The 72,089-nt window shown below is 33.2% G+C and overlaps 2 protein-coding genes across 4 annotated transcripts; both read left to right on the top strand.

Moving 5' to 3' along the window:
- The first annotated feature begins 13,948 nt into the window (after positions 1-13,948).
- LOC133182879 (serine/threonine-protein kinase ULK4-like) lies at positions 13,949-41,841 on the top strand. Of its 3 annotated transcripts, XM_061317725.1 has the most exons (33): positions 13,949-14,048; positions 15,619-15,790; positions 16,126-16,365; positions 16,664-16,832; positions 18,287-18,388; positions 18,486-18,569; positions 18,809-18,887; positions 21,556-21,785; positions 21,910-21,982; positions 22,271-22,478; positions 22,744-22,773; positions 23,324-23,384; positions 23,806-24,031; positions 24,271-24,457; positions 25,010-25,093; positions 25,564-25,638; positions 25,777-25,863; positions 26,075-26,257; positions 26,524-26,651; positions 26,898-27,046; positions 27,331-27,452; positions 27,656-27,764; positions 28,013-28,027; positions 29,871-30,017; positions 30,957-31,095; positions 31,377-31,518; positions 31,921-32,026; positions 32,496-32,662; positions 33,123-33,230; positions 34,820-34,927; positions 40,688-40,762; positions 41,316-41,404; positions 41,509-41,841. In XM_061317725.1, exons 2-33 carry the CDS (start codon positions 15,653-15,655, stop codon positions 41,576-41,578), a joined length of 3,930 nt encoding a protein of 1,309 aa, XP_061173709.1. In that variant the 5' UTR covers positions 13,949-14,048; positions 15,619-15,652; the 3' UTR covers positions 41,579-41,841. The 3 variants fall into 3 exon arrangements, with proteins under 3 accessions (XP_061173709.1, XP_061173712.1, XP_061173711.1); XM_061317728.1 differs by lacking the exon at positions 22,744-22,773 and having other exon boundaries at positions 13,950-14,048; XM_061317727.1 differs by lacking the exon at positions 28,013-28,027 and having other exon boundaries at positions 13,950-14,048.
- A 10,950-nt stretch (positions 41,842-52,791) lies between these two features.
- LOC133182804 (uncharacterized) lies at positions 52,792-69,128 on the top strand. Its single transcript, XM_061317649.1, has 31 exons — positions 52,792-52,916; positions 53,428-53,575; positions 53,812-53,829; positions 53,980-54,110; positions 55,315-55,465; positions 57,980-58,110; positions 58,268-58,415; positions 59,494-59,511; positions 60,502-60,519; positions 60,706-60,836; positions 61,003-61,150; positions 61,353-61,370; positions 61,543-61,673; positions 62,504-62,651; positions 62,959-62,976; positions 63,082-63,212; positions 63,597-63,744; positions 64,213-64,343; positions 64,500-64,650; positions 65,283-65,300; positions 65,445-65,575; positions 65,696-65,846; positions 65,962-65,979; positions 66,546-66,676; positions 66,842-66,980; positions 67,067-67,294; positions 67,407-67,430; positions 67,552-67,770; positions 68,019-68,045; positions 68,250-68,477; positions 68,808-69,128. The coding sequence occupies exons 1-31, from the start codon at positions 52,836-52,838 to the stop codon at positions 69,074-69,076; spliced, it is 3,582 nt and encodes a 1,193-aa protein (XP_061173633.1). The 5' UTR covers positions 52,792-52,835; the 3' UTR covers positions 69,077-69,128.
- The last annotated feature ends 2,961 nt before the right edge of the window (positions 69,129-72,089 follow it).

Raw genomic sequence — 72,089 nt, 5'->3', positions numbered from 1 at the left:
CAGTAAAGGAAGACAATTGCTATGAAACATACATATCTGGATTGGGATACATCGTGTTACTTATATTCTGTGAATGAATTTCCTAATTAGAAGTTAACAAATTTGTTATAAGTAGAGCGTATTTATCACGAAAGAAAACAGAATAATGAACCCGATTTTTAAATGGTCCGTAACGGTATATTCTAGAAACGCTACCAGGATTTCCTAATGTAAATCAATGACAGTCATGCAGGTATCTGGCGGAAATCAAGTATTTAATTTATTATTGTTTTATTCATAAATTAATGTAAACTGACTAAATATGTACATTTCTATGAGAAAAATTCACTTGCCCGATCGGACAAGTACGTTGACAGTTTCACTTGCCCGAAATGAAGATTTACTTGTCCCGGGCAATCGGACAACCGTTAATGTCGATCCCTGCAATTCATAATCCTGGGGCCCGTTTTGTGAAGAACTTACGACCAAGACCAAAATTTAATTCTCCTAGTAACTTTCTAATTTACATTAAATAGAAAATGGTTTTAGTCTTTTTAAAAGGTATGTAGAAAGATACTTTTAAGCTTGCAATTTTAAACAGAGTCATTAATTTTGCAAAATTTACCATCAACTGAAGTTTTTGGTCTTAGTCATAAGTTCTTTTGTAAAACGGGCCACTGAAAAACAACCAAAGTTTCTGATGAGACTGTAGCTTTACTGGCTTGTATCTAACAAAGGAAGAGAAAAGTAGCACTTGCATTGAACTTGCTACTATGCAACAGTAATAAATAGTATAATGATCCTTGGTTTAGTTTTTTGGGGCAGGATTTATTGCAATTAGACTAAAAATGTAGGTAGGAGTAGCATTCTGAAAGTATTCCACAGAAGTTTCTATTTTTAGTAACAATGGCAATGTTTAACACTGTTCATCAAAATCAAAATCTGATATAAAAAATTATGTATTTAAGTGTAATCTACTTGTGTGCCAAGTTATAATGAAATCGAACCAAAACTAAAGAAAGAGGAGTCAAGTTTCGAAAGTATTTCACAGAAATTTCTATTTTTAGTAATCATGGTAACACAATTTTTTAAAATCAAAAACCGAACACAGAATTATTATCTTTGTATTCTTATGTGCCAAGTTATACTAAAATCAGACCTAAAGTGTAGAAGAAAAGTGTTTTGGAAGTATTTCACAGAAATTTTTATTTTTAATAACCATGGTAACACCATTCATCGAAATCAAAAACTGATATATAAAATAGTCTACTTATGTGCCAAGATACTGAAATCAGATCAAAACTGAGGAGTAGCTTTTGAAAAATTGCTAACAGACATACAGACAGCTAGACAGACAGATGGACAATAGACACCTTACTTTCACATAAGCTCTTCTGATCCCTGACCAATAAAGCTCTATACATGTATAACAAGCAACTTCAGAGAATTCTAGTCCCTCATTTTTGGGTCTAATTGGTTAGGATGTTATCATTTGGAGCTTAATATAACTGTCTCTGTCCTGGCTTGTCAGAACATACATCATGCACAAAAATGTTTTATATTTAAAAAAAAAATGTTCTGGTGCAAGATATGGCCAAGATTAGAGTTATTGGAAGTTATTAGTTAAACTGGTCTATGTCATGAGGACAAAAAATCATAGTAATTCTGAAATGTCTTTTCACAATTAATGGTTATTATGAAAAAAATATGAATATCATAACTGTCTTAATTGTCTCTTCAGATGCAAGTTAAAGCTAAGGTAAAACATAGGTCTAATTTCAAGGTCATAAGGTCAAAAAAATCAATATTCATGTCACAGACTGCTGGCATGCAAAGATATGAAAGCAAAGCCTCTTTAGGTGCAACCATAGCCAAAGTAAAAAAAAAAAATTTAAAAGTATTTCCAACTTAAGGGTCATGAGGTTAAAAATGGTTTTACTTCTTGGAAGTGATTTTCTTACAGGCCACCTGAAATCAATGGCCACTATAGTAAAGTATATATATATACTGGCCTGCTCTGAACTTTCATCACATCTTGTCTATTGAAATGTCAAATATACATAGTATTTGATCAAGCATTAAGGTCTGACGACACATTGCTCAAATATTTGTTTTGTCATCTCTTAGTAATATTCAATAAATTAATCATAATTGTCATTATCTTGTGATTCTTAAACTGTTTTCAAAATGTCTAAGTAGATAAAGATATAAAAATTGTTATATTGACAATTCAAATGATTTCCAATATAATTGTATAGTAAATACCATCCTTTAGCATCTTGAAATGCCTTGTAAAGTACCTTAATTTTTTGTGAGGGAACTTATTAAAGCAGCAATACTTCAGTGAGAAGTTCTTGGGAAAAAATATATATTATTGAGGAACGTGTCATCTGACCTTAACAGAATAATGCTATCATATTTTTCAGGAACGTATTGCAGGTAATCTGAGTTGGCAATTCTGTATTAATTGCCATCCTGTTATAACTAATGTTATGATTTTTGAAAAATGTCAATCTTCAAGGTCAAGGTCATGAGGTCAAAACTTAGCAAATAAATTTGAAAATTCCTCATCAGAAAACTGTATAAAAATAGCTGTACAAAATATGCCCAAAAAATCAATAACCAGAGGTAATTAATCAAAGATTACAAAACTCACCTTGACAATTGAAATTTATAATTAAGACGAATCTCACTCAATTTTTTTTTCTAGTTAGTGTGCATCCCGTGATCAATATATATTCATGCAAGTTTGCTTTAAAGCAAGACCATCTTCAAAAAACTTTAACCTTTTCACTCATCTGAAAAAAAGGTCAGAACCAGTATCTGAAGCAAGTTGGATTGTGTCCATCCCTATATACATCATCCATGCTAGTTTGGTTCAGGTAGCATTTAAAAAATTTAGTTCAGTTCCAGTATCTGAAGAGGTTGGGCAGTGTACATGCCCAGATGCATCATCCATGAAAGTAAAGTTCAGGTAAGGTTGACTTGGAAATGAACCTGTTTCCCAAACTGTAACCTGAAATGTAGGTCAGATCTAGCACCCAAAGCAAGTATGATAGCGTCCATCCCTAGATGCATCATCCATGCAAGTTTGGTCCAGATAAGGCTTAGAGTTAATTGAGAATGGACTTGCTTCTAAAGCTTTGACAACTACGCTAAAGCTGATGCTAATGCCAATGCTGGGGGTATAGCATATAGCGGCATGAGATTTAGAGCTTAATTTCTTAACATTGTTGCAAAAGAGCAGCAGTAATTTTGATAACTGCAAGGTTATCAGGATAAAATATTTTTGTGGGAAATGTTTGACACCTTCAATCCCCATGTTTTGTTAACCAAGCACAGTCAGTCACATGTTATTGATTCCAGTGTTTTGAGAGTGAGAAAAATGGCAGTTTCTGGTAAACAATTTGATCAAAATAACGGACAAATTTTCATTTTCGATTAATTTTGATGTCCAGTCTGTGAATAAAGGCCAAAATTACACATTTTTTGTACAGCTGGTAGACTACATATCAAGTACATGTCTGAGAAAAATGAATGAGATTAAATGTTTTTCCAGACACATTTTGGTAATGCAAGAGAAACCCAAGAAAAAACAATATTGTGATTATCTGCGAAAAATTTTCCATTAATTAGAATTTCATCTATATCTACTTCAGTATAAGGTATTGATTAGTAAATTGAATATACTGAGAAATTTTCCAAAGTATAATAACAGAATTAAAACACACAATATTGAGTTATCATAATTTACAAAATAGTAAGTAGGTATCACCACTTCAATTCATCATTTTTTGTTTTTGTAACTTTGACTTAAGTAAAAGCAATTAATCTGATTAAGAGTTCCAGACATATTCTCAAACCGTAAAAAAAAAAAAAAACATCTGTATGTGTTACCTGTTAAATTAATTTACATGTGTTTAAATTATAAAAAGTTTGGAAATTTAAATGCTACCATAACTTTCTCTATTGATCTTTATTCCTCATCAGATTGACCCTAAAGTCATAAAGAATGAGCCAGGATGCAAAGTTAATAACTTTTATTATTCTACAATGATCAGGTTGATGGCGAAAGATATTTTTAAAAGAAGTATTTTTTGTTGGCCTGAGAGGCAAGAAAAATATTCAACAAGAGGCCCATGGGCCACATTGCTCACCAGAGTTACTATGGTGCTACTGTTCTCCATCTGCAGCTTTTTAAAACTTTCATCATATATTGTAGCTCCACCTTATTCCCAGGAGTCATGGATTAAACTAGAAATATGTCCATAGGACATGAATGCCCCGCCGAGGGTATATTAGTAATGAAGCATTTTAACACAAATTGAGAAAAGTGAGGTCAAGGTCAAAGGAAAGGTCAAGGTGAAAAAATATTGATGCAGTTGAATAGCTTTCATCAGTATGTATCAGCATATGAAGTTTGACACTAATTTAAGAAAAGTGAGGTCAAGGTCAAAGGAAGAGTCAAGGTCAAAAATCGTTGATGCAGTTGAAAAGGTTACATCAGTATGTATTAGGCCAAATAAAAAAATATGTGTGGTTCCGGTTACACCTCCAAACAAATTAGGGTAGGTAGGTAGTTTTTTTTTTTTTTTTTTTTTTTTTAAATATAATAAAAGTCAAAAATATCATTGAATGTTCTTGAATTAACTATTGGTGATATTGGTGAGATAATACTATTGCTTTCTTTCAAGTGGTGACATTTGTAACTGACAAAACACTTGTACTGTGTGTTGAAATGATGTTGTCAAAGAAGGCCACCATTGCTGAACCTAAAACTAATACTGGAGCCAATGAAGGAAATCGGGGAAAATTCCGGAAATTTGAAAATTGTCAAAAAAAAGTTTAGGGTCGGGGGTATAAAATAGGAACGGTCGGGTAACCGGAACCACACATATTTTTTTATTTGGCCTTAGCATATGAAGTTTGATTAAAATATTATGAATGGTTTCTTTAAAACTGAGCTAAACACTAAAGTGAGGTCAAGGTCAAAAAATGTTGATGCAGCTGAATAGCTCTCATCAGTATGTATCAGCATATGAAGTTTGATAACACTATCTTGAATGGTATCTTTGAAACTGAGCTAAAAACTTATTTAAGAAAAGTGAGGTCAAGGTCAAAGGAAAGGTCAAGGTAAAAAATATTGATGCAGTTGGATAGCTCTCATCAGTATGTATCAGCATATGAAGTTTGTTAAAAATATCTTGAATGGTTTCATTAAAACTGAGCTAAACATTAATTTAAGAAAAGTGAGGTCAATGTCAAAAGAAAGGTCAAGGTCAAAAAATGTTGATGCAGTTGAATAGCTTACATCAGTATGTATCAACATATGAAGTTTGATTACACTATCTTGAATGGTATCTTTAAAACTGAGCTGAACACTAATTTAAGAAAAGTGAGGTCAAGGTCAAAAGAAAGGTCAAGGTCAAAAAATGTTGATGCAGTTGAATAACTTACATCAGTATATATCAACATATGAATTTTGATTACACTATCTTGAATTGTATCTTTAAAACTGAGCTAAACACTAATGTAAGAAAAGTGAGGTCAAGGTCAAAGGAAAGGCCAAGGTCAAAAAATGTTGATGCAGTTGCATAGCTCTCATCAATATCTATCAGCATATGAAGTTTGATAAAAAATATCTTGGATAGTTTCTTTGAAACTGAGCTTTGAACAGAGCTAAAGGCAAAGTGTGACGGAAGGACAGACGGATGGACGGAAGGACAGAAGGACGGAAGACGGACATGACAAACACTATATGCCCCGGCCATATTCATGGCGGGGCATAACAAATTTGAATCTACACTATCTACATCTATACAAGTATGACTTATCATGGATAATTTGTTGTTCTTGTATAAAACTAGATATGACACAAATGCCCCCCTCCCCCTTTTGACAAGCAAGTTTAAAATATGTGAAAGTAACAATAGGTGGAAATTGCACGAACATCACAAAAATATAATATCAATTTGCTGCTTTTGTTTTCTGGAATCAAAATTATGTCTATACCATAACATACATAAGCTGCATGAAATTGTGAGCATTTACAAGACAGGCAATAAAAAAAGGCAAAAAACAGTCAATAATTATAAATTTTCAAATTAGAAGAGAGCAAAACAGCCTTTAAATTTTTCATTACCCCTAATTCTTCATTTTGAAAACTGCAATGAAACTCAATGCAAAAAAATAATAACAAAATCCCCATGAAATTAATATAAATATACTGTAATTTCACCATCAACAAATTAATTTGAATTTAAAACAACAAAATATAGAAGCTATATATTGATCAAAATTCCAACTTTCCTTAAATTTAGGGCATTCTATGGCTTTAAGAAATTTAAAAGATTTTCCATATACATTTCAATGTAAAACTATGATCCCCTATTGTCCCCCTCCCCAGTGTTTTGAACAATTTAGAATTTACACTATCTCAGAAAGCTTCAATATTTCATCTTTTCTTGTCCATTACTAATTCTTGTGAAGATTTTTGATTACCTCATCCCTATTATTGCTTTTCCTTGATTATCTCCCCTTGGAAGGGGGATTGGCCCTTCATTTGAACAATTTATAATCCCCTTTAACCAAGAATGTTTTCTGTCAACTTTGGTTAAATTGACCCAGTGGTTCTTGCGAAAAAGTCAAAATTGTGAAAAGTTTACAGACGGAAGGGCAGACAGATAGATAGAAGGACAGACACCGGACAACTGGTGATCAGAAAAGCTTACTTGAGATTTCAGCTCAGGTGAGCTAAAAAAATTACTCTTGGATGTTATTGTAATATGAAAATAAGATATTCTTGGTGTATTTCTGTTGCATCCTGTCTACACCTTTAAGATTTTGCAATCAAAGTTCTATAAGATTAGTATTTGGACTTTATTGAGTAGTTGCTTAATGAAATTATTAGGTGTCTTATTTTTTTCACAAGATAATTGACTGAACATTAATAAAAAATAAACAATGTGAAGTATGAATCATACTTATTCATGCCTCACTGCACACATGGTGAACAGCTACTCAGTGGAAATTTACATCTTTTCCTTAAAGTGTTAAAAGACACATGGTTTTAAAAGATCTATGTTTTTGGTTCAGGCCTTTTTGAAAGTCCTAACTAAAAATATTAATGTGTAGTCATACTCGTGCAAATTTTTGCCCAATACAAAAAGTATATTTGTGAAAACTCATTAAAATAGCTAGATGAAGCTTTTTGTAAAGCTGAATAAAGCTATATTATAGCTAAATTCAAGCCTAATGTACCTAAATCTGATGATTGTAATGGACCTCTTAAACAGAGTTCAACTGTATAATTATCTCAATTACTGTTTGTTGACTTTATATTTCAGTAAGTAACTGCTCCAGAATTACTGATACAGTTCCATTTTTTTAAGTCTAAGAAGCTACTTTGTAATTGCCTTGCACTTCCATGGAATGTTACCTGTTGAGGACATTACATGAAGGACTACAGAGAAGCATTTCACCAGAGACAGCCATTCGATCAAAAACCTTCAAAGTGAGGACTGTCCACTTGGTATTTCCCATTTCACCACATCATCCTGGACGTACATCTGCTAAACAAGGAAAAATCATTGAAAAATGTTTTGTGTTAATATTACTGGTTAACTCAGTATATCAAATTAACCACAGTGACACTTTAAAATGTCAAATTTGTGTTATACCATTGAATAAAATACATTTAGAGACGACTGACCTGGGCTAAGAATTAATAAAAATCCAGGTATTATTTAGAACACATCAAATGATTCAAAGGATATACCTCACACGCACATTCAGCAGGGCAACTTTCATGGCGGCAATATGAACAAAAGAACAGCAGAAAATTCCCACCAAAATAAACACGTGACTAAAGATCAAAGTGCATCCAATGAAAAACAAGGTTCTATAACCTATATATTCTATTTATAACATGAAAGTGGAAAAAGAAAGCATTTGTATGCAGCGACCCAAAACTATTATATAATTAAGATTAACTGATTAATGATCTTATGAATTTTTCCAGAGTTAGCTAACTTCTAAAAAAAAAAATCCAGTCCAGAAATTTATTATTTAAAAAAAAAAACTAGACTAGACTGGATTTCTTTGCAAGTAGTTTGGTGATCTTTAGAAGGTTTAAATGTTCGACTTTCATGTTATATTACTATTGCAAGTTCATAACTTTTTCAAGATGAGAATGAATGCTCCGAAGAGAGGTAAAAATATGCACGATATGCCCCTCCCCCCCCCCCCTTCTTCGAAATAGCTTTTGCAGGTTTTGGAAGGGAGTTGACCTAGTTTAAGTTGGGAACAAACTCAATAAATATGCAGTTAACGCTAATCAATGATCTGATGATGATTTGAGATGGCAGCAGCTTTGAGTGGTGAATCTTAAGTTCTACAGCTTTTGCAGAAACACCTTTTTTGACATTAATATTACTTATAGTCAGACGACAGTTCGAATTGGTTTTCAGCTTCAGACTGTCTTTTAAAAAACATAATATTTTAATAAAACGTATGTAAGGTTTACACGCGGATCTAGAGGGGGGGGGGTCGAGGGGAAATTGCAGAGTTGTTAAAGTAAATATACTATAGCAACTAAAAGGACACCTCACCCCCGGAAAGCGCGGACCCCTGTTAAGATGGTAGGAAAAGTCATAAATATGAAGCTTGAGAAGTGAAATGGAGCGGCTAACCCCCCCCCCAAAAAAAAGAGAGAGAGACAGAGATAAATAAGTTATGCACGTTTTTGAACAAGTTTATGGAGTTCCATATACGAAAGCCAACTGCCTATAGATGATATTGCCTATTTTGTTATCTTAATAACTCTTATACGCACGCTGAAACAGTTTTAAAAATAAATCTATGATAACAAGAAATCAAAGTATTGAAACCTGGGCTTTCCAAGTTTGAGTACATTGTGAAATCGAAATTAGTACATACCGGTACTAGTATTTGAAAATCTTCCTCTCTGGCCACTGATATTTAGCAGGCAAAGTTTGAATGATTATTATAAACAATAAACCCTCTACCAAAATTTAAAATTAACGGTCCCAAACCAAATGTTTAGTCCCTAGGGTAGGGCTTAGTTAGCCATATTTATATCATGCAGTTGAAAATACATGACAATTGTACATTTATACCTTCAGGTCCGTAGCAATGGTTTCAAAAGTGGAGGGGGGAGCAACTTTCCCCAAAAAATTTGACAAGCAAATAAAAAAAAACTAAACTGACCAAAAAGGGGGCATTTCCCAAAATAATCTGACAAGCCAAAAAAAAAGGTTATTTCCTGTCCAAATCCTGGAATTTGCTCGACCTCACAATTAACATCAAAAAGTCGGGGAGGGGGGGGGGCAACCAGCATCTCAAGGAAAATTTTCTATAGCAAAAAATTATACGCAGAAAAAAGTGGGGGTGCCCCCCCCCCCCGCGTTCTACGGGCCTGACCTTTGATTTTTTTTTTCGTTATTCATAGGCATTAAGTTACAAATTGTGTGCATTATGTCCCTGTCTATCATGGGGATGAATAAATGTAAAAGTCTTTAAAATATCGTTAAAAGACCAAGTAGACTGTAGGTCATCTTACCCATAAATCTGCAAAATGTTGTGAAGAGGAAACGATATCACAAAACCTTGACATTGTGAAGATGTATACTAGGTTAACAAGTAAATTAATTGTGCATCCCCCCCCTCCCCCCCAACTGAAATTGCTAGCCTTCCTACAGGGCCTGATGTGCGGACTCCGAGCTGTGGCTTGAGACGATGGTGTAAATCAAGCCATAGAAAAGCAATGTCAAGTACTTGCGGAGAAGTAAACAGTGGGCTTTGAAAATAAAATGCAAATAAGCAAAAAAGGCCGAAAGCTTGCAAGCCATACTGACATAGTTACGCCCAAAGTCATTTTCTTTAACTCCTGGAATCAAAATCTGAGAAAAAGTTTAACGGTCTTTTTTAATAGTCTTTCACAAAGCTTGGTAATTGCGCCTCGTCAAGTTAACAAACTAACCCAACAACTTTGCTTGTGCCAATACGGGGTGCGAAAAGTGAGAAATCCGCTAAGAATGTACTATACATGTACACAACATTTTTTCCCTTATGAGTCAAATTTTTCAAAACCAGCCATACCAATTGTTTTAAAGATTTGTCTTTAATTATGAAAAATAATTTAGTAAGCATGGTATGCTATCACATGTATACCAAAACATCGCAATATAAGTTTATGAAAATGGAATTTTATAAACATACATAATGATATATACATGGAAGATAGATTTATTTTAAAACACATGGCGTTCCATTCTTGTTCATGACGTCGCATAAAGCAACTTCAAAAATGTGCAACGGTAAACTATGCTACTTTTACGTTAATATAAAACATTAATAAAGCTTTGTGCATGCATATATTGATAATTTCATAAAAATATACACTCTCTGAGAGAACTTTGGGGAATATTATTTGATATGGACACAGGGCCGAAATGGCATCAGACGAACCCTGTCCTTTAAAATAGAGTATGTTAGTTATTTCTGAACATTAAGGATGTACAACACCCCCACCCCCAACAATTTCTGTCGTTTAATTTTCACTATTTATCTTTATTTTATACATACGAAAGCCTATTAGGATCAAACTACGGTAAAAAAAAAATTTAAAGGCGTTATAACGCCTTTTTAAAAGGCGTGATAACGCCTTTTGAAAAGGCGTTATAACGCGGAAAAAGGCGTAATAACGCAAATAAAGGCGTAATTACGCCTTTCCAAAAGGCGTTATAACGCGAAAAAAGGCGTTAGTACGCCTTTCTAAAAGGCGTTATTACGCCTTTCCAAAAGGCGTTATTACGCCTTTCTAAAAGAAAGCCCAAAGCTGGTTCTGCCTATATCCTGGATTTTCAAAAGTAGAGTGTTGACTTCTCTTAATATGCATGCAAAATGCAAACAACTGTCTGCGATATGTGCAGGAATATAGAAAATACTATAATTTATAATATAATTTATAATATTAAATCTATAATCTAAATATTGCATAAATAAAGATGGCTTTGGTTCAATCTTTCATATATTTACTATTTTAGAATAACGCCTTTCCATTTTTGGATACAACTCCTTTTCAAACAGGCCGGTAGTACGAATGTGAGGGGGGGGGGGTCCCCCACCCCACTTTTTGGAAGAATAGTCTTGCTATAGTTTAAATATAAAAAATTGCTAATTACTTGGTCCCTTAACATTTTGTTGCAGTATGGTTAAACTCGGGCAAGTCATTGCATTTAAAAAAAGTTTTACCGAAAAATTAGAAAAAGTTTCCCCTCAAGTTTAGGCAGTTTATTTTTTTTCGGGGGGGGGGGGGGGTCTTGTTTTTTTGTTTGCTTGTCAATTTTATGGGACCCCCCCCCCCACTTTAAAAGCACGGGCCTGTCAAAGACATAATAATGGCCCTTCAAAAGGCATAATAACGCCTTTTTGAAAGGCGTAATAACGCCTTTTAGAAAGGCGTAATAACGCCTTATAGAAAGGCGTAATAACGCCTTTTGGAAAGGCGTAATAACGCCTTTTTTCGCGTTATAACGTCTTTTGGAAAGGCGTAATTACACCTTTATTTGCGTTATTACGCCTTTTTTCGCGTTATAACGCCTTTCGAAAAGGCGTTATAACGCCTTTTAATTTTTTTTTTACCGTAGTTTGATCCTAATAGGCTTTCGTATATACATGACTATTTATACAATGTGTATGCAAATTTTGGACAAAATCGTTCGAGTCGTATTTGGACAGGAAGTTCCAAAAGTTGCTCCCCTTTGGCTGTTCATGAGGAGGACAAAATTTTCAACCGACTAACTATAAAACCCTTGATTTTCAAAAATGTCAGGCTAGCCTAGCTGTCAAATTTTGGTGACTGATTTGTTTAACTAGCTATTAAATACACAAAGTAATTTTGTAGAGGTAAACATCATCGACAAAAATAATCTTGAAGAATTTAAACTGAAAAACTGCTTTTATTTAATGCTAAGATGAAAACTAAAATTAAATATTTTTTAATGAAAAAAAAACAAGTATCGTTTAATTTTGGAAAAAATACTTTCTTCGTGAAACTGGTTGTAAAAAATAATTTTGATATTTTTTTGTAATTTTTTAAACGACACGTTTTAAATCTACAGCGGAAAATCCCCCTTCCCCTCTCACCGTAAGTTACGTTTCTCACAGCGTCTTTCAGACATCGGACTAAAACAATGCTATAAATCTACAAATAAACATAAAAATTCCAATTGGATGAAATATACGGAGAAATAAATCGAGAAAACAGCACACTTTTTTACGCAATAGATATACACTTTTTTCAATGGGTGGCACTGTAGCTCTCTGGTCGTCCATCTCAATTTTATAGACCAGCGAGCTACAGATCTGCAGCTAGACACTATGACGCATATTTTGTACCCTTAAGACAGTGTGGTGTTTCATAGGTAGGGTTTTCCATGTCACTTTTATTTGTTTGTTTGTTTTTCAGTTTTCAAATATACAGTATATCATATAAAAATATATAGTGTATCATCTACATGCAATAAGTTGTTTTAAGAAAGAACTCTATTAGATTCTTCATTGATTTGGTCTGACAAGATGCACAGCTGCTGTCATATTTTGTTTTTTTTTTTCAAATTTACTGGGTAGCAGTAAATATACAATTTTCAACATGACAACCGTAAATTTGGTATTTACTGCCACTTGTTAAATTCAAGATTTACAACTCGACACTATAAATATTTTGATTGCAGGTTAAGTTCCATTGGGAATTCAAACTTTCACCACTATAATTTCTTGAGTTTCTTATATTACATGTTTGACCAAAAAAGTGAAACCTTACTATGAGGGCTGTAGTCGTTAAACGTCCTGCTAAAATCTAATGTGGTAGTGTCAGATAATTGGCTTCCTACTCGCTTGGGCTAGTGGGTTAACCGTTTAGCTCACTTGGTAGAGCACTGGACTGGCAAGCCAGAGGCCCCGGGTTCAGTCCCTAGCAGAGGCACAAAAATGTTTCTGTTACATTTGGCGCCCATGTAGGGACCCGGGTGTTCTCTGGCGGGTGAAAGTGATTGCCCCCAGAACTTCGTCTCACTGGCGTCGGTACTCCAAAAGAGATGAGGACATCTCATTCTCTGGAGGGGGACAATGTGGTAGTGTCAGATATATGGCTTCCTTCCAGCTTGGGCTAGTGGGTTAACCCTTTAGCTCAATTGGTAGAGCACTGGACTGGCAAGCCAGAGGCCCCGGGTTCAATCAAGGGGGGGGGGGGCAGATTGTTTATGTTTTCAACAGACTGACAATCTTTTCAATACAATCAAAGAAACTAGAAGGGGAGAGGGTACGTGATTGTCATATTCTACATTTAGTTTTTCTTTACCAATAAGAGGTTCATGTCTACTGTATGCAAAAAAAAAAAAAAAAAACAAACAAAAAAAAAACCAAAAAAAAAAACAAAAAAACAAAACAAACAAACAAACAAAAAACAAAACAAAAAAACCCCCAAAAAACAAAAAAACTCTGCATCTGGCATTCATGTGGTTTGGGCATTGCTTTCATTCAGTATTGATTACTTTACTTATTATACATGTGTGCTTTGTCACATAAATAAAGTTTGCTGATAAGCGAGAGTGAATTAAAATTTGGGGGAGGGGGGGTTCTCTTCAATTTTTGCAGAGACCTGCTTCAAATCTTGATTAATTTAGTTATACATGTATGCTTTGTCATATAAATAAAGTTTGAAAAAGTACATTGCATAGTATAAACACGATTTTTTTTGTACGAATTATATTATGTACGGTTGCTTAACTATTGCTATGTTAAATCACTTTTGATTCGCGAGGAGAATTGAATGTTCACCAATCAAAATTCATCATCTAAATTCCTTCTGCTACCAGCTCAAACATTCCGAAATATTTCTGTTGGACTTTGCATTTATTTTAAATGTAGACCTTAAGCAAAGCCCTTTGCTTTACTTAGTTCTTTGTACTTAACGGGATTTGAGCCTCGGGATTGACTCCAGAATTAATAGGAAGATTATGCCCTTTCATTGAAGTCAAAGGAAATCAGTAACGTTATTTTTTTGTGTTTTTATTTGATTTGAATCAAACTTACTTACTCAGTTACTTACGTAGTTCTCTTCATGCTTTGAGCACATAAGGCCTGCATAGATCAATATTTACAGCGCAAAAAATGAAGAAAAAATATTTTGGCAATGAATATTGTAAATTCACTTTAGTTCAATGCTGTAACTTTAGGCAAGCAAGTTGTTCTATAACCCTACAGTTTATGAGATTGATCTCCAAGAAGTTCAGGATCTGAGGGATCAATCTCCTGTATGGTGGGGGATACAGACAAACTTCTTAACCAAACGTTGTTGCTATTTAAGTACATGTATTATGATGTGGATCTAGAATATTTATAGGTAAAAGTAAAATCTACATTGTTTGCTCTGTAAATATATCTCATACATCCCAAATGGCTATTGCACTATATCCAATTTGGGGAATTGGTGATCCCAATCTGAGCAGGGTTCGACACTAATTTTTTTAGGCTTTAGTCCGGCCAGACTAGTGCTTCTTTACTTTTACTAGTCCGCATGCAATTTTATGAGTCCGTCAAAAAAGGAAACATCAATGTTTTGTAACATGAATTAAAAAATGAACATTTCAATATACGTTTTTATACTTTTTTTTAAATAAACAAAGCATTTACGTGAAATGGTTTTTTCCACAACACAGATTCGTTGAAATCTCGCGATCAACAGGTACGATCGTATTCCCGATCTCGTTCTTTTTCTCTTTACATTACATCCAAAATGTCTGACATCTTTCTTTTATGTGTCATATAAATTATAATCGCTAGAACATTTTACTTCATATCAATCAGTCGAAAAATTAAGCGCTGACTCGAAATTGTCTAACTACCAGCCAAGAAGGTAGAAAGCTAAAAATAAATGTTGGGTTTTCGAATAAAAGTTGTGGTAAATTATTCATAATGTTTTTCAGGAATTTTTATTGGTCCGTTTGGACTAATTAGCCACAGATTTTATTAGTCTGAATGAAAATGTATTAGTCTGAGACTAACGGACTAACGTTAGTGTCGAACCCTGCTGGATATATGTTGAATAATTTTATATTCTCAATTGTATTTTTTTGGGACGGGTGGGGCTTTTAAATGTACAAAGAAATCCAGTAGGTATTTATTTATAAATAATGTAAAGGTCTGATGACAATTGCTTGAACATCTGTTTTGTATCTCTTCGTAATATACAATAAACTAATCATAATCAACATTGTCTTGTGATTTTTAAACTGTTTCAAAATGTCTTAGTTGATAAAAGCACCAAAAAATTGTGATATTGGCAATTCTAGTGATTTCCAATAGGATGATATAGTTTCCAATAGAATTATATATTAAATAGCATTCTCTGCTATCTTGCACAAATGCCTCATAAGGTACTACCTTAATTTTTTGTGAAGAAACTTGTTAAAATAGGAATACTTTAATGACATATTCTTAGAAAAAATATATTTTATTAAGGAATATGTCATCTGACCTTAAAAAAGAAATATTTTTAAAAAAGTAAATCTGTTTGCTTCTAACATAGGTTTAATAGTAAATGTGTTATTACTGCAGGTGGGACATTGCATAAGAATAACCAGTGGTTACAATGGAGAACTTTGTGTTGTATGAGGAATTAGGAAGGGGAGACCACTCCATCATTTATAAAGGTAGAAGAAAGGGGACCATAAATTTTGTGGCCATCCACTGCATAGAGAAATGCAAACGCCCAGAGGTTACCAATACGGTATGATTTTATTAAATAATCAGTAAATAAAAATTTTTAAACAAAAAGCTAGTGGTTTGATAACAATTTTGGCAGTGTCTTTAATTTGTGACACAATCAAGTTACATTAAAAGCCTCTGAAAGAAATGTTCACCGATAGTAAAAATGATTTATATACTCTGAACATAAGTAAAGTCATCATTTGCATATTCATAAAATAAATTTATAGAAAATTGAAAAAAAAAATCATTTTCTGCATTCACCAATTGAAAGTAATTTGAATAGTTGAAATATACAAGTCTAGTAATTACCAGTGATTTATAGAATTTAAATGTAAATGAAAATTTCTTCTATAGGTTAGAATGACTCATGACATTAGCCACCCCAATGTGGTAAAGTTTTATGAATGGTATGAAACCAGTAACCACTTGTGGCTAGTGGTAGAATTGTGTACTGGTGGAAGTCTGGCCACCCTGATCACACAGGACAGGAATCTCCCTGAGAGCTCTATCAGAAGCTTTGGCATTGATCTGGTCACGGGAATCCATTACATACACTCCTTAGGAATTCTCTTCTGTGACCTCCGACCCACAAAGGTATAAAAACAATTGTGTTGCCTGAATTTCTCATGTCTGTCAATAACTACTGTTGGATATCTTTGAATAGATGATTAGATGAGAGTCCTTATTGTAAAACATTTACAGAATATGTAAAGTAAAAGCTGTAGGAAACAACTGGTCTAAAGATTGGACATTCTCCTGTTTTGATATGGAAAGATTCAAAAAAATTTTATCAGAGTATAAAGATTTATAGAGAGCAAAGTTTCTAATAAAAATATTGAATGTTAGATATGTAAATTAAAACTCAACTGATGGGTGATTCCTTATTTGACAGATTTTACTGGATGGTTCTGGGACCCTGAAATATGCTGACTTTGGTCTGTCCAGAGTAGAGGGGGAGATTTTAGAGGAGCTGTTTGAAAAGTTTGCAGATGCAGGAGAGATGTGGAGTACTGAAGCTGATGTAGAGGAGAATCCACTGTCAAAGAAATACAAAACTACAGGTAGTGTTCAGAACCCACTGTAAAAGAAATACAAAACTAAAGGTAGTGTTCAGAATTCACTGTCAAACAAATACAGGCAGTGTTCAGAACCCACTGTCAAAGAAATACAAAACTACAGATAGTGTTCAGAATCCACTGTCAAAGAAATACAAAACTACAGGTAGTGTTCTACAGGTAGTGTTCAGAACCCACTGTCAAAGAAATACAGGCAGTGTTCAGAACCCACTGTCAAAGAAATACAAAACTACAGATAGTGTTCAGAATCTACTTTCAAAGAAATACAAAACTACAGGTAGTGTACAGAATCCACTGTCAAAGAAATACAAAACTACAGGTAGTGTTCAGAACCCACTGTAAAAGAAATACAAAACTAAAGGTAGTGTTCAGAATTCACTGTCAAACAAATACAGGCAGTGTTCAGAACCCACTGTCAAAGAAATACAAAACTACAGATAGTGTTCAGAATCCACTGTCAAAGAAATACAAAACTACAGGTAGTGTTCTACAGGTAGTGTTCAGAATTCACTGTCAAACAAATACAGGCAGTGTTCAGAACCCACTGTCAAAGAAATACAAAACTACAGATAGTGTTCAGAATCTACTTTCAAAGAAATACAAAACTACAGGTAGTGTACAGAATCCACTGTCAAAGAAATACAAAACTACAGGTAGTGTTCAGAATCCACTGTCAAAGAAATACAAAACTACAGTTAGTGTTCAGAATCTACTGTCAAAGAAATACAAATTTACAGGTAAAACACAGAACCCAGTGTAGACTTTTTATTTAGAGTCCTTTATCAAGAACATGCAAAAACTACAGAAAGTACAAAAGATTAAGAAAACCACAGATAGTGTACATCTGTCTAATAAATCCCACTGTCAAAGAACAGCAAAATATAGACATTAGGTTGGTATTAGTGGTCTTTCTAAATAAACACTCTGAAAATTGTATAAAACTACAGTTAGTGTAAGTCTTTCTGACCACAGGTATCAGGTATACATGTATTTGCAAAATTTATTCTAATACCAACATTTATTCAAAATGTTACCATCTACTAAAATGGAACATTACTTAATGCCTGTAGTTTAATGACTGGAGCATTGTTTTAGTTATGTTCTTTAATGTAAATTATGTATCTTTTTTTTTCATTTAAAGTCCTTTCCTTTTGCATAGGTTTTATTTTAACATGCTTGATTTATATGGGTTTTTTAAAAATATGACTTGAAGTTTAAAAGAAATTGTAATTTTCTGTGGCGGATTAAAAATAAGTTGGTGTGCTGTTGCTGTGTAGACCTCTAGTTTTATATCAGTATCTGTAATAAGAATATGAGCATATATATGAAGGGGGAAAATACTAATACTGAGATCTAACTGATAGGGACTTTGATTTCAGAAAAAGAATATAGTACACATTGTGCGATTACAGTGACTATTTTGTTTAACTTTTTTTCAGGCGCTCCCACTTATATGGCACCAGAAGGCCTTCAATCACATGAAATCACAATTCTCAGTGATCTGTGGTCCCTGGGGTGTGTATTGTATGAATTGTTTACAGGTGAGTTCATATTTGAATATGAGAAACTATAACAGAAATTCATTGTATACACGTATGTATGATTGAACAACATTTCTTATTTTTGTATTTTCCACAGGACATCCTCCATTTTTAGCTGAGTCTTTTCAACAGCTAAAAGAAAAAATTCTACATAAAGATTTACCCCCACCTAAAGTGAAGGGTAACTCTCAGTTTTTCTCTATTTTTTTCTTATACATGTATGTACACTTCCAAAGCAATTTTAAAGTAATTGACACTGATATCTCTATAATGATGAAAAGATTTCCAGGTTCATGCTACATGTATTTATTAATGGATACAGTTTACTGTATATATGTAGCACAGAATGAGTTCCTTTCACAGTTATCAGCATATACATATGTATTCTGTTTATGGTTACAATATGTATTCTGTTTGCAGGTAGTAGGTTTTCATCCAAGCCATCTCCAGATTTCCAGAATCTGTTAGAGGGACTTCTGCAAAAGGATCCTGATAAAAGGTAGATCTAGAGGTTAAATGTTTTAAAGGATGGGTCAATGTTATGAAATGACAAAAATAAACTATATTAGTATATCATGATTGACTACTTCCAAGTCAAAAATGTCATTAAACAAAAAGCCCAAAAAAGCAAAAAAGACTCTGATTGGACAAATTTTAAACAAGTGAGAAATAAGTTTAATAATATGAAAAAACATGCAATTGAAAATTACAAGAATAATCTAGAATTACATCTTACTGACGCTAGCAAAAACAACTCGAAACTATACTGGAAATTATTGAAGGATGTTTTTAAAACTAAAGTTACCTCTGATATTCCACCATTACAATATATAACAGATACTGGTTGTACAAATATTGTTTATTCAAATGAAGAGAAAATAGATGTACTCAATAATTATTTCACATCTGTATCATGTGTTGATGATAGTGGTTCAGAATTACCTGAGGTATATCATGTATGTAACAGTGAAATTAGTAGTATATGTATTACTGAGCAAGAAATAATTGATATTGTAACAATACTTCCTACAAACAAAGCTATTGGTCCTGATAATATAAGCCACAAGATGTTAAAATCAGCAAAGTTTACTATTGTTAAACCACTTTGTTTATTGTTTAATAGATCTCTGAATGAATGTATTTTTCCCTCCGGTTGGAAATTAGCAAATGTACTTCCTCTTTTTAAAAAAGAAGATCCTTCTGTAATGTCTAACTATAGACCAGTTTCATTGTTGAGCTGTGTTGGAAAAATCATGGAAAGAGTTGTGTTTAAATATATTTATAATTATTTTCATGACAATAATCTTTTTTATAAATATCAGGCTGGTTTTTTACCTGGTCACTCAACAGTGTACCAGTTAATAGAAACATATGACAATATTGTAAAAGCTATTGATGATGGAAAATTTTGTTGTATGGTATTTTGTGATCTTTCAAAAGCGTTTGATCGTGTTTGGCACAAAGGTATTTTATTTAAACTTAAAACATATGGAATTTCTGGTAGTTTGTACAAATGGCTAGAGAATTATCTTGAATGTAGATATCGACGGGTGATGTATCGTAACTTGTTATCAACACCCAAACCCTTATTTGCTGGTGTTCCTCAGGGCTCCGTTTTAGGACCACTTTTGTTTTTAATTTATGTGAATGATGTTGCTGATAATATGGTTACTTTTTGTAGATTATTTGCTGATGACAATTCTTTGCAGCATTCTTCTCATAATATGAAAATTATTGAAAGAGACTTAAACAAAGATCTAAATGCTCTGGAACTTTGGTCTAAAAAATGGTTATTGAAATTTAATCCCTCTAAAACTAAAGCAATAATGTTTAGTACAAAGAAAAACATAGAATATCCTAAGCTTCTTTTTCAACAATGTCAATTGGACTTCATCTCTGAACACAAACACCTCAGAGTATTTTTTTCACACGACGCTAGTTGGTCACTGCATATTGAAAATCTACTGTCTAATGCCTACAAAAAATCATCTCTTTTGAAAAAATTAAAATTTAAAGTAAATCGAAAAACTCTCTCACTCATGTATACGTCATTTATAAGACCGCAACTTGAATACGCTTCAGTGGTATGGGGATGCTGTCAATATAGTGATAACGATAAGTTAGAAAAACTGCAACTTTATGCTGCTAGAATTGTAACAGGGTTAACAACTATAGCTTCTAAAGATTCACTTTACTTTGAAACGGGATGGGAACCTCTAAGTTGTAGAAGACAAGAAGCTAGAATAAAAACTATGTTCAAGCTTCATAATAATTTAGTGCCTGAATACTTAATGGACATACTTCCAGATATGCGCTGTAACACATCTATATACTCTACAAGAAATTCTCAAAATTATGATATTCCAAAATGTCGATTACAAACTTATAAGTCTACATTTATTCCGACAGTAGTTAATGAATGGAACTCAATTCCACTCGAAATTCGAAATTTACAGTCAATGTCAAAATTCAAATCTAAAATTAGTACTAAAAAATCTGCTCCACCATCATACTTTGATTACGGTAACAGACGACTAAATGTTCTGCAAACCAGACTACGGCATAATTGCGTATTGAATAGCGATCTTTATAGATGCAATTTAATATCAAGTCCTTTATGCTCCTGTGGTAAAGTTGAGGATACATATCATTATTTTTTTGTATGTCCAAAGTATGAGAAAGCCAGAAAAGAATTTTTAAATAAATTTTTACAATTTGACAAGATCCACATTCTAGATACTCATGTCTTATTATGGGGGGTAGATTCATTGAATGCTGCAGAAAATGAACGTCTCTTTTCTTTTGTTCAATCATTTATTAAACATTTTGGTAGATTTCCTTGTTAGCATTAATTAATGTATCAGTATATGCATTGGTACAAAATTAAGTGTATCTATATATCAGCAAAATGCATCGTTTTGTAAACTTTTGCAAATATTGTATACTTTAAAACTTCATGTTTAACTGTGACGATTTAAATGTGTAATTTACATGTAGGGAGAGGGCGTAATAAGTTTTCAGAACTTGTGCCTAATCCCATTGTATTTATTAATTACAATAAAATATGTTCAAACCAAAAATGTCACTTACAGAAACTTCAGTTCAGTGTATTTATACCTCCCATGTTCCTTACAGTCATAACATGTAAGATTTTTATTATCTTTCAGAATGGGTTGGCCAGGTTTGGTAAATCATCCATTTTGGCAAGGACGACTGAGTCATTTAGCTAAAGACCTTGTGACTTCACAGGAGGTGAGGGGTAGCATTGTTAACACGGGCAGGAGCAGTGTGCTGGTAGAGGGGACAGCCTCAGCCCTGGGCAGAATCAAAACTGTGGATCTCAAGAAGAGCATGGACCGCCCTGTGTCAACATTGGAAACAGAGGGGACCAGACCAGGTCACCAGTTTATCACTGTGCCTGGATAATTTATTTTTTTTTCAATGAGAAGAATGAAATATGATAGTTAGAGGAAATTTAATGTAGAAATATTTTGAAACAATTAAGTTTTCTTTGTATGTAGGATCAACCTTGGGGGATTACATGAGACCCAAAACAGCCCCTGGTAATGAAGGAGGCTCTTTGTTTACCTTAAGGTTAGTACATGTATTATTCATTGAAGTTTGTTTTAGATACTTGTGTGTAATACAGTACATTTACATTAATTCTAAACAAACAGCCTGTAAATTTTGCATAAGAAAGAAAATCTACTGTATATTAAAAACATATTTTATACGTGATTTTATACATGCCATTATATGTGTATGTATAATTGTAGTCCATGTAGCAGCAGTAATTATATTACACACTTTTTGTAATCAAAATTATACACATGAAATTATTTAGTAATGACTGCTAATACAGTATATTTCTATGTTTATCAGTACTCGGCCACCTACTGCTGTTCCTCCTGATGAGAAATTGGCCCCCACTCAGAAACCCACCCAGTCCCCATTATCTACCAGAGAAGTCCGGGAAACAATCGGGACTACTGCTGGAGAATATCACAGTGAGGAGACTAAAAACGTGGCACTGGAACTCATCTACCATCATAGTGACTTTCACGTTACACCTATTGTGGACAACACAAAGGTTTGTCTACTTTACTAATGAGAAAATATATTTTTTGGAGGGAGGGAGGGGGATTCGAAATACAATAGGACAAGTATACATCTCCAAGCTTGTGGATTTATTATGAAATAAATAAATAAAAATACCCACTTTTAGTCACAGATATTTTCCTCTGTCAAGTCATCATCATTATACAGATGTTCAGAATTAGAGATTTATCATTCATATGCTGTTAAAGTTTTCAAAAATATTGACATTGTTGAGGGATTGCCTATCTACATTTTAGATTCTTATGCATGCACATCATCAAGTTAAGGTGGTATTTTTTTTTTATTTGTTGGTCTATTTTATACTTTCACTTTACTCTCTAATTTTTCAAAGTTTGCACCAAGTTCAGAGGAATTTTTTTTTTTGTTCAAACATTAATTTCACATGTTTTTGGAAGGAAGGAAGAGAAATAACAAGAAAAGCTGTGTTTGTGAAAATTGCATGTTTTTAGATGAAAAATAAACCTGGGTTAAGGAGAGTTAAAATTGAAAAACAAATATTGGAAAAGAGAGATCAAACACAATAAAATATACACATGCAATGATTGAAAATGTTCTCTATTTTTGGAAATGTTTACAAGGATGTCTTATAATAATGTTTTTTTTTGGGGGGGGGGGAGTTCTGTTGTTAGTGCATGTATTCAAGTAGATGCATGAATTTTTGTTTATAAATTGTATTAATATTAATTCTTAGATATATTTACACATTTTTTACTACTTTGTGAAAACCTAAGCTTTTCAAAATACAGAAAGAAATTAAGAAGTATTTCCAGCTTATAATATATCTAACAATGTCAGTTTTCCTCATTTTGATTCCAGATTCAGAAACCAGGGACAGCAAAGTTTGATTCCAAAATTCTGCCTGTTCCACCATTCCCAGGTAAACATTCAGAGTATACACATAAATGTTTTTGCATGAGTTTTGCAATATATCCTATTTTAACTAGCTGCCATGTAAAATAAACAATATTCATTAAAACATGCTTGAAGTAAAATATAAGCTTATAGTAAAATGCCAGGGACAAACAATTTTGATTCATTATAAACGTAATTCATTATAATTCCTATAAGTTCATAATATTTTTTAAAGTTAAGGGATTGAAAATCAAGAGTGAACAATGAGCTTGTTCACTGTAACTGTATTTTATTGTATTTAAAATAAGATGATGTACTATATTATTAAAATGCCATTTCTTGTGTACAAGCTTGTTCATGAAGTCATCCAACTAATACATACATGTATTTTATATAACATTTTTTCATGGCTTATTTTGAATTACATTTTTAACTGAAAATTTTAGCTGAAAAAATGGTGACCATGTCAGAGAAAGAGCTCTCCAAGCATATCAAGGCCATTTGTGATGGGCTGTCAATCAGTGAGAAGGGCCCTCCCTCCCAGAAAAGGATCCACCTTCTTCACTATCTGACAGGAATCTCTACCAATCCTCAGGTGGCTACACAACTCACAAAGAATCACATCCTGTCAGTGCTTGCCAAAGTTGTTAAAGAAACTCAACATCTAGATGTGTGAGTAGATTGACTAATTTGAAAAGGAATTTGAATCTTAATTTTTAAATTCATTTTTATCTGTGATGGTAACTAATATGCAACTTTTAAAAAAAATACTGTCTAAACACAAGATGTGTTTTAATATTGACAAGTATTCTAGCATTTCATTTAATTCTTGAATCAGTTTGAGGCTTGTTAAGCTATTTGGTTTAACCTGTGCAAAAGTTCATATAAAAGTTACATCATTTTGAATCCAGGAAGACCAAGGCAGCCCGTGTAATTGGCTTGATTGCTGGAAATGCAGAAGATCTGGATGAGAGTGTGAATGTCTCGGAATCCATTGCTATTCTGACAGAAGTCATCAGAGAGAATGTAAAGAATGGGAAACTAAAACAGGGGGTTCTGCCTGCTGTAGGGGAACTTCTGTACTTCATAGCACAACAGGTAAGAAGCTGAGGGTTCCAACTACTGTAATAGACCTCCCATATTTCATGGCCAAACAGTGGGTCATGATATTTGACTGATTAAGAAGTAGGATATTCAAGCCAGTTGTAGGGAAATCCTTCACTTTAATATGCCTGGTGTACAACATTGTCATTACAAGACTACATCAACACTAATAAAGTTTATCCATGTTTAGTATATCACCTCCATCAAACGAGTGAAATTTGGAGGGAGATACTGAGTTTACCCATGTCTCTCTCAATGTCTGTCTGTACATCTGTGCATTCATCCCACTTTGAACCTAGTCTGAAGCTACTGAATCTCAAACAGACTCAAAATATTGTGTCTGCTACATAAACAAAATCGAAGGGGGCTGTGTTCAAGATCTTAACAGCTAGTCTGACTGCTAGGCTAGATATCTAGGTGTATTGAACACACTGTATGAATTGATGCTTGTTATTCCTACTTGGGGCTAGCCTTATGTTCATTCACCTTTGTAGCAATATCTAGCTCTGATTTATTATACTCTTATAAATAGAATGAATATTGCAGGAAGTCAAGCATGGAAAGAATTGTGACAACTGGAGTGTATCATCCATGACCTACACAGTGATCATCCGATGCTGTAGAGAGGGGGTATTTATTATCAAATTTTGTGAAAATCTTTTACGTTTCAATTGTTACGATCTATAGCAATTGAATGCAGGCATGTATACTTTCAGTATACAAGATCATTGATTCATTTTGAAAAAAGAAATGCTTGCAGTGTTTTAAAGAACTGTTCATTTTAAAGCACATCTTTACAAAGAACTTAATGTCTAAGACCAAAATGTAATTTTGAAAATAACTTTTTTTTTTACATTGATATGAAAATGGTTTTAATCTTTTTAAAAAGAATTTAGAAGGGTATATTTATGCAGGCAATTTCTAACAGAATCATTAATTCTGTAAGATTTTACAATCACCCTTTTGGCCTTAGTAGTAAATTATTTTGTAAAATGGGTCACAGGAACTTAATATCTACATGTAAACATGTACTAGTATATGAGATAAGCACACTTTTTTGAAGTTTACTAAGAGAATGATGTATTTTTTGGTGATTACAGGAGGATGCTGTTGTGAATCACATAGCAGCAAAAACTGTAGAGAATGTTGTAGCTACACTGGGGAATCATGCTCAGGTAAGGATCTAATCTGTGACAAAAATAAAAATACAGGTGTACATTCTCAGTTATTTTTAGATATTTTTTAAAGATATTTTTGTACATGCTTAAGCTTTAACAGATAAATAAATATACAAGAATACTTTTTATTTTCAGAAATTTGTCAGCAATGAGATGGGACAGTCTTTGTGGTACATTTTTAAGCATTCCACAGTGGATTCACTGCGAATTACAGCACTTAATGTAAGTTTTGTATGCTGAGTGTAGCAATACATGTAGTTGGTTTTAGATGTCTTAAATTTTCATATAAGTTTTTGAAACACTTTTTTATCGTTACAAATAAACGCTATCAAATGAAGTTCAGCCTTTTATTTCATTTATTCATTAAAAGCTGGATCTAATTTTCTATCAATTTTCTGTAAAAGAAAAACAATAACTTGCCTTTGAATTTCAGGCCCTGTGTAGAATCACTCACCACAACCCCCAGGTTTTCCAGAGTGTCATCGATACAGTTGGCATGACAACCATTTTGTCAGCCCTGTCGTTCGGTATCACCAGGATCCAGCAGGCTATTGTCACTATGTTTGGAGCTTTGATTGCCTCTGGACAGTACCTCAATAGGATTGTTCAAGATAAGGTGAGTGATAGTGTAAGATTTTAGATTTGTGTTAAAGTGCATCTTATTCATTGAACCACTTCCTAGATTATTGTCAAATTTGGAAATCAAATGGATAGAATTTTAAATGGCAATTTATAAATTATCATTTGAAAATTATTATTTATTTGTTATTTGCCCTTAAATTTTCCATTTTATTTGATATAATTGAATTAAATTAATTTCAAATTGATTTTTATGTATCTTTCAACTTTTTTATTTTGTTTTTTTTAATTTTGCTTTTCCAGGACTTTCTTCAGAAGCTTATCAAGTTACTTGACTCCCCGTCTGTTGTTATCAGAGCGAAGGCTTTTGTTGTCATCCATGAAGTTGTCAAGAATAATTATGATCTTCTGCTCAACAGTTGTCAACTAAGGTGCCAAGAAAACTTATTTACAATACAGTTTGTATGAGTACTATTTTTGTACTGCACAAGTAGCATTTTACAAAATGCCTGTGTACTGTATTTCTGTAGAGTTCCTTTATGACATGTATGATAAGCTACCAAAATCAAATTCATAGCTTTCTTTCGCTCGTTTACTCCCATAATTTTTCTTCACCCATCATTATTTTCCATTATCTGCAATAATTCCTTTCAACCACATATATTTCATTTATTGAGGTTGGTGATGTATATAGAGCGAGACAGTCGTCGCCAGACCCCAAGGGACGGTAAAGTGGAGAACAATGGCTCAGATTGCAGTGAATATCTGATGCAATGTCTAGATCTTCTCATCAATCACATTGTAGATGTTGTTCCCAAGATCTTCAGTAAGGACAAGAAACAGTCATTTAGTAGTGATGTGTCATTTGCAAACAGAATTGTAAAAGAGTTGTCTCTCCTTTGTGTGAATATTCTCATACTTTCATTTATATATAATAAATTCATTTTAAAAAGAAATGAATATATAACCAGTATTTCCCGGTTGTTGTGAAATGTTGAAAATATCATAAACAAGTTGAAAAAAAAATAATTAGAAGATATTGTTGAGATAACAGTAGGGAAAAATGAGAATGTTATATGTGCATGTACTTATTGTATGTTTTGTTTACAGAAGAGATTGTGTCCTCATTAGATGCTGTGATGGGGAGGAAACATCCGAATGCTGTTCAGGCCAAACAGCTGCGATCATCTCTTCCCCTCATACATGTGTTTCTGCACCTCGTCACAAGTCAGGTACAGTGTACATGTATATATTAATATTTATTTATTTGACTCTGAAAAATTGTATAGTTTTGATTTGTAAAAGTTTTGCACAATATAAAGTAAGAACATTTGTATATGGAATGCATGATAGAGATTAGAGAGCATAGGTTAGTGTTCAAGTGGCAACCAGCTCAGCAATATGTTAATTTCCCAACCATAATGTTTTTACACAGATATTCAGACCAAAGATTGTAAATGAGGAATTCATCAAAAACCTATCCTCTTTGCTTTCTCATATCAGGAGTATTGAGGCAGGGGAGACAAATATAGAAGGAGCTAGTGGTAAGGAAATGTATACATATACCAGGAGTCATCTTTTAAAAATTGTAATGAAAGCTCATCAAGTTTAAAAATATTTTTTTTTCATAAATAATGAACAATTAATCATTATAAACTTGATTTTATTAACTCAGAATTTCCCCAATACACTAATGCATTATTATTTTTGAAATATTTTGTACTGTGGCTTAAAAAAGATAGAAGTTACAATGAGCTTATTATTAACTCATTGTTGAATAATCTATTTAAAGCAGACAGGCCAAAAGGTATGCATATTCTTAGTGTGCTTATAAGTATGACTCCCATTTCTGCTTGCTGCTTCTCTTCACTCCAAATGCAAACAAGCCTGTATTGCATTCCTTCATCAGCGGTCCATAGATATATAAAAATCTACAATTATATTGTATTGTAGATACATTTTGTATCAAGATAATGAACCTTATCTGTCAGAACAACCAATCATTTCAATGAAATAGATTCATCTTTATGTAAATATTGCATTTTTTAAACTAAATTTTGTTGGTCTTTATGCTTTCAAGCTAAGTCTTGACTTAAATATTAAAAAAAAACCCAACTTCTTAAGGATTCCTACTCAGCTTTTGTAAATGTACAAATATCCTCTTTTCTGAAAGAGTTTTACATTAAATTTCAAATACAGTGGTACCTCGGTATATTGCCAACTTTTGTCCAAGACAGATTTTGGCATTAAAGCGAGGGTGGCAATATAACGAATTCTGCTATAAATTAAAATTCAGTGGGTTATCAAAACAAAATAAATAGATTACGTAATTTATTTCAGTTACAATCTATTTATGTCACATGTGTATAAGGGCAGTTGAAAAAAAGTCACTATTATCATTTTTTTTATTTATTTATTTATTATTATTATTTTTTTTTTTACAATATTTTGACTAAAAAGAAATAGAATATCAGAATATTGAACGCATCAATTTCCTTTCGTCATGCTCTAAGAATTGATGCCAAAAATGTCGGTGGCCGTTATATAGCCTCTTGGTATAAAAAAGTTTTTGAGAATTATCATTAATTTCATCTGAATCGAAAGTAGATTATTTCACTGTCTCAAAAATTTCTGAATCAGTTAAAAAGTTCGGTTGGTAAAGCATCATGACTGACGAATGGTAAGTCACATGTCAGAATACGTCAACCTGTTATATTAAGCATTTTCATGTTTGCTAGTACCTGTGTACTCTTCCGATTCTGTTTTGATATTTATCAATCAAACAATGCCCGACAATTAAAGAAAATGTCAGGGCTAACGGAATCCTTAATATTTTCACGTGCGAAATTATGGTAGCCTAAAAATTGATATGGGGTTTCCTTTTTGATCGATAGAATGGCTTCTTAATCTAAGGGGACACAAATGAATTTTTGCATTTATTATGGTTTTGTGCATTATCCAATATAAGCAATAATCGGCCATTTACAATCAAATAGATCGATTGTTGATCAATCTTTTTTTTTTGTAATCTAAATTTGTACGCTTTCTCTCGCCTGACGTTTCATTTCTGTGATGAAATAATTCTTCTATCTTAAAAACACACGCCAAAGACATTGCTAATTATTTTGAGTTTAATACAACGATTATTTTTAATTTAGCTGAATTCCTTGTCCAGGCAGTCACGCTTCACTGCAACCACTGTCAAAGCACGGGTGTGGTGTCCAAATTACCGACACGCGCTAGATAATTGGCATTGTTACCGAGGGTTTTCCTTACATAATTTGACCTTTTGTTTCCCAAAACCAGTGGCGGATGGCAATAAGCGGGGGTGGCAATATAACGGGTGTATTAACACAGGGTGAAATCCGTTCTTCGAGAATTCTTGGCAATAAGCGAGGGTGGCAATATAACGGAGGGCAATATACCGAGGTAGCACTGTACATGTATATTGATGGAAGTTTAAAATTTTGCTGGTAAACTTACTCTAATATTCACAATCATGTAATTTCTAACCATTCTGACCAAGTTTTACATTCTTAAAAATTTATATGAAATTAATTACGCATTTGTATACATGTATTGGTAAATACACAGATTAAACTGGCTTATTTTAATATGAAATAAATTACTTTATATCTTGTTTGTTTCAGGATCCATCACACCTTCTGAATTTGTGACGACAACCATGTCAGTCCTGGAAGGCATATCCCAGCATCCTCAGATGGTTGCCGATTTCCATCAGGTCATCTTAGAGGGTGTTCTTCCTATCATTGCTGACTTAGTGGTCAGTCAGAATGGTAAGATTCCACTTACAATGAATCTGAACTGTTCTCTCATTTTTTTTTGCTCCATTTCATTTGCAAAAGATACTTTGAATAACTTTATCCCTATGTGGAAATATACTGTAAACAATTAAATCAAAAAGCATAATATATCATACATGTACATGATGTAGTAAAACATGGTTATGGTGAAGTGCCAGGGATGAAAAATTTTTGATTTGTTATAAAAGATATCTTATCATCACAATATGAAGTCACCATGTTCTTTTTTCTGTCCATCCAACTTTGAGTTTGCCCAAATCGTTTCAATGGAGTAAGTTGTGTGAAATTCATTCTTGGCATAAAGATTATTTATGATATGAAAATGTGTCATTTGGTCTTGGTCACAAGATCAAAAAGTATAGTAAATTCTTGTCTTAGCTAGAGTATGCAGAGATTGCAAACATTTATATGTGCATAAAAAGCCTCGGACCTGAGGATGTACCAAGACCCTCACCAAAGGTCATTGGGCAAGTCCAAGGTCACAGAGATTTTAGGTGCAAAACTCTTTTAATGGCATAACTTTGTAATATGGAGTTTTAAAAGCCCATAGATAAAAGAATAAACATGACTTACAACCAAAGCCATTTTTACAAGGTCTTAATTTGTACAATGACGGGATTGCAAAGCTTGCAGAGATTTCAAAAACTCGTACTCTACAAAAAGTTGTTTATGACACATGTGTTGTCTTGAACCTGAGCCAAAGTCATGTGGACATGTCTGGATCACAAGAGATCAAAAGTATTTTAATCAATGTTAAGCCATTGCCAAATGAGCATAGGAGGTTTTTTTTTTTTTAATTTTGATTTAACCACAGAAATTTTACAACTCCAGAAATTATTTTTGTGCTGTATATTCTTCAATTGATTGGTGTGAACATATTTTTATGAGCAAATTTTGTACTTGTACTTGCAGGGGAGACCAGAGCTTTGTCTTTAAGGCTGTTCTCTGACATTGCCTCGGTGTATCTGAATCAAGAACAGTATGCCGGGGGAGAGAAAATAATGAATGTAGCAGGACTTCATAAGATCATCACAGAAAGATTACTTCCACAGTAAATAGACAGAAAAAAATTACTTTTGTTAATATTGCAATTCAGAACTGAAATAAACAGCATTTTATTATTATTATTTTGTTTGTTTTAAGAATCTTTTATTGACATTTTTTTGAAACTGATGAAGACCCCTCCCAGCTTCTAATGTAGAATTGATAGTTTATTGCTTGGATTTCATTTGAATGTTTTTCCAGTGATTTTCAAACTCCTATTTCAATTGACACCTTTTAGATCCCCTTGCATTATACCTGTTATTTTATAAAATGAATTTTCTGTTACAGGTTTGAGCAGATTCTCCTGGATCAGGAGCCCCTTCCCAGCTGTGGGTTGAAGCTTCTACTGACCCTCCTTGATCAGAATGGAGGATTCATCAAACAGTTTGAACAGCTAGGGCTGGTGTCAGTCATATTCCAAGTCATGATGGTAGGGCAAAGGCAGAGATGTATTTGATTATATACTGACAATAGTTTTATTTTGTCAGTCTTTGATTTCATTTATATTTACTTTGGCATATAGAACCGGTAACTAGTGTTTCACACAAATATTTACTATGTCTTCAATGTCTCTGTGATAAATTTTAAGCATATATTATTCACCATTTCTTGAATTCATAAATTTTTTTGAGAGCAGTTAACTTCAGGATTCGTGTTCTGTCTTAAGTACATTCTATACATATATGTACATGTACTGACACATTCATTATATTGTAATTAATAACATTGTCTTGAATATACAGTGAGTTCATTAATGCAGATGCCCTTTGTATCCATGGAGATGGTTTAAATATGAATGCATTTTTTAAATGTATTTATGGTAATTTAAAAGGATCACCAAAGCAATCCCCTGAACAGCTCCATGCAAAGTATAGCTGGAATCCTCAACTGCCTGGTGGCTCATAAAGACACAAATATGAAGGATCTGTATGAACAAGGTAAGAATATTTATAAGGTAGATATAAAAAAAAAACACTATAAACTGGCTAAGTGTACTTATTGCAAAAGTAAAAATTGTTCGCATTTATTCTGTTTGTATATTTTAGTTTATTTTACATACACATGCATATGTATATAAATTATTTAGAAATGGAATACATGTATTCCTGCTTTTTTTAAATTTTTTGACATTAAACTTATTTTTTTAGAATTAGAATTAAATAATCTTAGTAACATAAAAAAACTTCAAAATGGATATTTATCCAGATAATCTCGATCAGTAAAAAAAGCTGCTAAGATTAACAAAGGTGCAATTGTATTTAATGATTTCTTTGAGCTCTTTATTGAGTACATTCTTAAAATTTATATGTGTTAACTCACTTAACTGTTAATATTTATTATATAGTGTATGTGATGTTTGAACTTAACACAGTGCATACATGCTAAAAGTTTAACTATACCTCACAGGATTGATAGACTACTTCACAACCTTGTTTTTTGATGTCACCACGGCCTGTCTGGACACAGACGAACACACAGACAACAAGGTGGCTCTGTCTATGTTACAGAACTTACTAGACACGCTACACAGTATGTTCAAGTATGTCTCCGAGGTTGTCAGGAAAGCACTGCAGGTAGGAAATTAATAGAATAAAAATTAAATATTTATATTTTCAAATCTCAAGACTGAACGAAAAAGACAAGTAAATTAAATTGAAATTTTTAATTTCTAATACAGGTTCAGAAAAGTACTAGATTTGTGTTTATAACACTATATTTCAATATCAAATTCAAAAAAACTTGATTTTCATAACCATATGCTGAAGTACATGTACTTCTAACGAAATCTTTCATATTACAACTAGTAAATTTTGTTCTGGTCATATTTAGTCTCGGGCAGATGAAACATCAGTAAGTTGACAAAGTTGTTTGTGAAAATAGTGTGTACTTCATTTTGCTAGTAATATGAAGTAGTGATTAATTTTTAGATCAATTTATTTCCTAGTTTTTGAATGAGACCACAATAAGTGCACTTAAAAAATTTAAGAAGTTTTCAGACCCTTGATATGTTTTTATACTGTGTTTCAATAAAAGAACAAGAGAGCTGGAGGGGAGGGTGGAAATCGTGAAGCGGAGGAAGCAGAGCAGCTCTTATTGACCAATAAATCACTGACAGACCTCACCACTATCCTCACCCAACTGGTAAGTTATAGATCTCACACTCATTCTGACCAACAAATCACTGACAGACCTAACCACTATCCTCACTCAACTGGTAAGTTATAGATCTCCCACCCACACTGACCAATAAATCACTGACAGACCTCACCACTATCCTTACCCAACTGGTAAGTTATAGATCTCCCACCCATACTGACCAAAAAATCACTGACAGACCTCACCACTATCCTCACCCAACTGGTAAGTTATAGATCTCCCACTCATACTGACCAATAAATCACTGACAGACCTCACCACTATCCTCACCCAACTGGTAAGTTATAGATCTCCCACTCATACTGACCAATAAATCACTGACAGACCTCACCACTATCCTTACCCAACTGGTAAGTTATAGATCTCCCACTCATACTGACCAATAAATCACTGACAGACCTCACCACTATCCTCACCCAACTGGTAAGTTATAGATCTCCCACTCATACTGACCAATAAATCACTGACAGACCTCACCACTATCCTTACCCAACTGGTAAGTTACAGATCCTACACCCACACTGACCAATAAATCACTGATAGACCTCACCACTATCCTTACCCAACTGGTAAGTTATAGATCCCACACCCATACTGACCAATAAATCACTGACAGACCTCACCACTATCCTTACCCAACTGGTAAGTTATAGATCCTACACCCAAACTGACCAATAAATCACTGACAGACCTCAACACTATCCTTACCCAACTGGTAAGTTACAGATCCCACACCCTATTGACCAATAAATCACTGACAGACCTCACCACTATCCTTACTCAACTGGTAGGTTATAGATCCCACACCCATACTGACCAATAAATCACTGACAGACCTCATCACTATCCTCACTCAACTGGTAAGTTACAGATCCCACACACATACTGACCAATAAATCACTGACAGACCTCATCACTATCCTCACTCAACTGGTAAGTTACAGATCCCACACCCATATTGACAATAACTCACTGACAGACCTCACCACTATCCTTACCTAACCGGTAAGTTATAGATCTCCCACTCATACTGACCAATAAATCACTGACAGACCTCACCACTATCCTTACCTAACTGGTAAGTTATAGATCTCCCACTCATACTGACCAAAAATCACTGACAGGCCTTACCACTATCCTCACTCAACTGGTAAGTTATAGATCCTACACCCACACTGACCAATAAATCACTGACAGACCTCACCACTATCCTCACTCAACTGGTAAGTTATAGATCTCCCACCCATACTGACCAATAAATCACTGACAGGCCTCACCACTATCCTTACCTAACTGGTAGTTTATAGATCCTACATCCAAACTGTCCAATAAATAAACCTAGTCACTATACTCACTCCACTTGTAAAAGTTTTAGATTTTCCATCCAAACTAACCAAAAAGTCTCAAATCTTACTGCTGTTCCTGCTCAACTGGTGAAAAGGGTTCTCAATACAAAACAGCTAAGCCATATCAGTTGAGACAATTTATTGTTAAAATTATTTCAGCTGTAATACTCAGTTTACCCATTAGTTTGACTACACTATGATATTTAATTTCATTGTCATATGTTACAGTTATGTTTTGAGGATACTGATATTCAGGATTTCTCCACTAAATGTCTGTCTCTTCTGGTTCAGCTATTTGGAGGGGAGAATAAGGATGCCATGACTCCAGAAAACATGGTAATTTTATCTAAAAATGTGGTATATACAGGATGTCTAATATTATGGTATATATCAAAATTATGGTAAAAATACGTTCAGAGGAATTACCTGTGTTGTGTTTGTAACTTTTCAAGACTTGATTCAAACAATAGAGAATAAATGTACCTATTTCATATATATATGAAATAGCTTTAAAGTAGGGATGTCAACGAATAGTCGACTATTCGACTATCAGTCAAATGGACCAACAATCGAATAATGAAACAACATTTGAATATCATTATAATTAAATAAATGTAATAAAAGAGTAATAACAAGATGGAATTCTCATCACAAAATTGAGAAACTGTCTTTCCTCAGAGACAGTCAATAAGATAATTTTTCTCAACAAAAAAACAGTTGATTTCCCATGCATGTAGAAAGTATAGTAATTATAAGAGCTTCACTACTGCGAGAATTATTTGGCAGTAATTGCCTGTGTCGATTTTGTAAAAAATTACCAACTAATAAACTGGGCTTTGTTTGTGAAAATATTAATTGGACTTGATCTTATACCGTGTACCAATTATCTTTTGTTATTTTAAGATTTCTCAAATGCAAGGAACAAATCATAGCTGTGACATGTTTTGACACGTCTATAATTATTAGCTCACCTGAGCCGAAGGCTCAAGTGAGCTTTTCTGATCAAAATTTGTCCGTTGTCTGTCGTTGTCATCGGTGTCGTCGTTGTCGTTGTAAACTTTTCACAATTTCATCTTCTTCTCCAGAACTACTGGGCCAATTTCAACCAAACTTGCCACAAAGTATCCTTGGGTGAAGGGGATTCAAGTTTGTTCAAATGAAGGGCCATGCCCTCTTTCAAGGGGAGATAATAAAGAATTGGTGAAAAATTAATAGCATCTTTTAAAAATCTTCTTCTCAAGAATCAGAGGGCCAGGAAAGATGAAACTCACATGGAAGCATCCTCAGGTAGTGTAGATTCAAGTTTGTTCAAATCATGACCCCTGGGGGTAGGGCGGGGCCACAATGGAGGATCAAAGTTTTACATAGAAATATATAGGAAAAACCTTTCAAAATCTTCTTCTCAAGAACAGCAAAGCCATGATGAGTCATATTTATATGGAAGCATCCTCAGGTAGTGTAAATTCAAGTTTGTTCCAATCATGACCCCCGGGGGAAGGGCAGGGCCACAATGGAGGATCAAAGTTTTACATAGATATATATAGGAAAAACCTCAAAAAAATCTTTTCAGGAACAGCAAAGCCATGATGAGTCATATTTATATGGAAGCATCCTCAGGTAGTGTAGATTCAAGTTTGTTCAAATCATTACCCCCAGGGGTAGGGCGGGGCCACAATGGAGGATCAAAGTTTTACGTAGAAATATATAGGAAAAATCTTTAAAGATCTTCTTCTCAAGAACAGCAAAGCCATGATGAGTCATGATGGAAGCATCCTCAGGTAGTGTAGATTCAAGTTTGTCCAAATCATGACCCCTGGGGGTAGGGCGGGGCCACAATGGACTATCAAAGTTTTACATAGAAATATATAGGAAAAATCTTTAAAAATCTTCTTCTCTGAAACAGCAAAGCCCTGATTGATCATATTTATATGGAAGCATCCTGAGGTAGTGTAGATTCTATTTTGATCAAATCATGACCCCGGGGGTAGGATGGGGCCACAATGGAGGATCAAAGTCTTAAATAGAAATATATAGGAAAATTTCTTCTGAAGAAGAACTGCAAAGCCATGATTAGTCATTTTGATATGGAAGCATCCTCAGGTAGTGTAGATTCAAGTTTGTTAAAATGATGACCCCCGGGGATAAGGTCGGGCCACAATGCAGGATCAAAAATTTTACATAAGAACATATAGGAAAAATATTTCTTCTCAAAAACAGAAAAGCTATGTTTAGTCATATTGATATGGAAGCATCCTCAGGTAGTGTAGATTCAAGTTTGTTCAAATGATGACCCCTGGGATAGGGAGGAGCCACAATGGGAGATCAAATTTTTACAAAGGAATATATGGGAAATTTTTTTTAAAATCTTCTCAAGTACAACAAAGCCATTTCTTATATTGACATGGAAGCATCATCAGGTAGTTTAAAATTCAAGCCCCCCCCCCCCCCCCAAAGTACTGTAGATTCCTTATTTTACGCGAGTACTTATTATCGCGAAATGGCCCAAGGGCGTCAAATTGCGAGAATAATAATTCGCGAATGGGTGATTTATCTACAGATTTTACATACATTAAAGCCCCATAAAAATAAAAGCGAGTACCGGTAATTTTATTTCGCGAGCGGTGCTTCTCGCGTAATTACGCGATAATTAATTCCTCGCGTATATTTAGGAATCTACAGTAATCTTTTCAATACTGAACTGATTTGTGCTTTTAGCCAATGTGCTCAGGTGAGCGATGTGGCCCCTGGGCCTCTTGTTAAAACAATTTGCTTACATTTTAAACTATTTTGTTTAACAATTTCATAGGCACATGATGTGTATAAAATAGTGTGAGATAACCTCCCCCCCCCCCCCCCCCCCCCCCCAATTTATTTCATAATAAGCTTTCAAAAATATTGGTGGCAATTTTTTTAATGCTTACTAAAATAAAAACTGACTGCATGTACAGACCGATTATTGATTTCTATTGATGGGAAAGTCAAATTAGGCCAACTTTAAAATAATGTTTGCTTGCCCTCTCCCGACTCAGGATGAAAAAATTGAGTTGGTAGGTAAAGAGAATATTTTTTTTTTCAAAGAAAATTTCAAAATCAATGCTGAATTTTCAAAATCTATTTTCTGTATTGCATAAAAAAAAAAATGCTTCCTGGATCAATATAATCCGAGGTAAAACAAAGTTTTGACTTGGGTTATTTTTAGCCAGTTGGTCGGGAGAGGGCAACCAAACAATTTTTAGCTCACCTCAACGAAGTTGGGGGAGCTTATGTAATACCCTTGGCGTCGGCGTCCCAGGTTAAGGTTTTTGGAGCAGTTTTCTTTCAAGTACTTCTATGGCCTATATTAGTCAGAGATGCATGGAGGATGCTTCTAGTGTGTTTCATTGTACCAGTCAAGGTTTCAAATGCTGCAATTTCAGCTAAAGAATGACCAGGTTAATGTTTTTGGAGCAGGTTAAAGTTTTTGGAGCAGGTCTCATTTCCAAGTAACTATAAGCCCTCTATTGACCAAACTTGCATGGATGATACATCTAAGGATGCACACTACTAAACTTGCTTCGGATGCTGGATCTGACCTACATTTTCCGGATGAGTGACTAGGTTAAAGTTTTTGGAGCAGGTCTCATTTCCAAGTAACTATAAGCCCTATATTGACCAAACTTGCATGGATGATACATCTAAGGATGCACACTACTGAACTTGCTTCGGATGCTGGATATGACCTTTATTTTCTGGATGAGTGACCAGGTTAAAGTTTTTGGAGCAGATGTCATTTCCAAGTATCTATAAACTCTATATTGACCAAACTTGCATGGATGATACATCTAAGGATGTACACTACTGGACTTGCTTCGGATGCTGGATCTGACCTATATTTTCCAGATGAGTAACCAGGTTAAAGTTTTTGGAGCAGATCTCATTTCCAAGTAACTATAAGCCCTATATTGACTAAACTTGCATGGATGATACATCTAAGGATGCACACTATTGGACTTGCTTCAGATGCTGGATCTGACCTAAATTTTTGGGATGAGTGACCAGTTAAAGTTTTTGGAGCAGATCTCATTTCCAAGTAACTATAAGCCCTATATTGACCAAACTTGCATGGATGATACATCTAAGGATGCACACTACTGGACTTGCTTCGGATGCTGGATCTGACCTACATTTTCCGGATGAGTGACTAGGTTAAAGTTTTTGGAGCAGGTCTCATTTCCAAGTAACTATAAGCCCTATATTGACCAAACTTGCATGGATGATACATCTAAGGATTCACACTACTGGACTTGCTTCGGATTGTTGATATGACCTACATTTTCCGGATGAGTAACCAGGTTAAAGTTTTTGGAGCAGATCTCATTTCCAAGTAACTATAAGGTCTATCTGAATCAAACTTGCATGGATGATGCATCAAGGGACAAACAATCTCAAAACTTGCTTCGGATGCTGGATTTGACTTACATTTTCTGGCTGAGTGACTAGTTTTAAGTTTTCAGATAAGTCTATTCCCAAGTAACTGCAAGCCCTATCAGACCAAAATTGCATAAATGTTGCATCTAGGGATGCACACTCCTAGATTATTAGTTTAGTGTGGGACTTTGCCTTACTTAAAGACAACATTCGTTGAGGTGAGCTCTGTAATCTCTGAATACCTATGTTTTAAAGATGGCCTTACGTTTCTAAATTTATTTCATATAATCATGCTATCCATGCATACCAGTGAAGTTTGAAATAATTTTTATGCCCCCAGATCAAAAGATCCCGGGGGAATATTGTTTTTGTCCTGTCTGTCTGTTTGTCTGTTTGTCTGTTGTCAACTTAAACCTTGCCCATAACTTTTGATTGGTTGGAGCTATGACTTTCATATTTCACAGGTGTATTCCTTGTGACAAGACCTTTCTTTGGTTACCATCATATTTGACCTTTTGACCTTGACCTTGGAGTTTGACCCACTTTTGCAAAATTTTATGAGACTTTAACCTTGGCCATAACTTCTGAACAGTTCGTGCTTGGGGTTTCAGACTTCACATGTGTATTCCTTGTGACAAGACCTTCCTCTGGATATCAACCTCTTTGACCCTTTGACCTTGACCTAGGAGTTTGACCTACTTTTGAAAAACTTTAACCTTGGCCATAACTTTTGAACGGTTAGAGCTAGGGCTTTCATACTTCACATATGTAATCCTTGTGACAAGACCTTCCTTTGGATACCAACCACTTTGACCTTTTGACCTTGACCTAGGAGTTTGACCTACTTTTGAAAAACTTTAACCTTGGCCATAATTTTTGAATGGTTGGTTCTAGGGCTTTCATACTTCACATATGTAATCCTTGTGACATCACCTTCCTTTGAATACCAACCACTTTGACATTTTGACCTTGACATAGGAGTTTGACCTACTTTTGAAAAATTTTAACCTCGGCCATAATTTTTGAATGGTTGGTTCTAAGGCTTTCATACGTCACATATTTAATCCTTGTGACAAGACCTTCCTTTGGATACCAACCACTTTGACCCTTTGACCTTGACAAAGGAGTTTGACCTACTTTCGAAAAACTTTAACCTTGGCCATAACTTTTGAATGGTTGGTGCTAGTGCTTTCATACTTTACATATGTAATCCTTGTGACAAGACCTTCCTTTGGATACCAACAACTTTGACCTTGACCTTGATGTTTTACTTACTTTTAAAAAACTTTAACCTTCACCATAACTTTTGAACAGTTGCAGCTAGGGCTTTCAAATTTAACATTTTTTATCTTTTGGCCTGGATTTTGACTTGCATTTGAGAAACTTTAACCTTCACCATAAGCTGCCATAAGGGGGCATCAGTGTTTCACAAACACATCTTGTTTTTTTCAGAAAGTGTTTCGAATATTCGACTATCGTTCGAATTATGCAATTGAATAATCGACTAAGGAAAATAAATATTTTGACATCCCTACTTTAAAGTATAATTATAACATTGTACTACAATGTTTTTTTTAATCAAATTTCACCTAGATATCATGCCAAAGTTTTTAATAAGTTTTCTGTTTGAAATATTAAATATGTAATGAGAATTTTAATTAGTCAATGCTTATAAAAATGTTATGCCAGGAGTACTACAGTAAGGCACTGAAGAAAGCTGATGTCAAGAAACAGAAAGTTTTGTTGAGGATAATTAAAAGACTGGTAGGTGGATCTTACAGTTCATTAAATAAGACTAGTTGGTAGGTGGATCTAACAATTTGAGTAGAATATAATTGTTAGACTGGTGGGTGATTCTAACAATTCGTAGACTGGTAGGTGGTATATTAGTTATACTTTAGGTAGATCCAACAATTTTGTCGCATTAAATAAGTAAAGGCATGGATCAAGTTACTGTATATAAGTAAAGACTGAAGGGTGGATCTAAATTCATCTAATAGTTTGTCAATTTACTAGTACACATAGGCAAATACTGCTTGGTGGATTTAAAAGTTGGTTAATTTCTTTATATAATTAAATTCTGATGGGTGGATATAACAGTTTGTTAAGTTACTATACATATGTAAACTGAATCTAGAAACCTAGTGATTTTGTTACTTTTGTATATTCTTTTAATTATATTATATTTGTCTACCTGGTCTTGTTGACTGGATCAATTTTGAAAAGTATTTATATATGTAATGTTATATGTTTATAACCTGTTGCCGCACAACAGGCAGAAAAGTAAGATTTAAATAAAAATCTGTTTGAATTTTAGCTCAGTACAGAGAAGGTGCATATAGAGTCTATGAGACAACATGGGGAAACTTTAGCCAACACCATCAGAAATCTTGTCCAAACTGCCAGGTCAGTTAATGATGATTAAAACACATCAACCAATCAAAAAAAGATCCTCAAGTGTCATTTAAGATCTAGACATAATGATTAATCAGAATTTTGTTTACTTACAGTTCTCATGCAGATGTTGCTATTTCCTCCTTGGCAGCAGACATACTCAAAATGACTGGTCATTTAAAGTAGAAAAACTACAAGCCATGTCCCTTAGATCAGATGTGTTCAAAAGTTGCACAAATTTATGAATGTGTTTCAAGAGTGAACCACTTTGTATCATTAGAATTCAAGGCATACCAGTGTTGATGAATTTTTTGGTGTATCAATGATATACTGCTTGATACTGCACGTGTTTACTCTGTTTATATCACTTTATGTTTTTATATGAATTTTCATTGTAAAATGTAGTACATTCCGTCCTCCTCAAACAAAAATAAAGACTTTCAAAAGTATTGTCTGTGATGTTTTTGCTTCAATACCTTGACACCAAATGTCATGGACTCTGAAATTGGTCAAAGTTTGTAATTGCCAGAAACATTTATTTGTAGGCAGCTTTTCTTTCTTCACATTTTCCATTTCATGAAATGTCCTCAAAGAACTATGCACGCTAAATCTCAATCCCCGCCTACATTTTACATCCATTTAGTTCAATATAATTGGTAATTTGGCCATTAAAACTTGTTTGAATGCAAAGAAGAGTTCATTAGTAATTGATTAATAATTTTAAAACCACTATCAAAATGTTAATTGCTCTTATTTAATTCTCTTTTCATAAGGGGGAGGGGGGGGGGGGTGTTGTTGAACATTTATAATTCATTGAAATCGGGCTTAAAACATCATAAGATTTCCAGATGCTCGTGAAAATGGGTAAATGACCCTGAAATCTCTCTGTATGTTTAATTTTTGTAAAATTCAACATATAAGATTGATAAATTACATTTTTAGCTCTTCTGAGCCAAAGGCCATTTTTGCTGTGTGTGTAAACTTTTTAGAATATGGGCCATAACTCAAGAATCCCTTGGCCAATTATTGTCAAATTTGTCACAGGGTATCCTTGACCCAAGGGATCCCTTTTATACTAAAACTAGGGTTGTGACCCTTAAACAAGGGGAGATAATTAGGAAAATAGAAACAAAAGTACTGGTTGCTAAAAAATCTTCTTCTCAAGAACCACTGGGCAGATTATCACCAAACTTACACAAAAGGATGAGGATATGTTGTAGATTAAAATTTGCAGGGAGATTTACCCTGGGGCAAAGGGTGTGGTCTCATGGTCACTTCAAAGTTGACCAAAAATTACATTTTATTAAAATGGTGATATTTTGCTTACTATAAGGACTAGGATCATCAAATCTTGTCATTTGATGCATCTAAGGACCTCATATCATGTTGACTCAAAAGTAGGTCACGGTGACCTACTTTTTAACTTTTGCGGCCATTCTTTTTCAAAATGTTACAGGGGCATATTTTAAACAATTTAAGGCCTATGATCATCAAACTTTGTCAGTTAATATATCTTGGGTCCTATATCTTGGCTCCTCAAAGTACGTCAATTAAAAAGTAGGTCACCTTGACCTACTTTTTGAACTTTATGGCTAATCTTTTTCAAAACAATTAAGGTCATTAATTCAAATACCGAGAGGTTTAGAATCATTAAATCTTGTAAGATGATGCATCTTGGGGCCATAAAACATATTTATTAAAAAGTAGGTCACAGTGACCTACTTTTTGAATTTTGCAGGCATTTGATTTCAAAGCGTTTTAGAGGCATAATTTGGACATTTTAAGGCCTATGATCATAAACTTTTGTAAGTTGATGCATCTTGGGTCCTCAAAAAAAGGTCAACTGAAAAGTAGGTCACCTTGACCTACTTTTCAATTTATATGACTATAATTAAATATTTCAAGTAGTAATTGGCTTAGAATCATCAAACTTTGTCAGTTGATGCATCTTGGGTCTTCGGAGTAGGTCGACTAAAAAATAGGTCACGGTGACCTACTTTTGAAAATTTATGGCCTTTAATTAAATATTTCGGGTACTAATTGGCTTAGAATCATCAAACTTTGTCAGTTGATGCATCTTGGGTCTTCGGAGTAGGTCGACTAAAAAATAGGTCACGGTGACCTACTTTTGAAAATTTATGGCCTTTAATTAAATATTTCGGGTACTAATTGGCTTAGAATCATCAAACTTTGTCAGTTGATGCATCTTTGGTCCTCGGAGTACAACAACTGAAAAGTAGGTCACCGTGACCTACTTTTGAAAATTTATGGCTTTAATTAAATATTTCAGGTACTAATTGGCTTAGAATCATCAAACTTTGTCAGTTGATGCATCTTGGGTCCTTAGAGTACTACAACTGAAAAGTAGGTCACCGTGACATACTTTTGAAATTTTATGGCTGTATTTCATATTTTTGGGTACTATTTGGCTTAGAATTACCAAAATTTGTCAGTTGATGCATCTTGGGTCCTTGGAGTAGGTTGACTGAAAAGTAGGTCACCGTGACCTACTTTTGAAAATTTATGGCTTTAAGGCCAGACGATACGTTACTCAATTATATGTTTTGTATAGTATACCTTGGTATCATATCAAAAATTATTCATAATTGTCATTCTCTTGTGATTTCTTAATTGTTTTCAATATGTTTTAAAAAATAAGTACACCAGAAATTGTAACATTGGAAATCAAAAGATTACCTATATGGATTATATAGGAAATATCACCCTCTGGTATCTTGCCCAAATGTCTGGTAAGGTACCTCAATTTTTGGTGAGGAAACTTGTTTAAGTAGCAATACTTCAATGACAAATTCTTGGGAAAAATTATATATTTTTGAGAAACGTGTCGTCTGACCTTAATTAAATATTTTGGGTACTACTTGGCTTAGAATCATCAAACTTTGTCAGTTGATGTATCTTGAGTACAACAACTGAAAAGTAGGTCACCATGACCTACTTTTGAAAATTTATGGCTTTATTTAAATATTTCAGGTACTAATTGACTTAGAATCATCAAACTTTGTCAGTTGGTGCATCTTAGTTCCTTGGAGTACAACAACTGAAAAGTTGACCTACTTATAAAATTTTATGGTTATGATTTTAAAAAAATATTTTAGGTATTAACTGGTTTAGAATCATCAAACTTAATTGATGGGTCCTCAGAGAATGACAAGTGATAAGTAGGTCACCATGACCAACTCTCAGGTACTAATTGGCTTAGAATCATCTTGGCTTCTCAGAATGTGAATTGGAATTTCAAGGGTTTATCTAAATATACAGGATACTTAGAGGCTTCAAATAGAAGTGATAGGTTGTACAGTTTATCAGAAGAGTGATTCAACGCCCTTGGGCCTCTTGTTTAATTGATAATCTCATTAACAATTAGTAATAAAATGACGAATTTTAAAGTTTTTTGTCTGTAAACATATGGAAACCCCCCCCCCCCACCCCCCCCCCCCCCCCCCGTGAAGAATAAAAGCTTTGATATGAAATTGTGAAAAAACAGTTCATTATATCTGTAAAAAGGAATTTTTGTTTCAGGGCAAGGGGGGGGGGGGGTAAAAAATATTTTCTGTTTCCATTGATTTCTATAGTGAAAACGCGCGTTTTACCAAGTTATAGAGTTATCTCTCTTTGTTTACCCAAATAAGGTTTGCTTCATGAAAATTCACATATCTATATAAATATGAAAAATCATTCATATATGTTAACTTTTAAAAAATGACTAATAGGTAGGCTGCAGAACAATACTATCGTTTGCAGTCCTTTTGAATACCCCATTAATATACAAATTTTAATTTTTAGAGAATTCTTTGAACTTTTACTATATTTGAGTAAAGATATCTTTGCAGCATAAAATTATGGATTTTGACCAATAAGTTACAGATAGAAGCAGACACCTGTTGGGCTGTTTTGTTCATATAAATGACAATGCACTATGTGAAAAATTATACAGTCAAAAATGGTATTGATTTGTTCAGATTGTGTAGTAATGACAATTCAATACTCTTCGCTTCTCTCAAATTAGATCATTAATCATATGTGCAGAAATATAAAATAATTGATTTCTATATTAAAGTGTATTGCGGCCAAAAGAAAAAAAATGTGCAGGCAAAGTAGCAAGATACATGTATATACATGTAAATCATATACGGTACCAATTTTGATGCACCAGATGCGCATTTCGACTAATTATGTCTCTTCAGTGATGCTCAAGCCGAAAAGTTGGGAATCCAAAATTTAAATAAAAAGAATTGGAAGAGCTGAAAAAAGTGCCAAAGACTGGATCCAAATACGTCGAAGGATCAGAGCTATGCACGAGGGATATAATCCTTAATTTTGAAATAAATTTCTAAATATTACCACAGCGGTTAAATATATATCCGTATTTTCAAGCTAGTACCGAAGTTACTGGGCTGTAGAGACCCTCGGGGACTAACAGTCCACCAGCAGAGGCCTCGACCCAGGAGTCATAATGTAAATCATATATGGTACCAATTTTGATTCATGTATATTAAATGGAGATGCAATGTAAGCTTAGAATTAAAATTAGATCCACTCACATACTCTTAACTTTTCGAGTATTGGTTACATAGTTTGAGCAGATGAAAGAATTTATTTTGATTATATTGCTTTACAAGGTTATTTGAAAGAGTTGGACGCCAATTGCAGTAGGGGACTGTTTACTGTATAATAAACAGTTGGCCGTAGGAACGGGGGGGGGGGGGTACGGGGGGCATTGTCCCCAATAATTTTGCCGATATACAGATTACTGTAGAAAATATAGCTACTACTAGCTTGTGCCCCCTCAATAAAAACGTCTGGATGACCTTTTTTTTCTCTGCTTGTCAAGGAATTTTTGGTAGTTGATAGTGCCCCTTAACTAAAAATGTATGGCTGTGCCCCCCCCCCCCCCCCCCCCCCAACTGAAATTGCTTCCTACGTGCCTGAAACATTATACTAGACATGTAGATACTGCAGAAATACTGTTTTTTAAATTGAACTTTGACAACTGATGCTCAAATCTAGCACCAGGGTAGGGACCTCTGATGTAATATTATACACTTACTATAATCCACTCGTTGTGAATTGGATATAGCTATTTTATCAAACCCGCGACGGGAATTAATCCCGAGGGCTTGGCCGAGGTGAATAGTTCTTGTTGTGGATAAGTGTTTATTTGTACTGATGTACATATTTCCTGAGGTCTGGATAGCATATTTATGTATATGCTCTGGGGTTTAACTTTGTAATGTATAAAATTTTCAGACTAAAAGAAATATCTACCAGTATTTTACTTCCTAAATTTATTTTAAAATAAGTATGATGATCAGTAGGCTATTGCATTACATAGTAGAGAACTATTGAAATCAATTATATAAAATTTTCTCCGTATCACTGTCGGGTGTTTATAGATTTTAAAAATCCCCTCCCCTTTTTTTCTCCACTTTGGGGAAAAAAAAAACACAAAAGACTGCCATTTCATTGATCAGAGAATTACTTATCAATATATGAAATCTGAACAGTGTATAGGGGTTGATTTGATTTTTGCAACCTGTTCCCCCTAATTTAATGAACCGAATGGTATAAAAACTCCCCCTCGGAAACCTCGATAGAAGTAACCATGTACCTCTCACCCTTCTTCTGTGTCTGTCTTCTCAGCATCGGTAAGTCTTTGAAAGACGGTTTTAAATTATTTACTTATATCGTTTATTTTGTAATTTGTTTTATCATACGATTTGGCTTGAATATATATTTTTTTTTAGCTGGGTGCTAATTTTGAAGAAATGTTATTGAACGCAGATATCACAATTGCTCAATAAGATTCATATATACTCTGCTGTTAAGTAATATGATTAAGAAAGGCACACTGTTTTCTTTTGATTCAAATCTACGATTTTTTTTACACCCGTCAAAGTGCCCCATCCTACTGAATGATAAATGCATTCTCATTTACCATGTGGATCTCTTTAATCAGATAAAAAAATAAAAAAAAAATCATTCCTAAAATGTGTTTCGGTTATGTGAACCCAAAAGAAGTTTTAGAATTTACTGATTTATACATTTACATTCTACCTAGACGGAAAATATTGGTACAGTTATAGTTTGATTATAGAAGTACAAGTTAAAAAAAAAAATCTAGTAAAAGAAAATGAGCGAGTAAGTCAAGAAAAATGTCTATGGTTTTACAAACATTAAATGTCAAATGAATCGTAACAACACTTTTTTTATCTTTCAGTAAAAATTAATGTATAGTTTATGTACAATCTCCACAATTTGCAATAATCTCAGAAGTATTGAAATTATTCGACTGAAATAGCATGTACAAAGAATGGAAGACAAAAATGACCATTGGTCATTTCTTATTCTATAACACAATCTTCCCATATGAGTGGGTCTCCGCTTGAATATCAAAGTATGTGAAAAATACACTTAACTTTAAAAATATTTGTACACTTTTTTTTACACAACATTCCTGTCTTTCAAAATTTTAAAGGTCATATCACAAAGAAGATATAAATGCCACTATTGTTATTAGTTGTGTGATGTTAATTAGTCTCCAGATTTTTATCGCCTGAGTTCAAACCCCCGAAAAACTACAGTTTTTTAGAAAAGCATGCAAAGAATAATTTTTCGGCAAAAAAGTTTTTTTTTCTTAATTTCATACATTTCAATGATAAGAACTTGCAATAAATATTTCGTTAACAAATTAAGTTTCATTTTCATACACTTGAGGCTATAGACATTTCCCATGTCTAAGAGGCATAGCGCCCTTTCCCGGTATTTCGCCTTGTACTAGGTTTAAATGGAAAGAACCAATCATTCTGCACATATGAATATATCACTATAATCAAATCAAATATTCTTTACAATTTTAATATTTTTGATTTACTTGACGTTTTACAGAATTATGTATCAAGATTATTTCTTGACTGTTTTCAAGATTTTTGTTATCATGAAAGGTCTTCGCTATTCGTTTCGTAAACTACTGCTGCATCTTAAGTGCGTATCTCTTCTTCTCTTCTAATATGTATCTCTTCTTCTCTTCTAATATGTATCTCTTCTTCTCTTCTAATATGTATCTCTTCTTTCCAAAGTAGTCTAAAATCCTATCGTATGTTATATATTAAGTCAGGCAACGTTAAATTCATATGTATATCGTAAGCAGAGAGGCTTGAAAAATAATATTTGTTTCTGATGTGTATAATATGTGAAAAATATGATGATTAAAAAATAACTAGCATAAGTAAAAAAAAAGAAGTGAGAATTAGATATGTTCTTATAACTATCATTAATGCAAAAAAGTCTGGAGTTGGGGGGGGGGGGGGCTTGAACCGGAGACCTCAAACACAAAAATAGTTCAGCGTACACCACTAGGCTACGCCGACTTACAAAACTTGTGTGTTTTATGTATATATAGCCCCGAGTTAGAGTCTTTAGGAAAATAGGATAGCTGAGATATATAATCAATTTTTAATAAGAAAACCAAGTTAAACCCAAAAATATTTTAAAGTTACAGTATACATAAAGTACCATGATATCAAAAGAACACAACCCCTTCAAGATGTCTCTGGTTTAAGTAGGTTCAAATACATAAATCTTAAGTATTTGAATGCTCACTCGATAGTTCTCCATATATCCCATACAAATTCTGTAAATTTCTTTGACCTTGTTTGAGATAATTATGCTAATTTTTGCCAGGCACTGGTATAATTTGTATTAGTTTATACCTAGTTTTACTTAGTATCATAAAATAATGGAACATTTTGTGTGTTTGTAAATGCGCTATATTTTAGGCCATTTGGTATACTAAGTGCGCTTTACCTCTTTGCCTATGTTCTTATAACTGAGACCTGTCATTATTCCATTGTGAAATATGAAGATAACGAACAGTAATGAAGCTCGAAAGTCCACTGAACAGTTCGAATTTGGAGCAGAGCAAACATGGACCTCTAAAATGTCAGAGATGGGATCAGGTACCATGAAGGAGTAAGTATCCTCTGTCGACCGGTCACACCCGCCGTGTGCTCTTTGTCATGATTATTCCCAAAAAAAAAAAGAAAGAAAAAAAACGTAGACAATTCAGTAAGAAAATAATAGCCTTACGATAGTATAAAAAAAAAACTTTAGTCAGGATTCGACTTAATGATAGATTGTATTTGCTGACAAGGTCATTGTATCGAATATAGAATTTGCGAAATGTTAACTTTAAAAAAAAACTGTTGATATTCTTGTTTCATCAACTTATTTGTCAATAGCTCGCCGCTTTATACACCCCGAAACGAAGTTAAGGGAGGGTTGTAATGGAATCCACATGTCCGCGTGTTTATCTGTCCGTTTGTCTGCAGACATGATTTTGTCCGGACCTGTTCTTGGAGGCTATTGCATGGATTTGCCTGAAAATTTGTACACACATTATTCACGTGCAACATATATAAAGATTTACACCTGTATTTTCATCATGATTGGATATTTTTTCTTCATTTTACATTTTTTTCATTTATTTTTGACTTAGTCATTTTGAGTTAATGTAGATTAAAAACACAGAATCAAGAAACTGTCAGTTGGTACACCTGTTGAAAAATGTGAATTGCAGCTTAAATCCAGGCCATTAAAAGTATTTTAAAAAGTTTTATGGTAGATAGTCCCTACAAATTTAAGAGTTACATGTATGCAGTTACCTCATAAAAAATGTTGCGTCAATATTACACAGTTTTATCCATTATATAAGGCTTTGTAACAATAAAAAAAAATCTTTGTTTTTAATGACATTAATATACATTTATATTGTACTACATAAATGCAGACTTAACGGTGCATCGTGCAGCAGATATTTTAAATCCATTCGTCCATTGGAAGTATAATGAGTGGACATGCATCCAGTTAAAGATAAACAATTAATGAGTTCATTGTGGGAAGGCTGTCTAAATCAATTCTGTTAGAGCATCTCTGATCAAGAAGGTGTTATCTACATGTATATCTCCGGGGAATTGGGCAGAAGAATTAAAGATCTGGTCTCTAACAATCTTAATTGCAATTGATAGTCTCTCAAATTAAAATACATACATGTAGTTATTGACAGTCTTTTATTTTTAATTAATTTGGTATAAAGTTATCAAGGCTAATTTGATATTGTATGATATGATATTTTTTTTATGTCACAACAAACAAATTCTCGCAAAACAAGTCTCACAAAGATGACAGATAGTTGCAATAATTGAATATTTTTTTCCATCTAATAAAAAAAATAAAATTATAAGTACTTTGATGTTTTATTAGGCTGCAGTTTAATTCATTAAAAATACAATAAGCATTAAATTTAAAAAAAAAATGTGAATACCTCTTAGCTCCAAAAATACTTTTAGTGATTTGGTACCTTTTATGAAAATCCCAGCGGGAGTATTTGTCCATTAAGGACAGTTCTAGGTCTAGAAATTGTTCGTATCTAGAGCATGCTCTTGCGTATCAAATCAACTTGGAGACATAAACTCCATATGTAGGTGATAATGGTATATTGCTACATAAATAAGGGATGTTGACGATAGAAAAGTTGACGTCATAACCTTTATCAAAAAGTTTTGATGTTAGGTTGCTATTAATGTCTTTTTCTAGTAACATAGCATTAGTCCAATAGCAATAAGTATCGGTGAACAGAAATCACTGTTGCTTACTTAAATGGGAAAAGTACATACAATTATAGTGTTCAACGAAATCATCTAGGTCTAACGAAATGATAAGAATGCTTAAATTGATTAGAAATTGATAATTACGCAGTATATTAATTACAAGGGTGATTGGGGCTATCTATGACTAATAGCATAATGTACTATAAGAATGTCTTGTTTCAATTTTAATGAACAGGTTCATGAAAAAATCCTTACAAATATATATAACAGGTTCCAGTAAATGTTCCACCAAGCCTCTTTCTTACTCCTCACTAAAATATCAACAGCAGTGGAAAAGAAATTTCAGGATTATTGTACAAAATTATATTCGAGAAGTGTTTTAATTCAGATGTGGATTCTAAAAACTCCAAGGAATTTTTTAAAAAATTTTAATCACAAAATTTTAAATTATATCAAAACATGACTTCAACACTTTATACAACCACTCCCAAAGATCGATTAAAGTCCAGGCTTTTTGACATCATAGACAGCTGGGTTTTTTTCTCAATACAAATGGATCTCGTAAATTTACTAACCTTGTCATTGGTCATCTGCAAAATTATTTAAATAAAAAACATATTGATTGTACACACAAGTACTCCGAATTTGATATTAAAAAGATGTTCGGGTTTCTGATTGACAATAACTATGTAGTCTTCCCAATACTCTGTCAGAATCTCAGGGGAACTACTTTTTGTATTCATATGAAGCATGATTAAAAAAAAAACTTCTACCTGAAAATAAAGTGTCTTTTGCTGTGGCCTTCAATTCAACATTAAGATCTATCGACTACGTTTTATCAATAAACAATATTCATTTTCATTCCTATATTGGTTCGATATAATTATCCTTTTGAACTTTGAAATAAAAGATGACACAACTTTTTCATACTTGGATATTTTACTAGAAAAAAAAGACCTTATTGGTAACATATTGGTAACCTAAATCGAGGCAAGCTGTTGACAAATAAGTTGATGAAACAAGGATATCAATATTCTCGTTTAAAGTCAACATTTCGCAAATTCTATGATCATACATTAATCTTGTTAGCAAACACAATATATCATTTAGTCGAACGTTGACTGACGTTTTTCATACAATGTTATGCCATTATTTTCAAACGACATTGTTAACGGATTTTCCCGTTTGCCCGATCATGACAAGGATCACACGGCGTGTGTGACCAGTCGGCAGGGGATGCTTACTTCTTCATGGCACTGGATCCCTTCTCTGATGGTTTTAGAGGTCCAAATTTGTTCTGCTCCCAATTTTATTTGTTCCAATGTACTTTTGAGCCTGATTACTGTTGATTATCTTCATATTTCATGAAACAGATAAACTCAATATTTACATCATTACACGATGTAATTTCCCCTTTGTCCCCCAAAACATTTTTCAGTAGTGTATAGAGAGTGGTCCTTAATCTTAAATAAATAATTGTGTCCAAAATCAAGATTATCCTGTTCCTATTCAGAAAAAAAATCATTAAGTTTTTTTTTCTTGTCAGGTCACGTGACCGATGGATGGGGCCGCTGGTTTAGAAGACGATCTTCAGCACCTGCAGTACATGTGACTTCAAGCAGTAAGTATTTGCACATTTCACTTCAAATGACAAGATTTGAGGCACTTCATGAACCAATATCCTCTCAATCACTCAATCAATGTCAGTAATGTTCATTTCAGCTCTGAATTTCTTTACACACTTCTGAGTTCTGTTTTGTTTCAAAGATCTGTATGGTTGTTATGTTGACCAATGGAGCAGAACTCTTAATGGCGGAATGACAAAATCAAACAGTATGACCGTCAGCAAATGCTTTGAACGCTGCAAAAGGGAGAACAAGAAATATTATGGCTTAGAGGTGAACTGTTTTCTTTGGCACGTAAAATTTTTCACATTTCATTGAAACTTTGTATAATTTATTTCAGGTGTGTATAGAAATTTAACTAAAAATGTTGATAAATGGTTAAAGTAAAAAAAAAAATTCAAAAGGAAACATTAGGAGGTTTCAGGACATGTTCTCACACTCCGTCTTCTTTCTTGACATAAGTTTATCGCGCACATAAAGTCTCCGCGCTTCCAGTTTTCTTCGTCAATGACTGCCTCCTGAATATTGCTCTGGAAGATGACTAGTTTTGGATTTTTAAAAATGATATTGAATATTGTCTGTCTTTAACTTTAAAATATCAATTTCAATCAATGTAAACCCGGAACATTTCGAAATTTAGTGCTGTCCTTAGTAGAATTCATCAAATCTCAATGAGCTTATATTGTGTTTATTTTATCCTATTCTTTGCTCATCAAAGTTTGAAGAGCATGAACATGCAAGCTAGTATATTAAATTAAGCGACCCTGATGGTGCCTTTCCATAGGTTGGCGTGGAGTGTTTCTGTGGAAATTATTTGACAAAAACAAATAAAAAGTCCACGAATGATTGTAAGATGGCGTGTAAGGGGAGACGCAGCGAAGCTTGTGGGAACCACTGGAGGGTTCTGATTTATAAAAACCCTTATTACTCATGTAAGTGAAGCACCGAGACTCTAAAGCCTTCGTCTTCTTACAATGATAATTAATGTATCTTAATTAAATAAAAAATACCATTAGAGTATGCATATGAAGCTTCCTTTTAGTTAAATCTAACACAAATATAAATACATGCTCCTTAAACGACGAGAAAATTTGTTAAAAGACATACTTTTAAGAACATGCTGGACAAGATGGACTCATAAAATATTGTTTACGTAATTTCATTTCAGCAATTATCGTGAAATCAGGTATGAATTCTACAACAAACCAATTTCAACACTTTTTGTAACTTCACAATGTAATTTAATATAATTTAATATTCGCATATTTTATTAAAAACATGATAATCTCACAAACAAAGAAAAATTCTCAACCTGTGTATGAACATATACATTCAGGATATATGGGTTGCTACAAGGACCAGTGGAGCCGCACTTTGAATGGAAAGAAGACGACTTCCAGCAGGATGACTGTTGACATGTGTCGAAATATTTGTACCAATGAGAACACCGTATACTACGGCGTGGAGGTACTTTCCCAAATTATAAAACAATATACTCCCGTTATGCTATTCACTTATTAAAGCAGGTTGGTTTGCAATTGCTTCATTGGCTTAACAATGAGCAAGTAATTTTGAAAGTTAAAAACACAGTTTGAGTTCTGTTTACCCTTATGTCGTCTAGCTTTTCGTGAGGCAAAGTAATATAATTGTGCCATGAGCGAAAATTATTTTATTTCTCATAGTTTCATAGTAAATGAAATATGAAGATAACGAACAGTCAGAAAGCTCAAAAGTCCATTGAAACGACACAAATTGGGAGGAGCAAACACGGACCTCTAAAACATCAGAGGTGGGATCAAATGCTATGTAGGAGTAAACATTCTCTGTCGACCTGTCACACCCAGCGTGTGCTCTTTGTCATGATCGAGCAAACGAAAAAATCCGTGTCAAATTCAGTGAGAAGACAATGGCTTAATAATTTGTATGAAAAACGTCAGTGAACATTCTACGTAACGATAGATTGTATCTGCTGACAAGGTCATCGTATCATCCATAGAAATGTTGACTTTAAATGAGACTGTTGATATCCTTGTATCATCAACTTATATGTCAATAGCTTGGCTCGTTTTAGAAATTGTTCATATGTATTGCTCTTGTGTATCGAATCAACTGGGAGACATAAACTCCATTTGCATGTAATAATGGTATATTGCTAAATAATTAAGGGTATTTGACGATAAAAAGTTGAAGTCATAAACATTTTATTTTTTTCTAATAAAATATTCATATATGAAACATATGTGTCAGACTATGTGGTGTCTTTTAATTCGATATCAAAGGGGTATATCGAATCGACATAGGAATAAAAATGAATATTATTAATTGAAAAAACGTTGTCGATAGATCTCCTAAGTAAATGTTGAAGGTCACAGCAAGAGACTTCTTCTTTTCATGTAGAAGTTTTTAATTAAATTCTGCTTCATATGAATACAAAAATAGTTTTGCTAGTAACGGAACACAATTGATACCCATAGAAATTCAAACTGATTGTTGGAAGACTTGTCCTTCAAAAAGATAGTGTCAATCAGAAACTCAAGCATCTTTTTAATATCAACTTCAGAGTACTTGTGTGTACATTCAGAATGTTTTTTAACAAATGAAATATCGGCATAATGGGCCATGCCAGATGTTTTAGCAATACACACTTAAAAACATTATTTTTCTCCAATAGAACGCTAACGAGTGTTTTTGTGGGAACCGTTTGACACGAAGTGAAAAGAAAAGCGATCATGACTGTCTGAAGCAATGTCGAGGAAACAGACGACAGGGGTGTGGCGGGGCCTGGAGAGTCGCTATATATAGAAACTACAACTACAAACAGAGTAAGCAGTTTATTGTAACAAGAACTTGTTGCAAAGCTATGAAATAACAATCTAAAGCTCACTGATGAATACGAAATAGGGAAAAATCAACTAAAGATAATCTTACGTTCAGATGAAACAACAGTACCAGTCTGAGAATACATTCCGATTTCAAAACACGACCTAAGAAATTCAGTTTTTTTTTATAGCGAGAGTACAAACCTCAGGTAGGCATGAACTTTAGTCTCACTGTGCTTGGATTACAACTGTGTTGTAATAGCTACAATATAAATATAATTTGTATGTTTTATTAATGTTCTGGTAAGGAATTTCTTTTCCTTCCCTTTCTTCTTTAATAAAATTGTCTCCATAATTCGGAATGTCTGTAAGTTCTGATTTGATACTTCATTGTTTTTTTTAATTTTCTTGTGGCATCTATTTCTTGGTGAATGTGAATCTGATTCACAGTGACGCCTCTTTACTCTTACTTCCACTTTAAGTGTTTTAAATATGTGTTGTTTTGCACGTTATTTCTTTTCTTAAGACAGACTTTATTATCATTGCATGCATGATATGGTATATGAACAAACTTTAACACTCTTTTTAGAAGTTTTAAAATCAAATCTCTCTTATATATTTGAAATGAAGTGATATGGTCCATGATTCTGCTCATATCTCGATGGAAAAAATACTTGACATACAAAATGTTTTCCTTCTTAGTCAGAGTTATGGTGATTCAGAAAATTACAGAAAAAAACCCAAAATGCAAATCTTAAAATGGAGAAATAAGTTAAAATGTAGTTTAACGTCGTTGAGAGCTCTAGCTACAAATGAACAATGTGTAAGTATGAACAGAAGGGTATCTATAGAATTTAGAACAGGTTTTATTTGGCACAAAAGCATGTAAATTCAACAAGTGTCACGTGTGATCATTCATGGTCTTTGGATATGTCTTCATGAAAACTTTTTAACAACATGCTTATGAAGATCATACGAGGGCTGTCCAAAAAGTCATGGACAATTGCTATTATTTTCTGTGACCATTGCCAAATGTGTACGATAATATTTTAATGTACACCATTTTTTAAGGAAAAATTATAGAAAGTATAGCATAACACCATTCTGACTTTAATATAAGCTAGTTTCATGAAACGTCATAAATAGGGACTATGTATTTTTATCACATGTCCTTGGACACATGCTATTTTATCTTTTTATAATAAGTTGAATGAGATATTTTATTTAAAAAAGGATCCATGATTGAGTAAATTTATAAAGTCAAAATATTGAAAACACCGTATTTTATGAAGCTTGTGCACTATCTGCAACCTTAAAGACGGCTTTCTTTACAAAAAAGAAATTAGGATCAAGCAAAATAATACTACCATTCAAATTAACCAAAAAACTCAGTTGTTCAAGAACTTTTTGGACAACCCTCGTATAACTCTACGTGCGTGTCAAGATTAATGAAATTTTTTCGAGATAATCATGTTTAACACACAACATCCGTATTTTCTATTTAAATTATGTCAAAAATACTAGCAAGGAAAAACAAAACACGTAACTTTAAATACCTCAGCTCAAAAAACTTTTTAAAATAATACGTTTTTGTAAATAATATGCACGTTTTGTAAATAAATTGCCACTAAACAAAAGCGAAAACATAGACAGGCTGAATTTTGCAATTTTATTTAAGTTAGATATTTTTAAATAATAAAATACTTTGAAGTATTTATAGTTGCTCCTTTTTTGACCGAATAACAGCCTTTATTCATTTAGGCATGTTAAGAACTAAGTTTTCACAGACCCTTTTTTGCAATTGAACAACGTTCCCGCTAGAGGGATTCCACACTTCTTTTACTCTCTTTATTTGTGTCGGAACTCTTTCAAGAAAACAGTCGTGTAATAAACACTTCATCTGCGAAATTCTCTCGTACTTTTTTCAGTTATAACATCCTACTAAATAATACGTTTTCTGATTTATACTTAACAAGTACACAAAGTACCAACATCTTTCAGTATCTCCTGATGAACACAAGAGAGCTTCTCAAATGCTGTGCGTTTCCTACACTAATACAGCCGAAAATAAATTCCCGATTGAAACTTAATCTAAAAGAAAATTAAGGTGGAATAAGGAAACTTAAGTTTAAATATGCAAACGGCTAGAAAAAGACATATGGAAGATGTTTCAAAGGGAATTGTACTCAATTCCAAAATATCTCTGTGAAAACCTATTTCATGGCAAACCTATAGTAGCATTAAGGGTGTTATTCGTGCAAAAAGAGAGAGCAACTTCATAATAGAAAAGAAATTTTCAATCATGAATGTAAAAACTATGATAAAATTGCAAAATTATCAAATCTTATGTGTACGCTTTTTTAAATAACAATATATTTATTTTTAAAATGTGCATTTAATTACATATAATTCACAAAAGAATGTTAGGATAGAAGGTTTTTTTTGAGCTGTTAGTATTAGTCCTAATATCTGTAATAGGAGGTTCTGATAAACTTATACCTGTGAGCTTTTTATAAGGCTTGGTGGGTTGCTACAAGGATCAACGTGATAGAGTCTTGACCGGTGGTAAAACTAAGTCCTCGTCCATGACCCTGGCTCTCTGTCGATCCCGATGCCAAAGAGAAAACAAAAAGTACTATGGATTAGAGGTAAATAAGATGATGGGATCACACATTCTTACGGGTCCTATTATATTTTTTCAGAAAATTCTGGGATATGGGATTACAATAATATAAATATTGAAAACCAGACTTTTTTTTCAACTTAATTTTGTCTTTTAAACATTTTTCGTAAATTTTGATTTAGGTTGGGGAGGAGTGTTTCTGTGGTAATTATTTGAAACACAAAAACAAGAGACCATCCTCGGAATGTCTAAGACCATGTAGAGGAAACAAGGCCGAGGGGTGTGGCGGGAACTGGAGAGTAGTCATCTACAGGAATTACAATTACAAATGTATGTTAATAACTATAATAACGACTGATATCCCATACAAAAGTAATCATCTATAGGAATAACAATTATACATGTATGTTAATACTATAATAGTGACTACTGATGTCACAAAAAAGTAATCATCTATAGGAATTGCAATAACAGATGTATGTTATTTCTTTATCCTGCAACTACCCCTTGCATTGACCGAATAAAGGTAAGCTAATAAACCAAAGCTTTATTCGGTCAATGCCCTAATAAAGCCTTGTGCATGTATTCCGACGTTCTAAACGCATTGTGACGTCATACACATTGCAATTTTTATGCCGTGGCGTCTTATTTTCAACTGCAGAGATGTTGAAAATAGCTCGTTTTGGAGGTCTGATGTAAAAATATATTGCAGGATAAATAAAATACATGGATACTGTCTCGAAATATAAGCGATATTTGGGCTCGGGTCGAAAACGTGATAGAGAGCTCGGCAAGCCACGCCCTCTATCACGTTTTCTTACCCTCGCCCAAATATCGCTTATATTTCAAGACAGTAGCCTTGTATTTTATATATATTGACTATTGACGTCACAGACAAAAGTAATCATCTACAATTACAGATGTATGTTAATACTATATTGACTATTGACGTCACAGACAAATGTAATCATCAATAGGAAGTACAATTACAAATATACGGGCAACTGATGTAACAGATAAAAGGATAAAGCACGTTAAAAAAACAACCTTTTAAGAATGATTGTAAAATCTCACGGTTCTCGGATACAATTCATAAACAAAACAAAGCAAAACTCGACTTGCAAGTACAACTCAACAGTTTCAATAAAATAAAAATGATTATAGAAAAAATATCGAAATTTGTATTGTTGTTGTTTGTAATAGGTTATGTAATAGGTAATGTTATAGAAAATGTTAATAGAATGGTAATGTAATGATTGTTATAGGTATGTAAATCATTGTAATATGTTGTGTTATAATTGTTATAGAGTATCGTTGTAATGGGTAATGTAAATGATTGTCTTAAGTTCTAGTTAATTTTAATGTAATTAATTGCAGTAAGTAATTTACTCTTTCTTTGATTCAACAGCTAACATTGTCAAGACAGGTAAGATTACATAAGATACTAGAAATCAATGGTCAATGCTATAATTTTTTATATTTTTCTGAACATTTATAAACATATGTAAAAAAAAAATTGTAAGGTAAATGGGCAAGATTTGCTTTAGATTATGTGGGTTGCTATCGGGACCAATGGGCGAGAACCCTTGGTGGAAAGAAAACCCGTTCAGGCTCCATGACTTTTGAGAAGTGTAAATCAATTTGCTCCCACAAGAAAATCAATTCAATATACTTCGGATTAGAGGTAAAAAAAAAAAACAACAACACAAAATTATTTTGTTTCACTGGAAAGAAATAATCATTAAACCATAAACTTCAATAAAATCATAAATGAAGTGCATTACAAAATTTCATATGACAGTTCTTGCAAATAATTTCAAAAGTTAAGATGATGTTTGAGATGGATTTTTGATGGCTTTAAATTCTCATCTCTTGAACATGAAAATAAAATAAATTCAGAGTGTTCGACTGACTGTTATACTCAAAATTGGATAATTCATGTACAAAGAAATTTTTAATGCCTTTACAATCAAATCATTATTCCAAGAACTTGAATCTCACATTGCTATTAATGCATTGCTCTAACAGAATCGAGACGAGTGCTTTTGTGGAAACTCGTTGACAAGAAAAGTGGTGAGAGACGAAGGTGAATGTACACACAAGTGCAAGGGTAACTCCAGACAGGGATGTGGGGGGCCCTGGAGGTTAGCCGTCTATAAAAACTCCAAACACACCAAGAGTAAGTCACTAGAATCACTCACTAGACGCGTCTGTGATAAATTAAAAGTATAAACTGTTTTATAAAAAAAAAAAAAGGAACATAAAGCAGTAACATAGGTGGCGCGTCTTTATCATTCAATTTCTAACTTATAAGAATTATTATAATGAAAAGTTTTCTATTTAATATTTGTTTATTTGATTGTGCATAAACAATGAATCATGTAATTATTTACTTGTTTTCTGTTTTAATTTACAGCTAGAGTTTCCACAAAAGGTAAACAAACTGGTTCAGAATTCCTTTCCTAGATATTGGTAATAAGATGACAGCAAGTAAAAATAAAATATCGATAATGCAGTTTCTAAAACAATGGTCTTTTTGCTGGTAATATACATGCAGATAACCTTCTAAATGAAATTTTTAGCCTCGTTATTTTAACAAAGAATCATTTTTGTTCACCAGACATCTTAGGTTGCTTCATTGACCAACGCTCCAGAGTGCTAGATGGTGGAAGAACTAAGTCTAGCCACATGACTCTTGAAAAATGTAAAAACAGATGTATTAGAGAGAAAAAGAAGTATTATGGTTTAGAGGTATTCAAAATCGGACGTCATTGTTTATATTTTAATGCCCCTTCCCCTAGACTGAACGACTAGGAGTTACTCCCAATTTTATTCATTCTGCATTATATAGGAATTTCTGTAACAACATCCCTTTTCAAATCTTTGTTATTCAAATAGCAAAAAATATTTCTGTCAGGTCGGCGAAGAGTGCTTCTGTGGCAATTATTTAACACGACAGTCGGCGCGACCAAACAAAGAGTGTATGACCCCGTGTAAAGGGGACAGAACTCAGGCCTGCGGCAGCGGATGGAGAGTACTGATCTACAAGAACACAGCTTATAAATGTATGTAAAGGATTCAGAGAATTCCTACGGATGTAGATTGTATTGACGAATATGTAATTTAGAGACACATCATGTATAAATCTTGAAAAAAATTAACAAGAATAAGGAAAAAAAAAGAACACATTGTACTATGTAGCAAAACTGTGCTTTGATTTTTTAATTGCGGTAATTACTATCATCGGATTTTGTTTTTATTTTGCAGCTAGAGTCGTCAGTCAAAGTAAGTTCCAAACTCCTTCAAGAATAAAATGGTACAATATATTCAGAAAAAAAGATTAAATATAGCAATAAGAAAAACTTGGTGCAATGCATTAGGGAGAGTATGAAATGTTTCTGTGCGTCTCGGAAACCTTTCAACAAACAGAAATGATAATTATTTAATGAACATGTAGATTTCAAGGGTTGCTACAAAGACCAGCGGTCTAGAACACTGAAGGATTATAAAACTAGTTCTTCAAGAATGACAGTCAAGAAGTGTTGGGACATTTGTCACAAGAAAAATTACCAATACTACGGAGTACAGGTAGGGATATATGTATTAATTTTTATGCTCCCACCATGAAATGGTCGGAGTATATACCTCTTTCTATCTGTCATTCAGTCAGTTTTCCAGACTTTCTTGATGTACTTGTAGATAATGAGCTGATTTTTATTAAGTCTCCTCATTATATTGATGACTTACAGGTCAAATTCGATTTTTGTTTTTACGTCGAATGACCCATTTTCACTAAACGTAAATTTTGCCCTTAGATGGAAAATTATTTAGTCACTGTTTTCCAGGTTATTTTTACCGTACTTGTAGAGCTAATTTTTAATATGTCTCTTCATATTGATGACGTTAAAATCATCCTGTAGCAACGTTTTTCAAAGTTGGGGGACTTTGAATGAAAAATTTCAGCAAAAGACTATCCTGAAATAAAGTTGGCCTTTTCTTGTCCCCCCCCCCCCCTCGTAATATAGGTATGTAGATCAAGTTCCAGTTTTATTTCGGATGACCTCTTTTCACGAAAGTTATTGCAAGTAGATTTTGAAAATTTCTAACTTTTTATTGTTTTTAGGACTTTTTTGCCATGATTGTAGATAAAGAACTAGTTTTTTGGTACTTTTCTTCATATTGACGACTTCCAGATCACGTTTAAATTTCATGAATAACCCATTTTTTACGAAAGTTATTGCCCTTAGACTGAAAATGTCTAATTATTCAATATTTTCTGGAGTTTTTTGCCATACGTATTGAAAATGAACTGATTTTTGGTATGTTTCTTCATACTGATGACTTAATTATAGATAGTTTCGAGTTTCATGTCGATTGGCCCATTTTTCACACAAGTTATTGCCCTTAAACTTACACAGGCAAAACGAGAATGTTTCTGTGGCAACAAACTGACGAGGAAGGTGAAGAAGGACAGTGAGGAATGTACCCAGCCCTGTACAGGGGACAAATCTCAGGGATGTGGAGGGAGCTGGCGTCTGGCCGTGTACACTAATTCCAAGTTCCCAAGTAAGATTATTTACTAGTATACAGGAGAATAATTTAGTAGTATATACGGTTATAGTTTCTTCTCCCTATAAAGAGGGCATATATTGTGAACAAGTGGCAGGCAGTAGCTTACATTACAATTTCCAGAAATTAAGGCTGTCATTGAAGGCCAGATTGTTCTACAAACTATAAGCTCAAATGTTACAAGGAAAACCCTTGAAGTTCTCTTAAGTTCATTGATATGCTGCCATAGGAAAACATACATACATCTACGTTTTATAAATCAATGGTTATGTTTATGTAATAATTGAGTAAATTTCTTTTGTAGCAAAAGTTTCTACAACTCGTAAGTATAGAATATGATATATTCGTACCTCATAAGAGATTTTTTTGTTAACTAAACAATTTAAGTAAACTTATTCAGTACTAATATCTTTAATTTTTCTATAAGACTTTGTGGGCTGCTTCAAGGACCAGCGGTCACGGACATTAAATGGCGGGAAAACAGTCTCAAAGAGTATGACAATGGAGAAATGTCAACAAATTTGTGAAAAGAAAAACATGAAATACTTTGGCTTAGAGGTGCATATTTTCATCTTAACATTTATTGGACTGTTACGAAGTATGATGTTCTCAAAGTTAATTCAACTGAATTTTTTTTGTAATGAAATGACCAATCAAAAGTGTTGCTTTAAAGGAGATTTTTTGGATGTAGACAAAAAGCTGTTGAACTTGGGGAAGTTTTTCCGCTTAGAATCGAATTCTATATTGGTTTACTAGATCTCTATCAGAGATGATTCAGCTAAAACTTTTAAAGGCCAATCAAGATTTTTGACAGAAATTTATAGAAAACAATTGCAAAAACTGGTTAAGTATTTCAAATTCCATATCATTGGTCACTGTACAATCTACCAGTAAGATATTTGTTTAACATTGGTGACTTTTTTTTTTTTTTACAATATTAAGGTAGGGGAGGAGTGTTTCTGTGGTAATTATTTGACGAAATATGAAAAGAAAGATAAAGAGGATTGTCTGATGGCCTGTCGCGGGAACATCAAGCAAGGTTGCGGTGGTCACTGGAGGGTACTCATCTATAAAAACCCTAAATATAAGAGTAAGCACACGTTGTTTTCTCAAATTGAAAGTTAGAATCAAACAACATACATGTATAATCGAAATTTATTGAGTGCAGTACGTGTTAATTGAAAATTTACCTAATTGTAATTGATCATTATTCATACTAGTTTATTTGTAACTACGCATTGCATAAGTTTTTTTAATTTCCAAGATAAAAAAATAAGCGAGATATAATCTTAAAAAAACCCCATAGTTTAACGAACAATTTCTTTTCTTCAATCATTAGCAAACATTGTTCAGAAAGGTGAGTGATTTTAATCAGTTATAATGTTTATAATATATTTCTTCGGTATTTTTAGAAATCAGAATTAGTAAAGTACTGAGAATTTATTATGTACCTCATGGCAAGACCAAAACTTGAACAATCTTTTAATCTTTTATAAAAGCTAGACATTTTGATACCAAAACTCAAATTGTAGTATTATAATTTGTGCTAATTGTATAGAATATGTGGGTTGCTACAAGGACCAATGGTCAAGAACACTTAAAGACAAAAAGACAACGTCAAAGAAAATGACCGTGAACATGTGTAGAAAAACCTGCCTTGGTTTGAAAATGAAATATTATGGTCTAGAAGTAAGAAAAGATATATAAATTTTATCTTTCGAAAACTAAAAATAAGTGAAAATTAGAAATTATTATCAGATACAGTGTATATGACTTGAATAAAAAAATGATAAAAGTTTTTACCAATCAGTAGTTATATTCAAAAGTACAAATGTAACTATGCAGGCGACAAATGAGTGTTTCTGCGGTCTCAAACTATCCAAGAAGGTAGTTAAAGCTGATGGCGAGTGTACCCGGCCCTGCAAGGGAGATAAATCTCAGGCCTGCGGAGGAAGCTGGAGACTGGCCGTGTACGAAAATCCCGCCTTCCAACATAGTAAGTGAGAGAGAGGAATGGGTCAATTAATTTGTACAAGTAAAACTGCGACATATTTTAAATATAATTTGATCAATACTTGTTTAACGAAGAAGATGAGCATCAAGTGTTTCACATATAAGTTGAGCAGCTTATTTAATTTCTTAATAATAAACCTTGTGCATTTTTCTCAACAGAATTGTCACATATATGATCATCACATGTTTGAAAGTTATGTTGTACATATGTCAAGCTTAACATGTTATACATATAAACGCTTACATGGTCATATGTCTGTCACACAGTTTACAAATATTAGTTCCACATATTCTTGCCTTTTTATTCATATGCTCATATTTCATGGTTAACATACGATGATTAAAAATATTTTGAATATGTTGCAATTCAACTGTGTTACTTTCTGTAACAGCTTTTTCGAATTTTAATTTTGTTTTAGTTGTATGTATGCGCCTTTGAGATACGTACCTTACAGATTTTTGCTATAAAAAATCTTATCGTTATTTCTTTACTTCTCTCAAATTTTTATACATATATAGAAGAGGTGAAATGAAAGGGTTTTTTTTCTTAGAGATAATCAAGACTTGAAAAATAACTCATCTTTGTTTAACATGTTCATATATTTTCTATTATAGCTGCTATCGTGAAGAAGGGTAAGATTTTCGTTTAGAATACACTAGTAGGTGATTCTTGAGCATATCTAAAGAGATTGAACATATTGATACAATTACTTCATGATTTTGATGTAATGAAAGGAAATTTATGATGTATAATAAAGATGATTTGATTGATTTTAGAATACTTGGGTTGCTACAAGGACCAGTGGTCCAGGACACTAAAAGAAAAGAAAACAAGAACTTATGACATGACGGTAGACAAGTGTAGGAAGATATGCACGGATCTCAAATTTAAATATTATGGTGTAGAGGTAAAGTGATTACTTATTCATTTAGCAGTTGTCTTGACCCCCAAAATTTATTTTTCTTTAATAAAATAAGCTTTTTACACTATAATGATGTTAGATTTGAACCAAAAATTGCTTTTTTAGGCTGCAAAAGAGTGTTTTTGTGGTAACAAGCTCACGAAGTCTAACAAGAAGAAGGACAGTGAGTGCATGACCCCATGTAAAGGAGACAGAGAACAGGCGTGTGGCGGAAGTTGGAGACTTGCTGTGTACAAGAACCCCAACTTCAAACCAAGTATGGATGAATGCAGTGTGATATTATTAACATGTACAATATACTCATAAGTACTTAATACATGAACATCATTACTGGCTTGAACAAAAATGTCTAAATGTTTATTCTGTTTCAGCGGCCATTGTAAAAACTGGTAAGTTGAAATTTCAAATAAAATTTAACTTACAATTTTTCTTTCATTCCTTTTCTTTCCATAAAAAAAGGTTATTAAACTCACTTTGCAATTTCCCTTCCTCTCTGCCACATGCAGAATTCTTTTTCTTCTTTGGATGCTACATGAAAAGTTATTTCAATCAATTTATTGTCTAAATAAGAGAAATAATTATCACTTGGGGCCATCTTTAAAATATTGTTTTGATTGCCCTCTCCCGACCGACTGGCTAAAAATGGCTCGACTCAAAACTTTTTTTTAGCCTCCAGGAAGCAATTATTTCTTTATGCATTCTGGAAAATAGATTTTGAAAATTCAGCATTAAAATTTAAATTTTCTGAGAAATAAAATTTTCTCATCTACCTATCGACCCAATTTTTTCATCCTGAGTCGGAAGAAGGCAAACAAACATTACTTTAAAGTTGGCCTGGTGAATTTTTGCTATAAGATAGCTAAGAGATATACAAACAGATGGCATCATGCTCTATCATGTTCTGGATAACGTTTACTTATATAAGTATTACGATTGATTGAATAAAACTTTGTAGAGTACATTGGTTGCTACAAAGATCAAGTTAGCCGAACACTTAAGGCAAAGAAAATCAGATCCAAAACTATGACTGTTGATAAATGTAGAAAGACATGCTCGGATCTGAAGTACAAATACTATGGAGTGGAGGTACCGCCACCCTTTATTTCGAATGAAAAAGAATAAGAGTTGATGTTTTCACTTCTGAAATAATTCTTTATAATAGTATAAGCCCAGTTTATTAATGATGACTTGACATACAATCCATGAAAATGTTTCATATGATTGATTAAGATGTTGAATTTTTTTGTGAAGGCAAGCAATGAGTGTTTCTGTGGTAACAAACTCACACAATCTAACAAGAAGAAGGACAGTGATTGTATGAGGCCGTGTAAGGGAGATAGAGAGCAGGCTTGTGGTGGAAGTTGGAGACTGGCTGTTTATCAAATAAAAAGTAGGTTACTTGTTGTTCTTCGTATATAATATTATGTTTGTTTCAATTTTTTTCAGTGTATACTTAAAATGCACCTTTCTTTAAAGCTAAAAAATCCCCAACAATATGTAAAGACACAAAAGGAGAAATACAGTGTAACTCCAACTCGGGTGAAAGATCCGTCTGTATTGTGCCAAAAGCAGAACTCGTTCTCAGTGTAGAGCCCAAGTCATCGGGCACGGAGTGTGAGGCTGGTAAAACATATGGACGGCATGGTGACGAAATATGGGTGTCGGACAAATGTGGCGGGAAATTTGAAGTTTGTTACAGACAAGGTAGATATGAGTAATAAAGATTCAATGCTTATTTTTTTAAGGGGAGAAATCTTTCTTTAAAAAAATATCTCATTTTTGAGAAATATGATATTCTTTGATTTTCTTCTTGCAGCTGAGGAAAAGGAAGTTTCAAACGGTATAATTATTTTACTTAGACATATTTAAGTTAACTTGATATATGTTTACTTCAAAAATCGAATCCACGTTGTATCACTTACAAAATTAAATTTCATATCACATGTATTTTCTTGTTGTAGACTGTATAAAGACAGCTGATGGAAGTGATTACACAGGAACCTGGAATAAAACTAAATCTGGCAAAACTTGCCAAGCCTGGTCATCACAGACCCCCCACAAACACGGACACACCTCCCTCCCAAACAACTACTGTCGAAATCCTGACGGCGAACCTCATGCCTGGTGTTACACTACTGATCCTAAAACCCGATGGGAGTTCTGTGATCTAAAACAATGTGGTCTGTCTTTTTCTTATCATTATACATCTAATTCTCCTATATTTACTAGAATAACTAGAATTATATTTCTCTTATCTTGATTAAATAATTCATGCACAGATTTTTTTAAATCTAATTTTTAACGAATGCGAAAAATAAAGAAAAAATGACAAATAAGTCCAACAATAACATTTCATACAGGATTGTTTCTTATATTATTGACAGCATTATTGATAAAAAGAATAAAAAATGTTTTATTCCTTTTACAGAAGCACCTAAGCCCGGTGAAGCAGAAGGTAAACTCAATCCCACAGCATGTCTAATTAATGTCTAGCATGTTTGATTAATCAATGAAGTTTACTGAATATAATCTTTTTTTTTTACAAAGTTAGCAACCAGAAGTATTCAGTATCTACATAATTAAAATTGTAATAAAGCATTAAATTTTCACGAAGAAAAGTTTTTTATTTTCAAAATTGTTTTCTTTTATTGTTTTAAAGAATGCCTAACTGAACCTAAAGGTCAGAACTATTTGGGTACAAAGAATATCACAAAATCTGGTTTAACCTGTCAGGCCTGGTCTTCACAAACACCACACAGTCATTCATTCAGTAAAACCCTGGGTAATCAAGAAAACTACTGTAGAAACCCTGATGGTGAACCAAAGCCTTGGTGTTATACAACAGACAAAGCCAAACGATGGGAATTCTGTGACATTCCAGAATGCGGTAATGTAGATCAAGTTATGTCTTATGAAATTGCTTCCTTAATTTAAGAGAGTACTGTTCATTTTTCTTAAAAAAATCCAGTTATACTGAAAATTGCTACATCCACAATGAAAGAAATTCTTATCAGTATTTTGATGTATTTTTTGTGTGTGAAAAGCTTGGTGCTGGAGAAAGTATATCATAACACTTGTACCTTGATTTACTTGTACATGTGCATTATGATTTTATTTCATCTAATCGCATGTTAATGTAAAAATCTTATCAAAATAATAACAATGATGCATAAAAGAGACAAAAACATACCTAATTATCATATTATTCTGATTTTAGCTGCATGCGATGTTGAACAAGAAAAGGGTCCAGACTGCAAAGTGATTTACAAGATTTCTGGAAGTTGTCATTATGAATCTCACTATAGCAACGAATGTAAATATACAGTCAGTTTAAAGAAAGGCAGTACCGGAACACTAAAGGCAGACGTAAAATACGGAACCACAAAGTTCTCACTTGCAGATGGAAAGGGTGTAAACAAGTGTGCATATTTTAAGATAATCGGAGACTATATGGTTATCGAAGATAAACTGGCCCATGGATGCTGAATGATGCTGGTTTGCATAAAATGAAGACAATCATTTTTCAGATGATCGACAACGACACATTGCTAAAATTTTCAATTTTGAAATTTAATTTAAATAAAGTAGTTGCAGCATTTGTTTGATTTTTATGTGTGTAGTCGAAAACGACCGGTGTATTTAATGATTGAAAAGGCATAAGAAACAGACCCGATGTTTAAAAATAAAAAGTTGGAGGAATTTCTGTCGGAAAAGGTATAGACACACCATTTGACCTAACAACCGATTGTATTTATAACAAGATTATTGTATCAACCAAAGAAATTGCTAAATGTTGACTTTAAACAAGATTGTTGAAACCCTTGTATCATCTACTTATTTGTCAGTAGTCCACCTCGTTTCAGGAATTCTTTTTCTTGCGTATCGAGTCAAATGGAAGACATAATCCCATAAGATGATGATAAATGTATATTGCCCCATAAATAAGGAAAGTTGACAATATAATAATGTTTAGTTGTCAGTTTGCCATGAATACCATTTTCTAATAAAATATTTTAGCATGAAGCAAGGGTGTCCAACTGCATGTTGTCTTTATTTCGTGTTCAGTGGAATATATCGCATCAAGGTATGATTAAAAATAAATATTGTGAATTGATAAAATGTCATCAATACCGGTATAAGTGTTGAATTGAAGGAAACAGAGATTTCTCTTCATGTAGAAGTTTTAAATAAATTCTGCTTCATATAATGATGAACACAATTAGTACCCATGGGAGTTCCATAAAGATACTTACATTTATACTTCTTACTATGAACTAATAAGAATGCATCTCTCTGTATACCAGAAGATGCCTTTTACACTAGATTTCAATACATTTCTTAACTTTCATGGTTTTGGTGACCATTTCTACAATTTTTAAGAAATGTGCTCAAAAGCAAAACAGATTGTAGCTTCAAGATATGTACTTGGAAGACATTAAGTGTATTGGTAAAAAAGAAAAGGCATAAAAAAACAGAACATATTAAAGATAATCCACAAAGAAATATAGGAATGTGACAATTAAATGTTTAAAATAGTGACACATATAGTGTTACATATACACCTATCTTCTCATTGGATAGGTCCTTGACTCTTAATTATGCCTATCCAACAGTAGTTCTTTGTTTGATTTTTGCGTCATTGGGTAGTTTATATAAAGTCCATATATTTGGACCTTGCAATTATAAGGAATTCACAATTAAGCGTGTTGTCTGAGTGAATTCCTCGCTAGCGAGACAGCGTGGCTTTTTTTTTTTTTTTTTTTAGCTCTGCTGGTCAGAGACCAGAAGAGCTTTTGCGATAGTAAGGTCCGTCGTCCGTGCGTCCGTCTGTCTGTCTGTAAACAATTTTTCAAAACGCTACTCCTCCTACAGTTTTGGTCTGATATCAATATAACTTGGCACACAAGTAGACTACACAAAGATACATTATTTAGTGCATCGGTTTTTGATTTCAATGAATGGTGTTGCCATGGTTACTAAAAATAGAAATTTCTGTAAAATTACTTTAAGGTCAGACGATACGTTCCTCAAATATCTGTTTTGTATATCTTCGTATTGTATGGAAAATATTCAAAATTTTAAATACTTTCTGATTTCTAAACTGGTTTCTTATTGTCTTTAAAAAATTGAAACACTAAAAAATGTGATATTGGCAAATTAAGTTTTTTCCAAAAGGATTTTATAGGAAACAACATCCTCCGGTATCTTGCACAAATGCCTGGTAAGGTACCTCAATTTTTTGCGAGTAAACATATTAAAGTAGCAATGCTTCAATGACAAAATCTTAGAAAAATTATATATTATTGAGGAAGGTATCGTCTGTCCTTAAAACGCTACTCCTGCTACAGTTTTAGTCTGCTTTTAATATTTTTGCAATACAAGAAGACTATACTAAGATACATAATTTAATGCATCAGTCATTGATTTCGATGAACAGTGTTGCCTTGGTTACTAAAAATAGAAATTTCTGTGAAATTTCTTTAAAACGTTACTCCTCCTACAGTTTTGGTCTGATTTCAATCTAATTTGGCACACAATTAGAATACACTACGATACATAATATGTATTTCAGTTTTTGATTTCAGTGAATGGTGTTGACATGGTTACTTAAAGAAGAAATTTCTGTCAAATACTTTAAAACGCTACTTCTCTTAAAGTTTTCTTTTGATTTCAATATAACTTGGCACAGAAGTAGACTACATTAAGATACATAATTCTATTTATTGTTGCATGTTGCAAAGTTTCAAATCCAAGTGCTACTTTGTTACACGTACAGACCAGTAGAGCTACATTCTCATCAGACTTCTGGTTTCTTCAGATAAGATAATTTTTTTAAAAAAGGTATTACAAGCATACATTTTATTGTATGTTTTACTGATACTACTTAAATGAAATATCCCATAACAAATGCTTAATAACACCAAACATTTCAAATTGAAAAAAAAAAATATGCGTATCGTATGATTTATCTACGGAAGCCCGTTTAGGACCTTTCAAAAAATATTTTTGAATTCGATATAACGAATTAGAGAATTTGTTATAACGAATTTAATTCGTTATAACGATTTCTTTGAATTCGTTATAACGATTTCTTTGAATTCGTTATAACGAATTTAATCTGTTATAACAAATTTGTTGAATTCGATATATAACGAATTGTCGAATTTGTTATGAGGGTTAAAACGAATTCTAAAACTTTTTATAATGAATAAAATTCGTTAAAACGAATTTTTAAATTTGTTATAACAAGTTTTATTCGTTAAAACGAATTCGACAAATCGTTATATCGAAATCATTTATATTTTTCTACAGGCCCGGATTGTTGAATTTGATTAAACGCATTTAATCACAAATTTTAGAATTCGTTTAAACGAATTTAATTCGTAATAACAATATTTTTGAATTCCTTATAACGAATTCAATAATTTATTATAACGAATTCATTATTATAACAGATTAAATTCGTTCTAACAAATTCAAAGAAAGTGTTATAACGAAA

This window comes from Saccostrea echinata, unplaced genomic scaffold (assembly GCF_033153115.1).
Source record: "Saccostrea echinata isolate AGI-Se365-2 ecotype Australia unplaced genomic scaffold, CSIRO_AGI_Sech_v1 ptg000009l, whole genome shotgun sequence".
Taxonomy (NCBI): domain Eukaryota; kingdom Metazoa; phylum Mollusca; class Bivalvia; order Ostreida; family Ostreidae; genus Saccostrea; species Saccostrea echinata.
Note: the sequence above shows the minus strand (reverse complement) of the source record. Positions and strands in the feature narration are given on the sequence as shown.

What these genes read in the sequence shown, in the direction of transcription:
- LOC133182879 (XM_061317725.1), top strand. Translation starts at nt 15,653, where the DNA reads ATGGAGAACTTTGTGTTGTATGAGGAATTAGGAAGGGGAGACCACTCC. An exon ending in CTTAGTGGTCAGTCAGAATG is followed by an intron (nt 30,018 to 30,956) that starts GTAAGATTCCAC and finishes TTGTACTTGCAG; the next exon opens with GGGAGACCAGAGCTTTGTCT. An exon ending in ACAGAAAGATTACTTCCACA is followed by an intron (nt 31,096 to 31,376) that starts GTAAATAGACAG and finishes TTTCTGTTACAG; the next exon opens with GTTTGAGCAGATTCTCCTGG.
- LOC133182804 (XM_061317649.1), top strand. Translation starts at nt 52,836, where the DNA reads ATGACAAAATCAAACAGTATGACCGTCAGCAAATGCTTTGAACGCTGC. An exon ending in TAAAAACCCTAAATATAAGA is followed by an intron (nt 63,745 to 64,212) that starts GTAAGCACACGT and finishes CTAATTGTATAG; the next exon opens with AATATGTGGGTTGCTACAAG. An exon ending in TAAGCCCGGTGAAGCAGAAG is followed by an intron (nt 68,046 to 68,249) that starts GTAAACTCAATC and finishes ATTGTTTTAAAG; the next exon opens with AATGCCTAACTGAACCTAAA.